This window comes from Uloborus diversus, chromosome 1 (assembly GCF_026930045.1).
Source record: "Uloborus diversus isolate 005 chromosome 1, Udiv.v.3.1, whole genome shotgun sequence".
NCBI classification, from domain to species: domain Eukaryota; kingdom Metazoa; phylum Arthropoda; class Arachnida; order Araneae; family Uloboridae; genus Uloborus; species Uloborus diversus.
Window position 1 is genome coordinate 134,319,544 of NC_072731.1, and position 72,089 is coordinate 134,391,632.

Here is a 72,089-nt window from a genome sequence, read left to right on the forward strand (position 1 = left end):
GATAACTTTTTTTTTTTTTTCAATTTGTTTTATTTTAACTATCGTACCTCTTTAATCTCCTGCAAATTTCTTGTTTTAACCTTTTTTTTTCCTTCAACCATTTTACAACTTCTGATGCGACTTTTCATTACAATCGTTTAAATCTCTCTCTCCCTACTGACTTTTCATCTTTTTGAACCATATTTTGACGGTTCATACATTTTTCACCATTTAGCTGTGATATTTTAATAGTAAGAACAAAATGAAAGTAAGAAAAATAGAAAGAGAAGAACATCAGCTTCCCAGACGATATCTTGTTTATTTATAAAATTATACATTTTTTAATATAAAGGTTGCCATGCGTTTCTATAATGCTCTGAATACTTCAAAAACACTTATTTTCGTGTGGCTTTAATTATTTTGCGATTTTCGCAACCCCGTCGTTATCGAAAATTTAAATCTCGCAGAATATCTTTTTGCGTCGGTTTTTCAACTTTCGGTTCTGTTTACATAAAATTCATGACATTTACAGCTCGCAAAATCACAGTTATCGTCGTTCTCGGCCCGTTTTCTGAAAAACTGGGATGTTTACCCCGCTACCTTCCCCCTAAGTTAGACAAGAACTAACACCTTTTAATTCAAACTTGTGCAGACTGCGATTATAGAATAAATAGATGAAGGGGTATCGCGATAGGGAGCGCCCTCTTCATTTGCAGATGGCGCCAGAATTTTTTTTCCTGAGAACTTGGGGTTTTTTTTCAGTCGCTCGTCGCAAATATTTTTCTTATTTTTATTTGGCAATTTTGCGCCCCTCAAATTTTTTACTCCGTGCCGGGGCACGGGCTGACGGAGTATTAGTCCGGCCCTGATTGCATGCACCTTATAATATTAGGATTGGGAATAGTATTAAAACCAATGGCTCTGGGATATTACTACCCTTTCCCAAGCTGAGACCCTGATTGTTTCACTTTTTTTGAGAAATATGCTACATTTTTATAAATTCAAAATCAAGTGACTCTTTCTGTCATTGTTTCCAGCGTTCATTAAAATTTTATGATAAATAATGTCACTATGTAACTTATTAAAATATGTTTCTAGTTATAAAGTAACAGTTTTCTCTTCAAAAGACAAAAGGCTTTTAAATTTCTTTGTACAGATGTATAGATTTATCTTGACTCTAAATCCATCTCCAAATAGTTACCTGCCAGTAAATTTTCATTTGATCCAACAAAAAAAGGACAGATAGACTTTCCTAGTTGTTATGATATTTTTAATTACTTATGCGTGAATTCTGATGATCTTGATCATTCAAATGAAATAGTACAGTTAACTCATACTCACCCCATGTTTGGCAGAACAGAGTAAAGCAAAATAACACCTTTGCACTTCGTTATTCGCCGCAAATGATACTCATCAATTGCCATTTCTTCCAGAACAAGGTCCTAGAACAGTGAAATAATAATATAGATTAGTGAAATTCTAAATAAAGTAAAATTAAAAACCTTCAAATACTTCATAACAAAAAACATGAAAAGGTATTATGTTTGAAGTTTTTTTTTTTTTTTTCGATTGTCAGAAAGTGATTATGCAATAAACCAGTATTTTATTTTTCATTGTTTTAATAAAATGAAAAACTAAATATATTGATCTGATTTGGGAAATTTCGTAAAAAAAAAAAAAATACTTGAAAAATATTCAAATTTTCTGTCTGAGCATTTCTCTGGAGTGTGAATGTAACTATGAATCTTCTAATTTGTCACCTCTCAGTTATTAAAAGTTAAGTTTAAAAGAAAACGATATGTTTGCACAATGCACATGCATTTGGTAGCCAAATCAAAAAAATTATGTTTTCACTCAACGTACTTCTACTTTAGTATTAAAACAGAAGCACTAAAATAAATCACAAAAACAAGACTCTATGTAGTAAATAATAAAGAAAGACCATTGTATATTTTTCACTCCTCAGTAATCATTGCAAAACTATATATGTCCTGAAAACTTAACCGCAATAAATTTAGACTTGAATTTTGTTGCAAAGATCCTTTTAAAATGTTTTTGGGTTTTATGATAACAAATTTGTCAATAGTATCATTTAATAAATAAACACATAAAGATAAGTGGGTTACTTTTTAAATAGAAAATTAAATTGATAAAAATGAAACATTGTGTAACGTTGAAGAACGCAATATATTCAACAGGCTTTAGTGTTTTGTTTCCCCCTCATATTCTGCTCCAAAATAAGATCAAGCCATCATTAAGAGAGAGAAAAAAACCATAGAGTTCAGATTAGGCTCTCAACTTCTCTATGGAAAAAACACTTATGAGATTTTGTGCGGCCGAACCAGTCAATCACACACAATTTGCATGTCGCGTTTTTGTTATTAGCAGCATTGTGCATAAAGTAATTCTTAGTTTTTTAAATACGGATCTACAAAAAAAAAAAAAAAAGTAAGGTACAGCAAAAGCCTTAAACTTCTGCTCGATTGCTTAATGTAGCATTCCAGTTCGTCCAATGCAAACTCCTCAGCAACATCCTCCAAGCTTGATTACAGTAATATTGACGAATATCGTACCGTTCATTACCATCTACATCAAATTCCAGGGTTGGACCATCAGCTGTTGTCCCCAGTTCCATAATAATACCATCCAAGGAAAAAAAATAGAGGTAAAAGATAGGTCCTTTTCGACAAGCCACAAGCTGTTAAAACTAAAAAGAAACGAAACACAAGAAAGAGAATAACTTCTCTTTATTCAACTCGTTCTGTTGATGACGAGGAAGCACCCTATGTGTGAACGGATTAAAGTGACATTAGCAATGACCGTGATATGGCACAATGTGAAATTGGTGAAGATTTTTTTTCTGGCGACAAACATGGTTCATTGGTTCCATGAAAAATGTGATAAAAGCGAAAGAAAAAGACAAAAGTTTGATTATTTTCTAAAATTGTAGCATGTTAGCCAACATTATAGTTTACAAAATGTAGGCAAATGCATGTTTTAATACAATAATATTTGTTCTAAAATAATTTCTTTGAGTTTCCAATACAATGGAATTAATGCGATATTAGGAACACCCGGTGGGCAGTATTAGGAACTTCTTTTAAAAAACTGATAAATGCTATAGTTTTGCTACTTTTCATTAAGGAGTTCAACATGCCAGTGATATTAAAATTTTATTGCGTGAATCTCTGGCCACATAATATTACAACAACGCAATGGCGCCCATGTGGGGGGAGCCCCCCCCCCTTAGAAATTAAAATTTCCTTGCTTTTAGTACTTTTTTCTTTGCAAAAATGTAAAAACATTTCTTCTCCAGTCGTTAATGAATAAGTTATTAAATGTGTCAAATTTTAATAACTCTAATCTGCACTAAAATCAGTTTCCATGGAGAAAATATCCTGTTAAACCATGGAGAGAATATTCGGGTCCCCCCCCCCCTTACAATTTTGCATATGGGCGCCCTTGCAACAACGTCGGATCAATTTCATACTTTCTTGTGAAATATGTATTGGAAAGCAAGTTACTTTTAGTTTTCGGTATTTGAGCTCCCAACCTGACATGCATACAGTTCTGTAGTTGGGAGGGGAGGGGGGGGGGGGGCCGTTCTTCAAAATATTTGGTTTATTACACTGTAAAAGTAATGCAAATTTAATGTAAATTTGTTTCAAACATATATATATATATATATATATATATATATATATATATATATATATATATATATATATATATATATATATATATATATATATATATATATATATATATATATATATATATATATATATATATATATATATATGTATATATATATATATATATTTATTTTGGCAGCTTTTTAAACTAAGGCTAGCTAGCCTATGCATTGGTAATTTAACCAGACCTTTTTTTTTGTATTTACAGAAATCGGTCAACTATAACATCTATTCAGGGGTTCTCAAATTTTTTCGATTCGCGGCACCCTTGGAAGAATTTAAAATTTTCAAGACACCCTACATCTTTTTTATGCATGTATACCGATCGACACTTGGAGGCACCCTTCGCTTCTCTCTGCGGCACCCACATAAGAAACCCCTTAATACTAAAAAGGTGCATTACATATATCGCACCCTGGCAAGAAAAATGACATAATGCAAAATTTGGGGGGGAAATGTACCAGCTATTAATTTAAAATCGAAATTTAATGCTCTTTTCTGCCACAAAACTCGCACAAAGTTAGACTACATAACTGATGCGTGGTGGCGTAAAAACGATATAATAAATAGTAATAACTCATTAAGCTATCATAATTTAGAAGAAACATTTTCCAACTGAAACTATGCATTATTAATTTAGGCAACAACTAACCAGTAAACATAACAACATATTTTGCAGTAAGTTACCGCCTCAAAGCCTGGTTATCACATCCGAGAAGACATCTCTGCCTCCAGCTCAGTTATTCACTAATTCAGACTGATGAGTTCTAATTAAAACGAAACTTCAGTCTCTGGATGTGATAACTGGGCTGTCTGGTACCTTGCACATTTGCACATGTCTTTTTTTTTCTTTGAGACAAAATCGTTTGAATCTACTGTTGCATTAAAACCTTGATTTTGTCCAATATATATACAAGAGAGAGATAGATACAGAGAGAGAGAGAGAGATAGTTACATTGATAGATAAAGGGAGAAAGATAAAGTATTGTATCCATGAAAATCAAAACAGGGAAATAACCACCTCCTTCCCCCCGCCTTAATGACGAGTCTATGAAAATAATTTCCCGAGCTAAGCGATCTGATCTACTTGCTCGGATAAGAGAAAATCAGGAAGTGATTTGTCCAATATGACTTTCTCTTAATAACTTTATTTCTCGTCCGCCTTGCGCCATATTTAAGGCATGAGTGGTCATTCCATAGAAAAGAACAAGAAATACCAGTCTCTCAATTAGATAATATTGCACAATTTACGACGAAAGAATAATAATAAAAATAAAAGGTGCAAATTTAATGCTATAAAGTGTTGCATTGGATCCTTAGCAGCGAAAAGGGAATGTTTTCGCTTCACGTGACCTAAGGTCTACGCCCTGGGTGCAGACGATGCCACTACCCTTGGCGCCCGCCGACCGTCGCGTGACGTCACCGTGCGAATCGAGATTTATGGCCAATGAGACGGAAGGCATGGTGGCAGAGTTAAAATTCGGGAAAAGTTTTTGCTCTGCAAAATTCTAGCAACTGCGCATATGATTGCAAAATGGAGATCAAGCCTTGCTACGGCTGCGGGAGGAACAAATTTACAACTGTCCAGTTTTATGACTTCGGTGCTTGAAGCAAATTAATTTAAGGGAAATACGGGGGGAAACGAGATTGGGTTATTTTTCTCGGTAAAGAGCAGACGATATTTGAAAAGGCCTGTGTTATGTAAAAGATGATTTATCTCTCGAAATTCATTTATTTTTAGAAAATGAATTATATGGTGAAGAGCAAGTCTATTTTTGACTATCTGAATAATAACCACTCATGAACTCATGTTGTAGTTTTGTTCGAATTTAAGTCATTATTTAAGTTTTATTTATTATTTTCACAGCTATTTTAGTTTACTTCTCATCTACTCGAACTTATTGAACATTTATGATAAATGTTCGGTTGCGGACTTCAATGGGATTAAAATAATTTCTTTTAATGGCACAAAGATATATTATTTTTACAGTGTAAAATATGTGTGTGTGTGTGCTGTGCGCTGAGAGTAACTTTGTCTTTAAAAACGGGGGGGGGGGTATTTTTAAAAATGCAATAAATAGCTCTCTCTCACCTTACTTGTTTATGTCGTGTATGTGAGTGTGTGTGTATGTATGTACGTGTATTGACCAGGCACGCATACAAAGACCTGAGCCCTGTACATTTGCCCAGTCTCTACATCTCCTTTTTTTTGCATGTGTACATTAGTATGCAATGTGCATATAAGAAGAACCTTTTCTTGTTATATGCATACTTATGTACTTGGTAGTAAAACGAAAATTTGCGATTTAAGAACACATAAAACGAAGAAGAAAAGTGAAGCAAAGACATGTGCGTCTTCAAGGGGAAGACCAGGCTCTGCTCTGGTAGTTTTACCTCATAGCGCAGTTTTATAATTGTAAAAAAGCTAGTGAGCTCTATTCTGAAAACGTCTAAAGTTGTTGCTTGTTTTTATCTAGCTTCTTATATTAAACCCTGTAAATTCAGTACTTCTGTTCTAACCGATCTCCGTTTTCTTTTTTATATTGTTATGAATTTTGTAAATATATTTATGTCTTTATGTGCTAAATTTGGTGTTTATTACATTATCTTGACATCTTCACTCACCATAATCAACATTCAGGACAAGTTTCGAAAAATACATGGTGATTTTGAGTAAAAATTAATGTAATAAAAGCCAACGTTAGCAAGATCACAACAAATTTAGCACATAAAAACACAAATGCTATAATGATTTACAAAATTTGTAACAATATATTTGCAGTGGGGGTGCACCGAACTTACATATTTGGGAGAGGGATAATTCTCAACTTATGGAGTGTCGGGGGACGATAAAATAAGAGTATACACACATACCTACATCAAATAAGAAGACATTACCCATCATTACAAAAGAAGAAAAGTATTGCTGCAGTTCAATACGGTCTCCAAATTTGCGTACGCCTTTGTTTTTTTCTTTCAATCGTTTGGAAATTGTTGACTGTCTAATCTAATCCATACCGGTGAAGATGCCGCTGTAGCTGTACAATGCTCAAAAAATTAATTAATAAATAAATTAATTAAAAAAAACAAATAAATAAATTAGAAAATAACTTACGTTTCTGAAAAGTTTTGTTTGTTGATTTTAAAAAATAAACAAGTGAAAATTTTAAAAATGACGAGGTTTTAAAGAACAAATTAGCTCAGAAACTTTTGGCAGGATATTATACAATTACTTTGATAAGAGCTGCTATTTTATCCTAGGAGAAGATACAATTCTTAGGAGCATATTTGTAAAGAGCGAAGTTATCGCTTACAACCAGCCACAGAGCGGCTAAATAAAAAACCATCTGTCAATCACCACCCGATCACCTCCTCCAAAAATAAGTTCATCATCATAAAAAGAAAAAGAACTTAGCAATTTGTAAAGTCTTCTCCATCAATCAAGCTAACTTTGTTGAATTTGTTTATTAAAAATGTATAACCAACATAAATATTTGCAAACAAGAATTATTAATTTCACAATAGTAAATAAAAAATATAATGTTTTAAAAATTTCATTTAAAAAAAAAGAGAGAAAAAAAAAGATAGTAGTAAAATTGTTAGTGCCAGTCAGTAGAATTTCTCAGAATTTCCTTAGTTTATGCATTTGCGGCAGACAAGTATAAAACATAGTCAATAGTAATAGTTACGCGAAAGTTCGCAACGATTCAAATTATTTTCATTGATCAAGTCTAACCTTTTTAAAATTTTCTCTTTATTGGAGATTACTCTTCTCTTTCAGGTCATTAATTTCCCTAAAAATACGACATTTCGATGTCCCAAAGCTAAGTTCGGAGACAATGAGACAGGCATGCGGTACAGAAAAAAAAGTTATGAGCAGGCCCGTCATTTGTGGCGGGGGGGGGGGGGCAGCTGCCCCACTTCTGGCTCTGAAAATTAGTGTTTTCACGTGTTAGTGGGCGTAGTTTTTTTTTTTTTTTTCAGTTTTCGATAAACTTTGAATTGAGTATACACCCTTTGACTCTACCCTAGAAAAATTCGAAATTACAGGACTGACCATGAGATTAAATCTTGAAAAATTGTTCACCTTTTTACTGAAGATAGAAGGAATATCTCTTCAGTTTTTTTTCCCTGAAAACGGGGCGAGCATTTAGCAATTTATTCTAGACAGTCACGTGTGTATTCTTCCGTGGACAGGTAAAAGGCAGTATCTGCAGAAATAAGTTTTCGAGATATTCGAAGAAATGTGTGTTAGATTCAGTACTAACAATAGGGAAGTGTTTTAATTAGACGTTTTTTTTCGCGCCTTTTTTTTTTTCAGTGGAAACCAAATAAGCAAGCTTGTACAATAAAGTTGAAGTACAGGAGATTACAAAAATGCAAAAAACTGAAAAATTTTGCACTGCCCTTTACCTGCCCATGGCAGTATTTAAGAATAGTCGTATATATATATATATATATATATATATATATATATATATATATATATATATATATATATATATATATATATATATATATATATATATATATATATATATATATATATATATATATATATATATATATATATATATATTCTTTTTTGAACAATTAGTGTTTTACAGAAAAGGACAAGTAAAACAAGCTGATGTCTGCATCACATGATTTCGTTTTACACCAATTTAATGTTATTTCCCCATTATTGCAATTTAATGTGATTCAACAGTTAACTCTCTAAATATCACCAACAGTGGTCAAATTAAAACCAGATTCAAAAATTTAAAAAAAAAATCGCCAAACTGGCGACAAAACTTGGCGACCTAAAGACTGCCGATATATCGCTAAGTGTCCGCCAAATTATAACACCACTTGATTTTGCATTGATATTAACAATGATTTCCCCACAAAAAAGTGCAAAAGACCCTTTTAGAAGCACCCGAATGCAAACAAAAGGGGAGGTGCACAACTAGACCCCACTAGAAGTCTACGTACCAAATTTCAACTTTCTAGGACACACCGTTCTTGAGATATGCGACATACATACACACATACGCACATAGATACGTACATACAGACGTCACGAGAAAACTCGTTGTAATTAATTCGTTAATCATCAAAATGGATATTTTGGACGTCTATACGTTGTTAAGTATATATGCACGTGTGGTCGCGTCGAAAATAAAACTAAACATTTATTCGGGGTTGAGCAAAATGGAAATTACGGTCGATTTTTGAGTGAAATTTTTTTCGCGAATACAATACTTCCTTTTTTGTAAAAGGAAGTAAAAGGATTGATGCGGTATAACATTTTTTTATGCAGAAATTTACTTGCGTACCTTTAGAATGCTGATTTTAAATAAAAATGAAATTCTTGGCAGGATTTCGTGAAATTTACTTTTAAAATCTTGCTTCAAGAACTTTCCGTGGAATTATCATTACAACAAATCCGGGCAATCTGGTGGCCTGAGAGAAAGCCAAACTAAACGTCAAAACTGAAAAACTCTGCCACCGCCTACCCTATGGTACGTTTTAAAAGAGCAATTCCTCACGAATATTAGTCAAAACATGATGGAAACTGAATACTTTTACACTGCAAGAACTAAATGTAAAACAGTCTTTAAAAATAAATGAAGGATGTAATCAAGCTCTTAAGTGGAGTTCAGCAATAGAACAGAAGAAGTAATAGGGTAACGATCAAACACAAAATCAATAAGTTAGATTTAGAAATATTTTCTGATAATAACACAATCGCAACTGGCAGATGCGATATGTAATTAGTTCATTATTATTGAGCAATCACGGTTGCTTATTGTTCTCACTTGACAGTTTTGATGTCTTATGATTTTATTTTTCCCTCCCTCTGCAGCTCCACCGTCGACCGGTCTCACAATGCTACTCCTCTAGCGAAAACCGTCTCCAGGTTGCGTCCATATCCTACACACACACGCATACATACACACACTTACACACACATACCCAAACACTCATACCTGCACACAGACACAAACACTCACGCCTACATACACATATACATGCACACACACACACATCTCCACACACTCATCACTCATGCCTGCACACAGACACAAACACACATGCCTACATACACAAACTCGTGATTGCGAAAAACATAATTTGAATTCAAGATGTCAAAATTCAAATTAATTTTTATTATTATTATTACTTTTTTCAATTTTCTAGGCAAAGTTTGAACACCGAAACATCAAAAGGTATTCACTTGAAAGTGCACAAATGTATAGGGTTTTTTTCCCCCCTCTCGTCCATCACGTTCTAAGAAAATGTTCAATAACTTAATCTGTGAAATAATTCCAAAATAATTTCCGAAAATATTCTAAGTACAGTAACTGCTGAACAAATTACATTTGTTCCATTTAAATTTGATTCCCTTACATCGTTGATTCAAAACAGCGATTCGTGTAATTTGAGGTAATTTGATCCAATTAAGCGATTAATCCAAATAGCCGGGGGTCACCGTGTTTCAAACAGTATGTTTGAAAAATTTTGAATAAGGTAAAGGCGAAGTATTTCTTTAATTGGGGTGTCTCAAAAGTTGGCTGCGATTCTTTGACTCTTTCAAAGAAAAAATTTTTTTGAAGTAATATTTCCCACGAAATAAAAATTAAAAAAAAAGATTAGAATGGAATAATAAATTGTGCTTATTATTAATTTTCCTCCTCATATTGAAATGACGAAAACTACAAAAACGAAGTTTCGGAATAGTTTTACGTAACTTTGCTCTCCCTTAGCAACCCTTTTGGGTCAGTGGCCTCATTGCTGGCGCCAAGCGTCTGCCTATTGGCACCCTGGCTAGACGAAAGTTTGGAATATAGTAGTCTACTCTCGCTCCACCCCCTTCGACTCTTTTTCATTCGATTTTATTGCCAACCTTTGCGCCCTCTCGATACAAAGTATCAACTGCGAAAAGAAATATTTCCGCATCCTGACGGAGTGCATATCCGCCGCAGTAACTTCCGGTTTGGAGCCTGGTGTAGAAGGAACTCTCACTTAGAACTTCGAATGTTTTCGCCGAGTTTACTTTTAACGCTCTATCTCAAAGAAAAACAAATTCTGGGAACCAATTTAACCCTACAACTATTGTTAAAATTAAATTTACCCTTAACTGGTGAGGTGGAGCAACTAAAACTTCAAAAGATTTAGAGAAATATGCGCTCAAGCGTTTTGTAATACTTACACATATAGCCTTCACGTGTTTCGGGAAAAAAAAAAATCGTTTGTTTTTCTGCTGTTGCCAAAAAATAATTTTGAAAATGAATTAATGTCCTTTCAAAAATAAATAAAAACAATACAATGCCAACAGAAGAAATAATTTTCATTGTCGAAAAAAAAAAAGAAAGAAATCGTCTGCGCAATCTTTATGTAGAAACTTAAAGTACTCCGAATTTCTCCGCCAAAAACTGAATTCGGAACTCCAGCGCTCGAATACGCTACCTTGCGGTGATTTACAAAATTGCCGATGAAACTAAAACATTGCCACGTTGCGTTCCACGAGTGTCTGTTGACGTAAACACAGGCAGTTTGTTCTGAGTATTTATTAACGCAATCGATGAGTCTTAGTTTGCTTTCAGCTACAGAAATTAATTCGTCCCTTAGTAGTATTCTCGAGCTTCTCAAAATAATGTTAGTTTTCCTAATTTCCTTCTAAAATATGAGTTGATTGAAAATGGTGAAAGCGAAAACTGGATTAACAAACTTGGATAACGTTATACAAGGTAAAAACTTTTATTGTTTTGTATGAATTTGTAAGAATATGAGGTTTTTTTAAATCTTAAATTAATTTAACTAACCATATTTTACAGCAGCATTTAGTTGGAATGGACGGTATGCAAAATATTTTCTTGAATATATTATCGTAGAACAAAATGAAAAATGTTTCACCGAGAAAGAATTTACTTTATTCCTTTTATTCTCAGTTGAAAGGTTTCGCCAAATTTGTTTAGGGTTATAGTTTTAGTATTGTGCGAGCAAAGTAGCCTTGGCGAGATTTCGCGTTTTTAGTTAAACCATTTTTAATTTTTATCATGAGTGGAATAAAATGGTAGTAAGATTACAGAATTCGATAAGTAAAAAGAAATAATGGTCGATCAACTGAAAAGAAAACTACCACCATATATCTGAAAGAATTCTGTAGATGATTTGCATAACTTGACATAATTAAATCGTAACTCAGAAATTAGAAAAATCGAAACAGAAAAATTTTTAATTAACCGATTCGGGAATTCGAGAGAAATAACTCAGCAACAAATGCAACACAATAAGCGCTAGCCAAGCAAGGCAAAGAAGTATCATCTTCTTTCGATAATAATTTGTAATTTCATATTGAATTTTCTAGCATTAATTGTTGTTCTTGTCAGGCCACAATTATTATTTAGTTTTATCAAGAATTGATAAATATCGAATTCAACGTCGTGAAAATGGCTGCTTAGAACTACGAACTACGTAGTTTGCATTAATGTTTGACGTTTAGTAATGCTTCTTGAATTCTAATCTCTTTCTACTTGGGCCAAAATATCCCCAGGACTTAAAATATTGATTTAAAAAGGATAAAACAAAAAAAATCATACATACGAACAAAAATCACAACACTTTTAGCATTTTCTTCGTTACCACATGCGTTTGTTTTAGTTTTTAAGTCGGCCATTAGACAGTGACTGCAGTGCCCCCTATAGTTCGTTGGAGTTGCGAATACATATATTAATACTTTTGGGAGAGAATAAAAACAGATCAGATTAAAAATAATTATTTCACAGTAAAAACCATGGCGTCGAAGTCAATCTGATTTTGGAGCAAAAGAGTCAGATTCGAGACTTTCGCTTATTCCGAGATTATGGCTTTTATGGTTCTGTTTCAGTTGCATTTATTGGGAAACCCTGATTTTACATTTCTCAAGGGACTGGGTTAAAAAACGTAAAATACGGGAAGTCGTAAATACGGGAAATACATAGAAAGCAAAAATCAAATAGAAAAAATAATAAAAATAGTAAATAGGACTCTTTAAAAAAGTATAATATCTATCTTTTAAGAAAAGAATATTATTATTCATGCCATTTTAGATTATTTTAACACATTTAGCTGCTTAGTTGGCGTTTAGGGTGAAAATAGTCCGTAATATAACCGGATGGAGCGTAGCGTTTCTGTTTTCATAGATTTAACACTTTCAACAGCGTGAATTAACTTCGAAAAAGCACAAAAGAAAATATATTGCTTGTTTTAGAACATTTTTTCGTTTTTTTTTTTGGGGGGGGGGGGTTCTGGGAAAAAGTAAACTGCAGGAAAACTTTCCATCCGGTTTAAATTAACATTACAGTCGAATTCGCTTATAATGAGCTCAAAGAGACCACGATATTTGCTCGTTATAACCGAGTGCTCGTAAAAAAATCATAAAAATTCATCATAGTCGCTTTTTTTTCTCATCTTTTTAATCACTGCACAGTTCCAAAGAAGTCAATTACTTCGCTTTGAACTGTCTGAATGTCTCTTTTTTATGTCATTGTTTTTGAGGAATGTACGGGTCATTCTCCAGAAAACGTAACTTTTGAACGCAAAAATTTTTCAATTTCGAAACCTTTTGCTTTCTTTTTTTTTTTTTTTTTCATTCTTACACGAAATTGTTACCTACTAGAAGTAACCATAAACAATGGCCCAGCTAAGTTCCAATTATTTTACTCATAAATAAAAAAAACTAAAAAATGCCTTGTTCACGGAAATTAAAAAATAAAAGAAAGGAAATTTTTTTTTTTAATGTTTAAAAACTGAGGCCAATTTAATATCAAAGAAGTAATTTTGTTAATTGTGCAAACAATGAGCTATTTTAATGATTAGTGGGAATTTAATATTAAACTCTCCTAACTAAAGTAAGGCTTAATTAGTAGTTATCGTTTGAGTTCAAATGTGTGTTATAAATAATAATTGTGGTAGAATGCCTAAGATTGATGTATTTCCCCTCCATCATTTATTTTCACCTCACAAATAATGACATTGATATGGTCTGTCACGGAGGTGAGGAATTTCCCATTAATATTGGCCTAATGGATACATTTTTCAGGGAAATATGATTTTTCTTCGTTGCTACAATCTTCACGTGTCAGGCATATGAAAACATGTTCACTTCTTTTTTTACATTAATTAACATCCCTGACATTTGAGTTCACGGAGGTGAGAAGTCAGAAACCACACTAAGTTTTTACAGCAAAATTTGTATCTCTTTGTTTTTCGACAAAAATCTCACAACTTCAACTATGGCTGAAAATAAACAAGGTGGATCCCTACATGTTCAATAAAACTTGATGTCATTACTGCCACGTGTTAATGAGGAATGGCATTTTCTGTTTAGGTAACAAAGGTGAAAGTGTGACAGGACTACTTATCCTAAAAAAAAAAAAAAACGAACTAAAACACAATATTAAAAATTTAAATATACTTAAAAAAATTAGTACTTGAGACACTTGTGAAAGGAATAATAAATAAGTAAATGTATTCTTTTAATTAAACAAGTTATTAAGCAACATAAACAGTCACACAAGGTGTGTGACATGCCATAGAGGTGAGAATTCACATATTGTGAACCAAAAATATACGAAAATAAAAATTATTATTAAAACATTGTTGGCAGATTTAAATAGATATATTTTCGATGAAATTAAAAAGCATTGTTAAATGAATTTTTCCTTAAAGTTTTTTCTGTAAAAGGCGTCTGACAGAAAAGTTACACTTTTTGAAGAATGATCCATGCATAAATACACATAAGTAATTTTTAAATGTTTCTTTACTACAAAAAATAAAAAAGTGCTGTCATGACTTGTTCTCAGGATTTATGATTTTTCATTAACTTTGGAATGTTAAAAAAAATGACAAAAAAAAAAAAAAGGCTAACCTGAGCTGATATAGTCAATAGAAATATAGTCAATATTGATATAAGTCAAAAGAAATTTTATGAATCACAAGAATATTGCTCGCTTTAAGCGGAGTTTTGTTTTTAAAAGCGAGTTACGCTACCACAGACTTAACATTGTACCAACCAAGCACTTCTGATTTCCTCGCTAAATCCGGAATTTCGATAAATCCGAACTCGTTATAAACGAGTTCGACTGTATTAGTGTATGGAAAAACTGAGACCTAATGAAAAAAACATGAAATGCGGGAAAAACGTAGATTCGATGTTTCACTGTAGAAAGATAAATATAACAAAAATTAATGGAAATTTTCCTATTTTAATTTACTAAATTTTGTGGAGTGCACAATAAATAGAATGTTAGGGTTACGTACACCCCACGTCACCACTTGCTAAAAAAAATCATCTCAACAATTTAAAGATCAAACATTTTCTATGTTGCCGTCTACTTTCAAATGTACCCTATGAACACACATGTATGATACGATACCAAAAAAAAAAAATGAATAAGGTAAACAGAGTAACATGAAGAAGGGGGGGGGGGGGGGGGGAGAAAAAAAAAGAAACAAAAATATTCAATGTTTTACATTTGTTATACATTTGTTATACATTACAATGTTTATACATTTCATCATACGATAAAAAAATTCTAGCATTTTTATTTTAAGCAAGCATTTGATGAGATTGAATAAACACCTTTGTGAAATTTTGCGTCTTTATTTCTTATTTTTACTAAGCATTTGATGGTTTTAACAGTCAATTGATTTTGATCAAACAATTTAACATATTGTCAACATACTGAAACAAACAGATTTCGGCGCGAATGTGCAGAGATCTTAAAGTGCAGAGATCGAACTAAAATTCAAGCAGTAGAGATACACAGAGAAATTCCGTTACAACGATAAAAACAATACCATTGCAATCCCGTTACAACGATAACGTTACAATACCATTGCAACGAAATATCAGTTTTAATAAAATAAATTTTCAGTCTCAGTTGAATTTTCATTTCATAGTTAGAATTCCACTATAAGGAAAAAATTCTCGCTACAACGAGCAAAATTTGCGGTCCTTTGAAGTTTGTTGTCACGGGATTTGACTGTACTTGAATTTACTTAGCATGGAAAGGTCTGTCAATGCGTCAGAAAAGATACGAACAATGATACTGAAGTCTTGCGCCAATCACCGGAAAAATACATACATCACAAACATTTATAAAATGAGCATCGTGTGGATTAATAATAGAGCATATACTAAAATTTTACCAAAGTACTGGACAAGTAAGGATAAAACCTCGAAATTCAGAGCAAAATAAAGACATTTTCATTATCAGGACAAGTTTTTAAAAATCAAGACATCTAGGCACCCTACTTTAGACACATTTCTTTTTTAAATTGCTGCACATTTATTAGCTTACTAATGCATTCGAACAAGAAAGCGAAATGCAAGTCTGTAAAACAAGTTTCCTTGTTCCACTAACGTGTGTAAACAGAACCAACATTCAAGGGGAGCGATGTGCTTCTACTATGTTACCAGTCATTTAACGCTTGACGGACTACTTAAATTATTATTTTTAAGTTGGTTAGTTGGAATGCCCTAATGCTCAAAAAAAAAAAAAAAGGAATGCACTTTTCCTGTCATGAATTAAAATTATGAATTAAAAGGTTAAAGTCAACCAATTAAATACCAACGAATAAATTTGACGTACATCTTACGTAACTCAATGTCAGTACAATACAACCACAAAAATATTTTTGCTGATTTTAGAGGCCTTCAGGAGCGTTCCGATGGGAGGTCACGAAAGGTCATGGTAACCTTCGAAAAAAATCCTTTTTCGGCAAATTTTGGAGGCAATTTTGCAACACTGAGATTTTTTTTTGCTTTGAGATTTCACCCCCTTTTTTTAAGTTTTGAAAATTATTTTTAGTAATGCCTAATGTTCCTTATTTTGAGTAAAATTGGAATTTCATTCGGCAAATTGAGAATTTTTGCTCTCCCAAAAGTTTTAGCTCGGGGCGTCTATTGTTGCCTCTTACGATTCTCACCAGGGTTCTATACGAATAGTGTAGTAAAGAAAACAATTCAAACAGATAGCAACCTAGAGAGAATATTGAGTCCTTTTTTGGAGAAAGAAAATTATTTGCCCACGTGTCTCGTTACCGAAATATGGAGTTTAAAGTCGCCCAAAATTTTACGAAAAGCGCCAAATTTAAAAGCTTAGCTAGAAAACGCGATTTCACCGTCTGCACGTGGAAGGACACTCCTCAGCAAAGCGAGTAAAAGATTTCTTCCATTACTCTCCGAAACTCGCAACTTTTCTTAAAATTGTGGCAGACTTGAAGATCTCGTATTTCGATGACGGAAAGGCGAGGGCGAGTAATGTATGCACCCAAAAGCACGTTTTACTATGCTCTTTTGATTGCTTTTCATTTAGATTTTATTTTCATTACTACACTATCGTATGGTTTCCTATAAAAAATAAATAAACTCCATTCCAACTTAGGTCAGAAAATATATATTTTTTAAATTTTAGTTCTTTTTTCTTAAATAACTACAATTAATATAAATAAGTAAATACATATGACAGAATCCCAATGTTAAGGGGCAAAATAGAAATAAAATTAAAGTAACGAATTAATGTTTGAAAACACTGTACTAACATCAAGTGCCATCCACCACAAGTTTTACAAAATGTATTTGAACTTTAGTGGATGAATATAAAGTACTAAACTATTAACGATTGAAAATTTGAACAAGATGCATAATTAATTAGAGAAAGTGTGGACAACAGGAATTGAAAAACGACTCTACTTACAAATCAAATGCTAAAGTTTTAAAACTGTTTTCTAAATGTCAGCTATATTGGGACTCTGACAAGTTGAGCTGTGAGGGTGTTTACCTTTTTGGGGGGAGTTCAGTGAAAAAGGGACGTGTTATTGGCGCGAGTTTGAGAAGGAATACTTTTGCAAAACTACTACAAAAGTAACCCAGCTCGACTCAGAGTCAATCACCCTTCTCTATTACCTCAAAAAGAGGTAAACATTGTCAAGACGATAGCTCATCGTATCGCTCTATAAGAGGCGAGACAAACGATTCATGTATTTATATTAGTTAATGCTTGCCTTCTTGTATGATCAGTTGTCCTCTCCCCCCCCCCTCACCACCCACCCGTCGTTTTAACTTCCTTCTTCGTCAGATATCATCAAAATTAATTTTAAAAAGAAAATAAAGTTTCATTTTGCAATTTAATTATTATTATTATTATTTTTAATGTTTTGCTTAAAACTTTTCAATTGTCACTTTGGTTCGAGTAGTCAGCCACAATTAAAAAAAAAAAAAAAAAAACATCAATTTTTTTTAAGTTTGTCATTAAAAAGATGTATTAAAATATGTATTAAATTCTTCAAAATGCATTATGCAATGTAATTATTTTTCTTTCATTAGAAGGCCTAGTATTTTTCAATTGTTGTTGTTCTGACTGACGAGTCATTTCAATTTTTCAATTGGTATGAATCGTCAGTCAGAATTAAAAATTCTTTACAATGTTTAAAACGTTAAGGTTGCTAAAAGAATAAAGTTAAAAATTAAAATAGAGCTCCTCCGCTTGCAATGCAGTAATTTTTCCTGAATTGTAATGCTTAACATTTTTCGATTATCATTTTAGTGTGAGAGTGGTTAGTCAAAAATATTTTCTAGGAGATAACACATGGCATTTTAAAGTTGAAAATTACTAGAAAACTTTCAAATTCTGTAAGTTTGAGATTAAATACAGCGGTGGAGTTTCATGTACTCCTTATGCTTAACCAATCAAATACCACTGAATAAATCTGGCGTACTTCTTACGCAACACAAAGTCGGAACAATAAACACTTCTCATACAGCTGTCTTCGTATTGTCTTCTTTAGCTCTGGTTATTTTTTATGGCAGGAATTTTTCTTTGTGTTTGTTGCCGATGCGTTCACACAAATTAAGCTTCAATAAAAAGCATTGCTGACGCTCAAATACTTTTGCATTTTTACTTCCTATGTTAGCTTTCGTTCAGTATATTGTACTACGTCAATGAATGTTTACATTGGTTTCTAAAACTTTAATGGAACTGGTGATATTAGATTAGTAGCACAATGGACATCATGGACAAAACAATCACATCACCTATGTATTTAACAAAATTATACATCTATTTATGTAAGAACACAGTCATATAAGTCATATAATGGCGAAGCGCGAAAACGCGTACCAAATGGAGACATTAAAAGAGAGAGCAATATTTCCGTAATAATGCAATAGCAATTCAGCTTCAAACTTCCAAGATATAAAAAAAAATCACCCTAAAGCTCATGAAATGTAACAAATTTGTTTAAACATATTTTTCTTTCAAAGATGAAAATCATTTTAACTATTTTCGGCCTTAAATTTTACATGTACACCCCCGCTCCCCCCCCCCCAAAAAAAAACTTTTCCGGTAGTTTAAATTTCCAGAAACATAAATGCACCTTTCTTTCAATAAAACTGTGTCAGTTGGATACAAATGAGACAATAATGTCACAGTAGCAAAGATTACAAAACTATTGCTTACACGGCTTTCAGGGTTACACAAAACCCCTATATCACTCCCCGAAACTCAGAAAAGTCATTCCGAATTTTTTAAAAGGGATAGAGGGATGGGGGGGGGGAGGGTTTAAGGGATGGTGAGTAAAAGGGTTTAAGGGATAAAGGTTATATACTTAATGTTAATTATAAAATTATAATAAATAACCATGCAAAACCACGTCCATTTATGTGTAAACGCATTAATTTCCCAAAGCTCTCAAGTAAAAGAGAAAAATTAGTGTAAAATTTCCCCTCAACGTGTAGAAAAGAGCAATTTTATGACACAAAATTTAAATTTAGATCTCTTAGGGCATTTTTTAAATTCCAAAATCCCGGTCATTGCAGGAAATAGGAGTAAATATTCCGTTTCACTAATTTACTGGCAAAAACCCCTGGTAGCCCCCAGGGTGTTCACTCCTCGTAGGAGGCAAAAAGAAAAAATAAATAAAATAAAAACTATGTGAATTTCTGAGCATCATAGGATCTTTGCACCAAGTTTGTCAAAGATACGACGCATACTGCGGATCTCCATAAGGAAAACCCCACTTGGGGTTATCCCCCCCCCCACACCTATAAGGAGGAGAAAATGCGCCAATGACAATTTTTGGGCATTAAAGAACTTCTGCATCAAATTTTGCAAAGAACTGCCGAAAACTATATTTGTGTTAGGAAAACTCCCTCTCGGGGGAGGAGGGATTGACCCTTATAACGAGACCAAAACTACCCTATGTGAATTCCTGAGCATCAAAGTACCTCTGTGACAAATTTCGTGAAAATCTGACTTAAACTGTTGATTTCTGCGAGGAAAACACACACACAGACAAGACAGACAGTTGAATAAATAAATAGATGTATTTCCGAACTTTGTGTTGCTTTTACTTTTGTCTGCTTTTGTGGAATTATGTTTTTCTTTTTCGCGCTAATTTGATTTAAATCATAGGCTTGCCACACGTCCCGGTTTTCAGGCAAAATCTCAGTGTCCCTTCCTTTTTACTTCATGTCCCAGAAAAGAAAACATTTGATTGCAGATGACCAAATAAGTCTAAAAACAATTTAAAAGGATTATCTAGGATAATTACTTTGTCATTTGTGACATTGACCTGAAAAATTAATATCGTGTTAGCTTGTGAGAAATTTTGCAACTAGATTAAAACCAAAAAAGACTTTCTAAAAAAAGTCCTTATCAATGAAACGTAATATGTAAATATTGTTCAATTTTTTATTCCTCAAAGTGTTTTTTCTTACTAAAGTAATTTGTCAACAATAACATCCAAGAAGGAAATTTTTTTAAATTTATCTGCTTGCGTCATTTCTTATTACCCTTACTTTAGGTTCAGAATTAGTAATCATTTATTTAGGGTCTGATTACTGAATAGGCCAACTAGGCCGTAAAGGCGTCAAAATGGCTTTAAAAAATTTAGACAATGCAATGGCAAATAATTGTAAAGTTTGACTACAGAGGGCCCCCGAAAACATGTTTGGCATAGGACCTCCCGATATCTTATCGGGCCCTGCGAAGCATTTTACCCTTTTGAATATTCGCGACGTTGGGGAGGAGGGGGGGGGGGCATTCCGGCGTCCCGGTTGAACATTTTTGAAATCTGGTAAGCCTATTAAATCATATATCTTGGTGATGTGTATCAAGTTTCAAATTAGGCGGCTGTTTCTATTTTTAATTTATTCAACTTGTTTTCACCCTATTCTCCTGTCAAATACAGAAATAAAAACATCCGTTTTACACTTAAGTGAACTCATTGGCAGAAGTTTCTCATTTCGATTTTAGTATGAATAAAAATTACGAAAGGATAGCCCGAAATACATGCAAAATTACAACGTTTAGAAACACTGATTATTATCGTCTATCTGCACTACTTGAATTCAAAAACATATTTTCCCGAAGCGAATCTCAGTTATGTTTCATTTAAATAATTTTTGAAGCATAAACATGCTGTGATTTTAAATGGTTTGCAATGTTCAAGGCAAACAGAATGCTATATACTCTATCTTCTGCAGCCTCAAATTCATACAAAGCTTTTAGCGATTCTTATGCTGACATTGGGAACTGTTTCCATCCCCCAGCATTTCGTCCGATAAGCACCTTCACCTACTTTGTCTTTGCAAATGCGGGACAATCGGTGTTTGTTTTTACGTATATAAGAACAAAACCGTATGAACCATAAACTGGTAGCGAAGACAAACTATTGGTTAAAAAAATTAGTACAAATACGTAGATGCAATGAATGAATTTGTAGCCTATGTCACTCAGTACGAATGCACGTTTCATAGAGTGAAAGAATTTTTTAAATAGTTGCAATGGTTCCGGAGATTACCTCGAACATACAAAAATCCGCTCTGTCTCTCTCTTTATAATATTAGTATAGATTTCAAATTCAAAGGTTCAACTGACGAAACAGTGAGTGAATGGGTAAGACATTGACCTAGAACGCATCCTGATGTAAATTCCCGCTCACCGTCCGTCGCGACATTTAATTCACCGCCGCCCATTCTGCTATCAAAAGAATCTTCTCACAAACAGCCACCTGCAACCTCAATTCCAAGATCAAGAAAGTTTTCCCTATGCAAATTCCATCCGTTGTTTCCACGCGTTCCTAGGACCTAGTGTAGCGAAACATCCTGCTTCTAACCAATTAGGTCAAGGCCAATGCCGTTCACTCACCTTTATTCAGACCTCGCAGACGATTGTTTGTTCCTCCGTGTTTTCTTTTTAAGAACAAGGAACGGATGCTTTTATTTATTTTTTGCTTTCTTTCTTGCGAAAAAAAAGCACATTTTTAAGATTCTCTCGTGTTTTCATTCGAAACATTATTCACCCCTCGGTGTTCGAAAGGTTAAATGACTTTAGACTTTTTTTTCGCAAAGAAGAAAGTGCTGAAGGCGCTTTTAAATTCCGAACCGCACGAGCTTGTTCACAGGAACTAAAAAAATGCGGAAGCACGTCGCGAACCGTTTTAAACTTAAAAATGCTCTTATTAAGCTCCAATTCTCATACAATGGGATTGAACTTTGCAAATCCTTTACTTGCAAAGGGGAGGAATGCAAAGAAGAAGAGAGAAACACATTGAATCTTTCTTAAAATAACTTTACAGTTGATTCTCTTTAATCCATGATGCATTTCAAAATAAATTATTATCTCCTACGCCAAATACTTATCTGACGACCACTGAAACAATCACTGTTCAAATCAAACTTTTCGATTTTTTAGCAATTGTTCAAATTTAGTAAATTGCTGAATGTATTAGTGCAACCAGAATACAGGGGTGACTGCCCCCCCCTCACATAAGGGGGTCATGGCACACACAGCACCATTAAAATTTTGAGGAGAAGTGTTTTTAGGAGTATTTTTCGCTTTTTTTGAGGGGTCTCTTATTTATTTTTTTTGGAGTGGGGGTGGTCTTCGCGACATTTAGAGGGGTACGTCCTCGCTCTTAAGGGAGGTGGGCACCTCTGCAGAATACTACCTTCTGCAAGGGGGGGGGGAGGGTTTCTCATGTCAGTATGTATATAAACTGCCGTATTAGAATTAGTATAACAAAGAACAGCCAACTGTTCTGGGGAGAAGTTGCTGAGCCACTGGCTCTACAACTTCTCCCCCTGGCATTACAAATTAAGAGAGCATTCACTCAGTTGAAGACCATGCAAAAAAAAGGGGGTGAAGTAGTGGGGTTAATTAATACTTAAATAATTAAAGCCACACCAAGTGCACAATGATTGTATAAACAATTTCATAAAATAATTGCACAAACCTTTTTTAACGCTCAATTCCTTCGGAAAAATACCAGAGTAGACAAAATAGAAGCGGCAGTTCTAAATTATTTTTTAATTATTTCAAAAATTAAACTTGCTTCATATAAATTCATTGATATTACTTTTAAAAGCTTTTTATACATTGCAAAATTATTATTAATATTATTATTATTATTTCAAATTATTTTATTTGTTCTAAACTGCTTATTTGAATTTTGTCACCTGCTGTGATATTTCGAGTTAAATATCGACATTTCACGATTTTTCATTCTCTCTTAGTTTACTTTTCTTCGCAATGAGGAAGAGATTCCTACTAATTACGTGACACGTGTTTCCTTTGCAAACATGCTTCTTATTTCAGTTGAGTTTGATGAAACGTACACTAAGCGCAAAAATAAATGTATCATCATTCATGTAACACAGCTTTGTGTGAGTTGTTTAGAAGCAATAGCATTTGAACTAAAGTTTTAAAAATCAAAGTACATTTGAACTTAGAGTTGTTTAGAAGCAGTAGCATTTGAACTAAAGTTTTAAAAATCAAGTACATTTGAACTTAAGGATATCAGCAATGCTCTTTTCTAAATTAATATTTTTTTTTTAAATTAAAGACCAGTTTTTATTTCACTTCATGAGTGAGTGATGGAGGTTTTTTTTCTTTTTCTTTCTTTGTATTGTTTTATTTAATTTGACGGAGTTGCATACAAGAGTTCTTTTTTTTTTCTCTCAAAACGCAATGCAAGGTGCATCCAACCACCCTTAAAAAGGTTCCAAGAAGTCATTCTACATACAAAAGCACTGCAAAGACGAAACGAAGAGTTATCGAAGAGGCTGTTAAAAGAGACATTATTCTTGCCTCCTGGCTTGAAGAATATGCGAAAATGAATGACAAAGCCTTAACGTCGGACAGATGAAGATACAGTTATGGCCATCGGCGTAGCCAGAGGGAAAGGGAGAGCTGGAGAGAAGACAGAGAGAGGCAACCGCCCCTCCTCAAAGGAAAACCTCTGACTCCCAAGCTCTTTTCAAATTTCACCCAAGATAATTTAAAAATGCAATTTTAATTTCGAAAACGTTTCGGGGGAGAGCCACATAACCGCTTTTTGATCCTTCATCTGACCAAAAATATCATAAAATGTTTTTTAAGGGAAGAAGAGGACTATAATTTCAAGCAATTTTCGAGGACTGTACTTGGAGGGGGGGGGGATAATTAAAAACCTCTAAACCACTATCTTGTTGTGCCTACGCTTGCCCCTTCCTAAAGGGAGCCCTCGCTACGCCCATGGTTATGGAATCCCGAAAAGAATATATAACGTAAATTGAAACAGACAACGAAGAAGATGCTGATCCTGAAGCACAAAATTGTATCCCTGTAGACGAAGCGGGGTGGCATTACCAACTATGCAACGATTCTTAATGCAGCAAGAGAAAGCTTCGCGGGTGATAAATTGTTTAGAGGAAATTGATATTTTGGTAAAAGAATGTTACTTCAAAACTTTGAAGCAAAAATATATAGAAGAGATATTTTTAAATTAATTTATACAGGTAATAAAGTTTATTCTTTCATTCTGATGAGTTTTATTTAATATTTGTTTATTTGACTTCGTATAAGTTTCTTACTTAAAATATGTATGTAAATACTTGACTGTGCATTTCTGTATGAATGTATTTTGGTTCACATATTTTCTGAGATAGAAAAACAAAAAAGGAATGTCTGTTATTCAAAACCCGGTAAATATGGAAACCGGTTAACGCAGTGGCTTCCAACCTACGGCCCGCGAGCCACATCCAGCGAGAAGCTGATAAGCGAGGCCGACTCGCTTATCAGCTTCTCGCTGGATGTGGCTGAGGCCAGTTGTTTTGTTTAATATTAAAATTCCAAAAGTACGATTAGTGTCATGAATTTGAAGACAAATATTCAGAAATTTTTTCTGAAAAACAGTTTTGATTAATAAAATAAACATCAAGTACATTGTTAACAAACGTCATTGATTTGTAATTTTCTTTCCTTTACCATATTTTCCCATGTTATTTGAAAAAAAAAAAAAAAATTAAATATTTTGAAACTTCATATGTATTCTGTCCCACGAGAATGATTTTAACATGCGGTGCGGCTCTCGGGCAGAAAAAGGTTGAGCATCACTGCGTTTTAAAGCGAAAAAAAATCGCATCAGTTCGCGTTAACGAGGTTTATGCGTTATTCCGGGCGCGAGGGAAGGCGCGCGAGGTGGTTTCGCAAGCGCGTCCACTCGACAAACCGACGTAACGCGGACCCTGTTCCGAATTCTGAACTTGTAAAATGTGGGTCGCCGGAACAAAAGGGGAGAGAGAAAAAAAGAAAAGGCTATCTGGCAGATCGCCTGTCTGTATCCACGGGCCACGAGGGTCCGGTTGGAAAGGCATCCCTCACCTCTTCATTCTGGATCCACATCCGCCTGCCTCTCCGCTCATTTGATTCATATCAGAACTCGTCGAAGAAGAAACAAAAAGAAAAAAAAAAAATCCAGTCGCATTTATTTAAATGCCCTTCCGGGAAATCGGTATTCGCTTTGGAGAACAGGATACTCGGCGAGACATTCAGATTGGGTAGGTGATGGCGACTTCAGCTCGAATCGTAGCTGCTCTTAGTCGCGATTCCAGACACTCGAAGATATTCTCAAAAGCTTTTAAAACTAGTGAATGGAATGCAAACACAGAGAGAGAAAGAAAGGGAGACCGACAAAAATTATAAAATCTTGGGAGCCAGCACACCAACTGAGCCAGACCTATTTCAATTATGTATCAGAAACACGGATTTTCCTATAGTTCATTGAAAACACAGTTAAAAAGTTTAAATATACGGTTTGAGACTTAGGGAATATTTATTAATTTCGTACGGATGATATTTGGCAATTTTTGACCCCTCTCCCCCCATGTAAGGGTATGTAAAAATTTTTGAAACCCCTCCCCCTATTCTTACGTAAGATTCCATTTCGTTTTTCAAAATAATAAAATAACGAATCTTACATCACTGGAATCGTTATTAAATCCACTATTAATAAATTATTTTTAAAAACCATTTTGTTACTTTATACTAAAAAGTTGGAATCTAGACTGAATGATTTTCCGACATTTTTCTTTTTTTATATGATGCGATACTAATTAAAAATAAAACATGCAATACATAGTGCACTTTATTTATTATATTTACACTATTCATTCGTTGTAAATCAAATAAAAAACAGCTCATCCAATACATTTTTTACCTTCTAGACGCATATGAAATATGATCCCTGCCAAACCACCTGACCGCGCGATTTCCATTGTAAAATATCGACTTGGAAAATATTACGTAATAATAGGTTTGACCCTCTTCCTCCCAATGTAAGGGTATATAGATATTTTCCAACCCCCCTCCCCCTCGAGACCCTTACGTAATTAATGAATGGCCCTTATGTCAAAGCAAATCTCGAAAAACCAAAGGATGCATTTGGAATCTGCATTTGAAATACAGCGATGAGTTAGCACCAGATAAAACCACGATTTTTTTTTTTTTTTGAAAAAGTTACGCGCTTACTTTAGAAAATGTAAACACAAACACAAGGAATCATTTAACGACACAAAAAACACCAAGGAATCATTTAACGTTACTTCTTCTCTACATTTTATGGGGGGGGGGGCAGCATTGTTCAGGTTAATTCAGACAAAAAAAATGTCCCATAGTTCATTGAAAATACAGTTAAACATTTAAAATATACGGGCTGAAACTTATGTCAAAGCAAATCGCGATAAACAAAATTTTGCAGTTGAAATACTGAAACGAAAAAGTATCAGATAAAACTGCAATTTTTATTTTTGAAAAGTCTCGTGCTTATTAAAAACTAGTTAAAGTAAAGAACTAGAAGAAAAGTTAAAATAAAGTAATGCATATTTCTTTTTTGTTCTTTCCTCTCATTTGCATAACTAAATACATCTTTATTTATTTACTTACGTCACAGCAAGATGATCAACAGAAAAATATACAGTTCTATTTCTTTCACCGTTAACAACCAAATTTCACTAGACGCAATTTTTCTCCTCTTCAAAATAACGTAAAACTTGTGGGGGGGGAATTAAACGTTTTACTTATTTGTATCCTAAAAAGCATTCTTAAATTCAAATTAGTAAAAAAAAACTAATTCGAATTTTCAAAGAAAAATTGTATGAATTTCTTTCAAGGGGATCATTCAATTGTGTACCGAATCTTACTCAAATCGGTTTAGGGTCGAAAAAATTATATCGAGCGCAAACAAGAATTTGCTTGATTAGTGCCTGTAAATCGTCTTTTACAGTATGCACTCTACGTAGGGTGGAAAACAAAGTCCCAAACGTGTCTATTTTCTTTTCGTCTTTCTTCTCATTTGCAATGCTAACAATTCCTTAATTTATATACTTATGTTCAGAGATATTTTGAACGCCTCTACAAGCGTATTTCATGCCGCGAAAATCGGAAATATGCTTCAAAAATTTAGTTAAGAATATTTTCATTATTTGTATTTTGCATAAAAATTTAGCATCGTGGAAAATAGAAAATAAAAGCAATTGCAAATTAAAAAACATTGCGTTTGAATACTTTGTTACTTGTCTCGAATGAAAAACATCAAATATTCTAAAATGTTAAAAATCGAAATAACACGCATCTCTTTTTCACGGCCATCTTCTATTTCATATTTAGAAAGCATTTTTAAAACACAGAATTAGTCAATAATATGTTATTCACTATTTTCTTGCATTTGACGCCTCCAAAAGGAATTTCAAGCCCCTAAAAGTGTTAAAAAGTATTTTCAAGCCTTGGAAGGGGGGGGGGAGAGCCTAGCAATGTCTCTGCTTAAGTCGCTGCAAAATAATCAATGGAAAAACTTGTATTTGAATTTTGCAGTTTTCAAACAAATTTGATTTGACGCACTTTTTCTCAGCTTTAAAATAACATGTAACTTCGGGGGAGTGGATGTTTTCTTATCATTCTCAAGAAAAAAAAAAGAAAAAGGAAAGAAAGAAAGAAAAGAAAACTTGAAAATCAAATTGTATTTAAAAAAAAAAACTAATTCGAGCTTTCGAAGAAAATGATGCAAAAAGTTTCCTTTGAGTAGATCGTTCAATTGTGCACCGAATCTTGCTCTTATCTGTCTAAGGTCGCGGATTTGTATCGAGTTTTAACATTTTCTAGATCTGTGCCTGTAAATCGTCTTTTACAGTTCTTACTCTACGTACGAAGGAAAGCTAAGCAAAGGTAAGCTGCGTATGGCTTTTGTGTACGAAGAAAGGTAAATTTCTACGACATGTTACTATTTTCTTTTTGTATTTCCTCTTATTTGCATTAATACTAACATCTTTATTCTTACGTCACTGAAAAATAATCAACAGGAAAAACTTAGTGCCCGTTAATCTACTTCTTTAATAAAGCACGTACCCTACTTGCGAAGAAAAGCTAAACTTCTACGATATGTTTAGTTTCTTTTTCCTTTTCTTCTTAGTAAAATAGGGGATAGTAAGTGCTTTCTTATTTTTTTGTATTCTCAAATAATATTTAAAATCGGAACATATAAAAAACCAATTCAAATTTTGTAAGAAAAATTTGCCAATGTTTCGTTTGAGTAGACCGTTCAATTGTGCACCGAATCTTGCTCTAATTGGATTTGTGTCGAGTTCTAACAAACATTTTCTAGATCTATGCCTGTAAATCGTCTTTTACAGTTCTTACCCTACGTACGAAGGAAAGCTAAGCAAAGGTAAGCTGCGTATGGCTTTTGTGTACGAAGGAAAGGTGAATTTCTACGACATGTTGCTATTTTCTTTTTGTATTTCCTCTTATTTGCATTAATACTAACATCTTTATTCTTACGACACTGAAAATAATCTCAACAGGAAAAACTTAGTGCCTGTAAATCTTCTTCTTTAAAGCACGCACCCTACTTGCGAAGAAAAGCTAAACGTCTACGATATGTTTAGTTTCTTTTTCCTTTTCTTCTTAATAAAATAGGGGATAGTAAGTGCTTTCTTTTTTTTCTTTTTTTTGTATTCTCAAATAATATTTAAAATCGGAACATATAAAAAAACAATTAAAATTTTGTAAAAAAAAATTTGCCAATGTTTCGTTTGAGTAGACGGTTCAATTGTGCCCCAATTGCTGTAATCTGTTCAGGGTCGTGGACTTGTGTCTCGTACTAACATTTTCCAGAATAGTGCCTGTAAATCGTCTTTTACAGCGCGCACCCTACGAACGAAGGAAAGCTAAACTTCTACAACATGTTTATTTTCTTCAGGTTTTTCCTCTTGCTAGCATTTTTATTAACCTGTTATTTTGTTGTTACGTCAATACAAAATAATCGACGGAAGAAACTTCTGTTCATTTATTTACCTTTTCAAACAAATTTCATTTTACATTTTTTTCTCAACTTTAAAATAGCGTAAAATAAGGGGGGGGGGGGTATTAAGTGCTTTCTTAGTTTTTGTATTCCTTAAAGAAATCTTAAAATCGAAATGGATAAAAAAAAAATAATTCGAATTTAGGTAGAAAAATTTGCCTATGCTTCGCTTGAGTACATTGTTCAATTGTGCACCGATTGCTTTAACTTGTCTAGGGTCGTAGGATTGCGTTGCGTTTGCGTTCTAACATTTTCTAGATCAGTGCCTGTAAATCGTCTTTTATAGCAGGCACCCTATGTACGAAAGAAAGCTTAACTCCTGCTACATGTTTTCTTCATGTTTTTGCTCTTATTAGCATTAACAGTAACGTTTTAACGGAATCATATTTCATGAAAACAGTTTTCATCGAAAAATTACTTTTCTTATTAATTGAAACATTGTCCTACACACTTTTGCGTTTTTGTTAAAAAATAAAAATGTAACAAGATGAACTGCATTATATTTTCATCTTCAAATATTATTTTAATCAAAATAAGTCAATCTTTTTCTGCAATAAATTCATCAGAGCGAAAATGAATTATGCGACGTTCAAGATAAGTGGATCAGTGATGATCCCTAGTGATTTCACAAAACAATGCTATTAATAATGCATTAACTTCAAAAACCTAGAAGTATCCAAGGGAATGATTTATATGTGCAGGAAATTAATCTAAATAATGATGGATCAATTAAATATTTATGTAATTTTTGATTAAAACTTCTACTGAACTGTTTTCAAGGTCGTTAGATCTTAAATTGCGCATTGAAAATTACTCAACTGAGAAAAAAAAACAAAAATTAATTTGAATTTTGACATCTTGAATTCAAATTATGTTTTTCGCAATCACGAGTGTGTGTATGTAGGGGTGTGTGTTTGTGTATGGGGGTATGTGTTTGTGTGTAGGGGTTATGTGTATGTGTGTGTAGGCATGTGTATCTGTGTGCTGGCATTAGTGTGTGGGTAGTTGTGTGTATGAATGTGTGTGTGTGGGGGAGTATGTGTATGTGTGTGTAGGCATATGTGTTTGTGTCTGTGTGCAGGCATGAATGTGTGGGCAGTTGTGTGTATGTTTTTGTGTGTGTATGTGTGGATGTCTGTATGTATGCGTGTATGTGTTTGTATGTGTGTATGTGTTTTTGTATGTGTGTGTAGGTGTGTGTGTGTGTGTGTGCGTGAGTAGTTGTGTATGTATGCGCGTGTGTGTAGGACATGGATGCAACCTTGAGACGGCTTTCGCTAGAGGTGCAGCATCGTGAGGAGCCCGTCGACGGTGATGGTGCGGAGGGCGGCGGTGGGAAAAATCAAAAGAACGTCAAAAACAGTCAAGTGAGAACAATAAGCAATCGTGATTGCTCAAAAAAAAAAAAAAAAAAAAACGTGTTTGCAAATATATTTTATTCAGCTCTTAAACCTATTGATGTTGCTGAGTATACTAAAGATTCAAAATAATTATTAGTGCGGTTTTTTTTTTAAATTTGCACCCCCCCCCTTTTATTTAACTTTCAAATAGTGACATCAGTTCGCGTTTCTAGTTATTTTACGACCGGGGTTCAACAAGAATTTTTATTTCACAAAAACATTTCTTTCATATAGTTAAAACATGGGGTAAATAGCGATGGCTCTACAGAATTGTTCCTAACCTAAAGGAATGAATTGTTTTTTAGTTGGCTTCTGTCACGAAACAATAAACTTTACATACTGTTACACTGAAATGCCAATAGCGAAATGCTTTAATGCAGTTTGTCTAAAAATACTACATATTTCTCGTTTGATATTTTCCTGTGATATGATTTGTAAAAGCTCAATATACAAAGGATGAAAAATATCCTATAAATTTCAAAAATTATAAAAAGAGGTATTACAAATAACATTCTATGTTTTGGAAAAAATGTGTTACAGTTTAAACAATATTTAGTTTGAAACAGGGCATTAAAGTTCATTTGTTACTGCCACATCCAGAAAAATGTTTTTGAAAATAATGATGAAGTTCGTAACACATTGTTAAAAATTCTCAATATTCAAAATCCCACTCACAGTTTTTTATTTCATTTTATTTATTTATTTATTTTATTATTATTATTATTATTATTATTATTATTATTATTATTGAAGTTTTGGTTTAGTTGGAACGTGTGACATTTTGAGTAAAACAGTCAAAGATAGCGTAACACGAGAAACGAAATTTGTGGCCAAATGCATTGCTAACTTTCATTTTTTGCCTGAACCTAAGCATGTGATTCCCCCCCCCCCCCCCCATTTTGGGATCATCAGTAAAAGAAGACAAAAAAAATTCATTCTTCCTGAAATCACGAAAATGGAAGATCATGTCTGCGTATGGACATGATCTTCCATTCCCCTCCAGATCCACCATCCAGATAAACATCATGTTTTATTCTCTGAAATAAAAGATAGCCTAAGATGCGCAAATAAATACCTTTAAACTTCACAATGGTCGAAAAAACATTTTTTTTATAGCAAACTACAACTACTTCAATACAAATTTAGTTAAGTTACAATTATAACTACTTTTTTTTAATGTAGCGGCTACAAACTACTTTTGAAATGTAGTCCCTAATTGCAATCCTTCAGCGCATCGTTTATTTGAAGACCCTTGACACATCATTTACAAAGGAGTTTCCGCTCTTAATTATCGCTTTAAAAAAGGGGGGCGGGATAAATATATAAATATGTTTTTTAAAAACTCAATTTTTGAAAAATATTCTATTTTCGTACAAAATTATAAGCACAATATTACCAACATCGCAGAACGGGCCTTCAACTCGGAAACTTGGAGCTCGTCCTGTGTAGGTGCCCGTCTCGGAATTAGAAGAGTGTATGTAGATTGTAGAGGGTAAGGTTTTTTGGGAGGGAGCCCGGCGATAAAACTGACATAAGACCCGCCTTGGATCTTAGCGATCCTGAATATTATCTTTATTTTGTAAGTAATAGGTGCAACCATGATTGACTGAAGAGAATAATACTGCCTATGAATGAAAATACTTTCAGTGAAATATATTTCTTAATAACCCTCTACACCTCGTTCATTAAAATGTCTGTAGAACATGAGCGTGAAAGCTAATTTAAAATCAGAAAACAGTTGTGAAAAAAAGGGCTTTGGTTTCAAATTTGAGCTTTGCATATTAAGTTAATGGTTAATCATTGACTTTTCATAAATTATCAAAGCGTTTTTTCTTTCTTTCTTGTCTTTAATCCAGCAGTCGTTCATTGATTTTAGAGCATTCATTGGAAAGGCGTTGGAATTGAAATGGCTAAAGTGCTTGTAGAACGGAAGTAGCGATAATCATTAGAGTCATTTGAAATACAGCAATTTCAAAGTATTGATAAGTAATATAAAAATTTTAAGGGAGTCAACACCCATGATTTCCCTTCAGTTTGTTACCAGCAGAAATACAGGCCCGTCATTTAGGGGATCAGAAGGACACTTTGAGAAACCAATGTAATTACATGTGTGTGGAAGTGATTTTTGTTGTTAACTCTTTATAGTATGCACTGAACATACACTTCTCATCGAAAAATCCCGGAATCCCGTGGGATTGACTTTATTTTTCTAAAAATTAAATTTTTATGTCAAATAGAAAAAGTTGTGCATTTTAGGAAAGACTGCTTTTATTACTTGAATGAATAGTCTTGAATTCCGTACCGCAATTGTCAAGCACTACTAAGTCAGATCCTAATTAGCAATTATCGTTTGGTAAGCAAAAAGGTGCCGTTCCTATGGGATGGAAAAGGATTTTTTCTTAAAAATGATGCGCTTGATGAAAACACGTGATATGGCTCCACTACAATTGGGTCTACTAAAATTAAAATAATTGTGGACATTTAGGAAAAGATTTGCATTAACTTCATCACCTTCTGAAATACATTTTTCTTTTCTTATGCAGTGTTTTTGCTCAAGAACTGCAAATTTCGGATAAAAACGATGTCTGCTGGATATGTGAATTGTTACATCCAACTTAACTTGCATTGATAATAAATACCCTTGTTGCTTCATCAACGTTGGTGATTGTATCAGTGAATTTGATTCATTACAGCAAAGGGGAATACTGATTGTTTTAACCATTTCACCAAGTCGCAGTCTCGGTAAAAGTGTTTGGTTAACTTGGCTAATTATACCTCTCACTTTGAAGAGGAATTCAAAAACGTGAGCAGTTTAACTAAATGCACTGTCATGCGAGTCATCCTGTGTTTCATACACGTTTCTGTCTCTCCTTTTAAAGTCGTGTCAAATATACATAAATAAAGTCAGATTTTTCATTGCTTTCTTCTTTGAGGCGAACTTCTTGTAAATTAAAGGTTTATAGCGCATTACTAAAACTTACAGAAATAAACAGAAGTGCTACAACATTGCATTCAGGCTACTTCAGTGGGGTTTTGCAGTATCTAATTCACTTTCTCTCTTTTTTTCTAGAGCATAATTTACTGTATTTTAAAATTTAGTGATAGTTTTCGAAGATGCTTATAAATTTTACGCATTTTCTCATTGCTGAACGCATGAAAACTGAAGCGTTGAATGAGACTACCAATTCATTCCCTGAAAAATATACTCTTTTTTATTGTGTTCTTAATTGGTAAATTCATCGTTGGTCAATGCGAGACACACAGTTTTCATGCTTTATTTGCAGATATACGAGGAAGAAGATTCAAACTTCAGATGATGCTTGTGAAAATAGTCATTTTATGAGCATCAAAAGCTGGAAAACGCTTGAATGGGAAAAAATTTGCGGGATTGGGAATCCCGCGTGATTAAGAGAAAAATCCCGCTGGATCAATCCCGCTAAATATCCTGCGGGATCCCTCGGGATTCAGGATCGGGATTTCGGGATTGGAAACCCCAGTACTGACGTGGGCAGGTAAACGACAGTATCTGCATAAATAAGTTTTCGAGGTGTTTTTTTGCACTTTTTGTTTTTTAGCGGTAAACAGACAAGAAAGCTTGAACAATAAAGCTAACGTACAATAGCACAATTGATGACAAAAATGCAAAAAAAAAAAAAAAAAAAAAAAGAGAGAGAGAGAGAGATGAAAAATTTGCAGTTACTGCCCTCTAGCTGCCCCCAGCAGTGTAAAGCTTAAGCTTTTGAATGTAAATTACATTGTAATTTAATATTATATCCGTTACAAAAAAAAAATGTGATCGGCATAAAATTAATTGAGAAATCATTTTTTTAAATTATAAATATACAGTAAAATGAGAATATGTTTTTCTTTTTTCCTTTTTTTTTTGTTGTGCGTGTTGTTGCTGTTGTTTAAAATGATTAAAACCCAAGCCTTGTAATATAAACATTGTTACAAACTAATAATGTTCTTTTAGAAAAATATGCATTCTGAAATTTTTAAATATAAATTAATTGATTCATTCGTTAAAACTTAATCATTTAAGAGAAAAATAGTCAGCTGCTCTGAACATTAAACGTACACTTAATAATGATTTTTAAAAAAATCTTTAAGTAAAGAGAATGTACAGAACGCAGATAAAAGTCGAGAAGAAAGAAAAAAAGAAAGGAAGAAAAAGAAAGGAACGAAAGAAAGGAACAAGCAAAAAATCATATTCAAGCAAAAGAACCTTCACTCCAGTGAACTATTGCTTCATTTAATTCTCTAAATTAATATTCACTTTTAATTGGTATTTTTGAGTACAATTTGATCAAGATAATAGCATTTGAATAATTTTATCGTTGTTGATTAATTACCTTAAACGGTTAAATAGATTAAGTATTTAATTCCGCAAAGCTTAAGAAAAAACAATGAAACTCAAATTGGTAGTTTTTTATAGTATTTTAAGTGCTAAACTGAGCAGCATTGTTACAAGGAAGAAAACCAACAGAAACTACAAATGTAAAATAACACTACTTTTTTTTTTTTTTTTTTTTTTTTGATCGTAGAATTTTTGAATTGTATTAAAAGTTCACACACACAACAATATAACCTTCTTTCAAATGTAAACGATGAAAATTGAAATAAAAAATTTTCATTTCTTTGAAACTCAAACACTTCTGATGGGAGTAAAGTAGTTTGATAGTTAACCATGAATAGTATTTTGTTTTTATTCTCTTTTACAGAAATGATCATTCATATTAAAGTTTGTTTCATATGTTCCTTATTTATCAAATAAAAAAGAAACTTCCTCCCTCATGCCAAAAGCACTCGAATGCTACTTGTTTGAATCAAATTGCAAAAATAGAACTACTTCCACGTTTTTGCGCTCTTGAGATACATTTTAAAAGTGATCACTGATTTCTAAAATTTAAAAGTAAATAAATAATTCAATCAATCAATACTTTTTTTTGATAGGAAAACAATATTAAAAAAAAAAGAAAAGGTTCAACACATCACAATAAAAATAATATAAATTATTACTTACCCAATAGAGAAATTTTTCCCTGGAAATTTGATGTAATCAGCGAAAATAGTTTGGTTAAAAATTTTCTTAAGTCAGAACTTGACATCCTTGAACGTCCTTGCAGCCGATTCTTTCTCTCCACAAGCTATTCTAATGTCGTCTGCTCTTTAAAACCACCAGATGAGCGACTGTACAGATATACCCCGTTTTCGAGTGGCGACCATTTGTCTACTGCGGGAATCGTCTGCTACTAAAAAGATCTGCTCCATATCCAAATCTCGTTGCCTGAGGCGACATTTTCAAGAGTTTGTTTGCAGTATTTGGCGAGCTTTCGCTTCATTTTAAACGTATGTTTTAGTTTTCAAATTGCACACTTCAGCACAACGATCTCCCTTAAGAACTTTTTATGGTCACTTTAATTTTGCAGAGAAAGAGAGCTTAGATAAATGATCTACAATTTTTCTCTATAACTTTTTTGTAAAAGGAAAATAAAGAGGACTTTGCTCTCGCCACAGTGCATTTTTTTCAAAGTTAATTAGAATCATTAAGGTGTAATTCCCAGACTGAACTTGAAAATCTCGGGGCCATGGCCCACAGAGCTATTAGGGGGACCCCCGAGACAGTCAGCAAGTTTCAGCTGAAGTGTATGATTCAAATCGCAATTCCAAAATCTCTTTTCTTTTCTTTTTTTTCTTTTTTTCTTTTTTTTTTTTTTTTTAACGACAGAAAATTGTAAGCAGCTAAAGTTTTTAAAGAAGTACATCATACAGAAATTCAAATAGAAATTTAGCTAAATTGAGGAAAAAAAAAGAAACGAAATTTAACTATAATGTGGCAGATAAGCACAGTGAAAATTGCATAGGAGAAGCAAGATTTTGATACACTAAACAATTTTATCTCATATGCAGTTTAAAGGCACGTTGCAAGTTGGAAGCCCTGAGTATGTATCCCAAATGCTCTAACGTAAATCAGTTCCTGCTTGCAAAAGAAGAGCTGAAATCCTACAGAAGCTGCTGAACCTAGTTGCATTATTATATGGCATATTAATAGAAAAAAAAAAAGTTTTTTCTTCTCATGGTATAAATGTTTAAAATAAATAACGAAAGAACATTAAGAAGAAGAAGAATCATATTGCAATATAATGTTCCACGTAGAACAGTAAAAATCTAATTTTTAATGAATTTTACGACTAAAAATTTCGTTAGAATTAAAAACTATACACTTAAAAACATTTTTAACTTATTTAAAAACGCACATGATATTAGAAGAAGTTAAATTTAAGTTCTGAATAGATATTAAACCAAAACTGAAAACATAAATATGAAATGAAACGAAGCGAAAATCTTAGCTTTAAATTAACATTTATGTCATGATTAGTGCAGGTTTCATTTCAATGCAGGGAAAAGAAGGGGAATGTCGCTCACACACACTTCAGGGAAAACATGAAAAACTAGCCAAATTTCACACAAAAGATCAATAGTTTTTTTTTTTTTTTTTTTTTTTGAAACGTAAGTGCAAAGCCTTAAGAAGAGTTTGCAATCAATTAATTTGCCTAAAACTTTCAGGAGTTTTTAATCGTTTGCATAACTTCATCTTTTGACGAACGGTAATTCCCGACTGCTACATGGTAGGGTAATTGCGCTATAAGTTTTGATACTACACTTAAGTACGTAAAAAGTCACATGTGTATTTGGTTGAACTATTTACAACCCTACTAATGTGTTTGACCAGTACATGAGGTTTTATGTGACTACTTTCCACCTTTTGTAACTACATATCGTAACCGCCACTTATAAAGTCACTGGATTATAAAATCAGTTTCTTTTAAGAATCAAATATGGAAGAACAGAATCATTTCAATGTCAAAACATGGTAAAACCATCCTTTAATAAAATCATTATCGCTGTTTCAATCAAACTTTTGGAGATTATATGATAAAAATTGAAAAAGACAACTATAATGTGTTACAAACTGTAGAGGACATAATCAATTCCAAAGTTATGTGACACCAAAAAGGGGAGAAATCGGACTTGGAAGGGGAGAAAATGGTAGGGCCATTTTTTCTCTTTTCAATAAATGTTAGATAAATGCTTCATGGTCATACGATGCACATTGGAATAAAGAGGATATAATGTTGAGAGTTACAAAAACTTTTGAGGTGATAATTTCTTATGGGAGGGTAAACCGTTTTGTGACATAACGCGCGTAACGGGGTAAATTTAATTATAATACAGAATGCTAGGAACGCAGGATATGCGTAGCCACGTGGCTCGACCTGAAGACGCAGGCATCGCGATCCAGTGGGCGTAGGTTCGATTCAGTCATGAGGCAAATCTCGAGGGTACTGTTCTCAGAAATTCCTAAACGTTGCTAAAAATGTTTTCTAAAAAACAATATATATATATAAACAATAATATATACGTATCATTGTCATATTTTTCTTATAAGTTAACCAATAATCCTTATATATTATTTCTGAATCCTGTTTTTTTTGTTCCTACACGAGATCTTCTTTATTTCTTGATCGATTTCTTTGATTTGTCCCTCATTGCAAAGCTTATCGTGCAGGCTAATGACGAAAAATACACTCACGTTCTAAAAAAAAAAAATTTTTTTTTTTTTTTTTTTTTGTGCTAAAGAACCTGTTTTAAAGCACCCGACTGAGGTTTTCGGTTAATTTTATAAGTTTAACTTGCGCTGTGACTGACAGAGCTGAATGGCTCGATCGGCAGAGCGTACGACTGGTAACCAAAAGAATGAGTGTTTTTTGGGCCCAGCCCGGACTATCTGTATCAAAAAACCAGAAAAATCGCGCATTACATGAACACTTAAAATACAATAAATAACACAAGTCAGGCAATAAAATAAATAAGATTAGAATGCTCTTTGCTGTTACGAAAACTTGATGCAACCCGTAGCTAAATTGTTTCTTAATGGGGTCGTTTCCCAAATTTTAAAAGTATTTTTTCTGAAAGAGCATGCTTAAAAACATGGGATTGGACCATTTTTTAAATAATTTGGCTAAATTTAGCATTAAAAAAAATTATTTTAATCGTTGTGCTTTCATTGTTTACTACTTCTGCCGATGACATCACAAATGATGAAATGCCATTCACTGATGCCATTCACGGATCATAATATTTAATTCGCATCGTTACTCATATGTAGTGGCAACGGTATGGTTGATAGCAAGCGTAGAGAGCAATATTTAATTCTCTTTTTGATTATCATGATGTGGAACCACCAGTGGAGATGCGCAAAAATACATCATTTTTGACATCATAAAGACCACGCCTTGTTTTCAAAATCGGACACTTTAAAAATTAATTAAAAATTGAGCGTTAGGAAAATAAAAGTCTTTTCTCGCTCCATGTTTTTTTTTTTTTTTGCTTATTCTATCAATTTCAGTGACTAAAAGTAGTACTTTGGACTGAAGGAAACAACCCCATTGTAAGGATTGTTTTTCTCTTCTGTTTTTGAAACTGTGGGCTCCGATCAGAAAATTAAAGCATAATAAGCATAAATATAAGAGTCAGGTTTAAGATTTCAGACTGCAATAGAATAATGTTTGCTCAGAAAAAAAAATCGTATACTGAAATATAGATTCTGCTGATGAGTTTTTGACCCTTTGTACGAATAAAATAATTACTTCCCCAAATGGAAATTACGCTTTTCATTTAGTTAACCTATGAATATATATTAGAATACGAAGCAAAATATTAAAATTACAAACAACTCGATGGGTAAAATATTATTTTTTAAGAGATAACTTCTTATGGGAGGGTAAACCGATTTGTGACATAACGCGTAACGGTGCAACTCTCGTCTGGCATTCCTTTCGTTCGCGCATACGACAGAAGCGCGCATGCTCGGGGAAATTCTGTTTCTTTACTCTTTGGGTCAGCTTTAAGCGTTAAGTGATAGTAGAAAAGGTAATGAAACTAACAGAAGATGGATGATCGTCGCAAGATAATGCAATCTCCTAACGAAAGGTGAGTTCAACCTTTAACAGGGGAGTACGTTTTCACAGACTGCTCGAAAGTTCATCCGATCACCCCCATTTCATTTTCAGTCCAATTGAATGGTTTTTCCCAATACCTTTTTGTTTCGTGACCTTGAACAACACCCTTTCTTATCAGTATCTTTAGGGGCAAGTGCATTTGGTTTAAATTTCATTGCATTCTTAGAAGCGATCTGTGAAACTGCGCCTGCCCTTCAGTGTTACAATTTTCGGCAGAGGTAGACATGACACTTAACGTTAGAAATCGCGGATGTAGGTTCATTTAATCTTATCCGCGTTATGTGGAAGAGATGCAAACTATTCTAGATGAAGTTGAGAGTTGTTTGAAATGTTCACAAACGTTACGCAATGATGTTCTAGGGACAATGAAGACTATTATTTCTATTAATACTAACAGTTAAAGGGCTGTCAAAAATTTCCCGTAACGTAATATAACCAATTTTCTGGTATTAAAATGTTCTGTATGCATTAAAGAACTAAAATAAAATCATTAATAAATAAGAGATTCGTTTTTACTACGAGTAGATAGTTATTTACTACAGCATATGATTTACTCGAAAAATCTTAAGACTCTAGCAAAATTTCCTCGGAAAAGGTATATTTCGATTAAAAATGTAAAAATATTTGTTTCCTCTTGCTAGTAAAAGTTAAAAGAACATCTGTGGGAAATTAGAGAAATCTATCATAATTACATGATTTTTTAAAAAATTGCAAATAGAGCGGTCTCTGAGACTTCACGTCCCCTGTTACGTCCTACTTTTTCACCTCCCCTGTTACGGGTTAATAATAGTGATGTGCCGGATCGTTAAAAAAGTAGATCCGCGGATCCGGATACGAATCCGGATCGTTAGTGTCAAGATCCGCGGATACGGATACGGATCCGGATCATTAGTGCCAAGATCCTCGGATACGGATACGGATACGGGTCTCAACTTCCCCCCCCCCCTCCAGGTGTAAAGTGTTACGGGAGGTATTCCCGTCAGAATAATGGCAGTTTCTTCAAAAAATGTCAACTGCGGCAAAAATATAATCAAGACTATGACTTACTCTTCAAAGAAATCTCTGTTAAAATTGAGGGAGAGTTGGAAGGAATGGGTCAGCGCTGCTTTAATGCTTAGATGGAATGTGAAAAATTATTTCTTACTTTATTGGTAGATGTAGGATACAGGAACAAGAGTGCAAACTGCTACTGGACAGGCCAGAAATAATTTTTCCCATTTTATTTCAGCATAAATGCAGCGCTGACCCATTCCACCGAACTTCTCCGACCGACGAAATACAGAGCCGGGAACACCTTTACAAACAGTAAATAGAGAATTTAGTCTCACTTTTTTTGAAGGATGCCGAGACAAAAAAAAAATGAAGAATAACAGAAACCCCAAATCAATAATAAAAATTAATATTAAATTAAAAATTAAAAAAACAAAACATGTCCCAGAAAGCCGACCTCATATTAAGATGAATTTCGCGGGTCAGAACACACATTTTTTAACAAATATGAACTGACAGCAGGTAAAAATTTAAAATCATTGAGCTTTTTCTCCTTATCTTCCGACTATGAAATCGCTACCAATCACGCGTATAAAAGCTTAGAATTGCGTTTAAAATTTACTTAACGAGATTATAGCTCCTACTGTATATAAGCTAGAAGTTTCAAATAAATATCAAACGCAGAAAACTTAATTCTTTCAATTAGGACCAACATTTTTAACGAACGGGTAAATTTTTACTACCATAATTGAGAAAAACGTTAAATCGGTTTTTAATTAATATCTCCGGTAATTAAAGTTCTACAAAAACGAGGCCAAGCTAAGAACACTTTTGATCAAGTCACCTTTTGTACGAAAAATGAACTATCGAAATCGGTTCATCTGTTTAGGAGCTACGATTCCACAAAAAGACACACTGATATACACTTTTAAAACTTATTTCACCTTCCTTTTGCAACAAAGAGTGGGGACAGATTGGCTTCTGAAATGATACTTTATAATTTAAATAGGGAATAAAACCTAATTTAAACGGAATTTAAGAGTCTTTTATTCAAATATTTAAAAATTTTTAGAATAGAAATGATCCGTTTAAGATCCGTCAAAAAAGTAACGGATACGGATACAGATACGGATCTTTATTTTCCCTCGGATATCCGCGAATACGGATACGGATACGGATATCCGGAACATCACTAGTTAATAATACAATATAATACCAATAACATTGTAAACAATATATATTCAAAACAGCATTTAATCTTTAAATTTAGTTTCAAAACAAAAACATTTTTGCGATTAGTTGTACTAAAAATTCTCGCTTCATTTAGGGTTTTGAATTGTGATAATGTGCACATATTTAAAATGAACTTCATCCCCGCAGAGTTCGCAACGCGGGGGTTGGGGACGACCGAGAAAACAAAAAATAATAAATAAACATTTAATTTGTGCATCACAGAATAAAATCTAAACTGACTTTAACTTTAAAGCAATCACTCGTTAAAAAGTTAGTTATTCGGGGAAGGAGGATCCAACAAAGTGCGCGGTTAGGGTCCCTGGTGATTTTTTCACGGGGGGGGGGGGCAAAAATGATGATACTAAAATGATCCCATCTTTTAAACGTATTGTACAATCAAAGCGTCAAAATAGAAGAGCAGGAGGCGTAGCAGTTTATCAGAATGATCTTGATTGCACAAATATTGTCACTCCAAATGTAGGATTACATGTTAGTCAGGGGCGGACTGGCCAGGGTGGTCATTCCAAGCTCGTCAGCTTGCGAGATCGAGATTTTCGCTCACGTGATCGGTTGCGACGTAGAAGTGTCACAAAGTAGCATTTTAATCTACTCGAACTTAGCTTGCGGCTAGGTTCGAGTAGATTAGAATACGACTTTGTGACATTTCTACGTCACAACCAATCACGTGAGCGAAAATCTCGATCTCGCAAGCTAACGAGCTTGGAATGACCACCCAGGTCGGCTAGTCGGGGATCCCCGACTGGGCCAACTGCCGAGTGGGCCACTTCAAGCAATTTTTTCATTAAACTTAATTTTTTTTAAATTCACACCTAAAACTTTTTAAAGTGTCAATTAAAAAAAAAATCATGTAATTTGTTTACCCTATGTGGAAAAAGCGCTTGGAAACAGGTTTTTTTTTCCCCATCCTAAGCAGGGACCAAAGTAAATAGCTAAAGTTCACACGTGCAAATACTTTCCTTTCTCATCAACTTTTTTTCTAGTTTTTAGTCCTAGGGGCCATGGCTCCCACATTGAAGAAATGGGAGGAGGCCAGGGAAATTGGGGCCCGACGCGGCCTGGAAAACGGGCCTAGGACGAAAAAAGAGCGTTAAAAACTGATATTTGTCTATTTATTAACAAAATATCTATATCTATTAACAAAAATTGAAGGGACCTGCACCATTAGACAAAGTGGCCCCGGGCCATGCTATAAATGAGTGGGCCATGTTTTGGGGGTGTTGATACATTAGCATTGGCATGCACAAGGAAGGTGGACACCTGTTGGCCCAGTTTCGAGCTTGAAGGGGGCCAGAGATTTTTTAAATGAGGAGTGAAATGTATGTAGGGACGTAGGGGTAAACAAGATGGAGGGGGGGGGGGCAGTAAAAGTCATTTGTGAGGAGCCCCAAAATTTCTGTGCACACCACTTCACTGATTGTGACAGATTCAACTAAATGCTGTTAGTTGGCAAGAGATTTCATTGATCAATCGTAAATTATCGCTGTGCGAGATTTTTCGTCTCAGAATCACATACGGGAAAGCAAGTCTGGACTACGATATACATATTATGAAACAGGACCAAATTTCGACTTAGAAGGGAGAGCTTCTGAAAATAGACGGATTTAGGACTGAGTTCCAAAGGAGGAGGGGGAGGGACAAGGTTTTTTTTTTTTTTTTTTGAGTAACATTAGTTGTAAGTAGGGTTTAACTTTAGACTTAACGGGGTCCCTAAGGAATTTCAGGTATGAGGTCTCTTTGTAGTCCTAAAGTCACTAACGATTGTCTTAAGTCTACAATTGAGGACTTTAATGCAAAAACCAGTATAGTCCAAACTTTTTCTTTTCTTTTTTTTTTTTTAATTTATTTTTTGGGGAGGAGAATATAGATTTTCTGCAAGGGTGCCCCCCTAAGAGCAAAGGCGCCGCCTAAATATCGCGAAGCCCCTCCCCCCCCCCCACCCTAAAAGCAGGTCCCTTCCCTAGTGACGTAGCTACACTTTCTGCCGCCCAGGGTTGTTCCCCAATGTGCCGCCCCTTCTGATGGGAAGTAGCTAGTGCATTCAAGTAGAAATAACAAGATGTTAATTCAGAGGAAATTAAACTTTTTTTTCTCCATATTTTTCTTGGAGAAGAAAAAAAAAAAGGAATTTCGAGCTCCACCGAAAAATTCCAATAGTTTAAAGTCAAAACTCGGATTTTTAGGAATTTTTTAGTAACTAATGGAAAAGAGGATTGGAGCTCCCTCTAGATGTTTTTTTTTTTTTTTTTTTCAAAATTTAAAAGCGGTTTTATGCTTCCTTTGGTGATGTCAGGGGGTCGAGACTTCTCAAGGAAATTTTCCGAAGTTGAAGTGGTAAAAAAGTATTTTTAGGCTATTTTTGGATACGTGAAGAGATCGGGAAAGGTTCAGGGGCGTTGTCCGGAAAGTTTTTCAACTGAACTTAAAAACACGTATATGTACGCTGTATTTTAGTGGTGTAAGGGAACCCTAACTCCAAACAAATACTGGATTTTCCTTCCGAAATATTTTCCAACTTGAAATCAATTCTAGGCTATCCTTGATGACGTTAAAGAAAATATTAAACGTCCGGGAACTCTCTGGAAATTTTTCGATGCCGAAGTTTCAAAAAGCGTTTATTATAGGCTATCATTGATGGGGTAAGCGGATGGCGAAAAATTTTCCAAATATGTTGGGAAGTCTACCAAACGTTGGGAAGAAGTTGGGGTCTCCCCCGTCTCCCCTGGAAACTCTTTGAAAATGACGTCTTTGAAACGTGACTTGATCCGTTGTTTGACAGACAACGTTAGGAGAAAGAGAGAGAGAGAGACAGTTCGGAGAAAGTTTTCCCAGCCGAAATCTTCTTTTAAACTGTTGCTCATTTTAAGCTCTTTTTATTATTGAGAGAAAAAAAGGCTTTGCGGGCTTCCCTCAGAAATTTCTAAAAACAAAATTTGGAGCCAACTGTGATGACGTTAGGTGATTTCGTGGACATTTAGAGTCTATTCCTTAGAATTTTTCGGAAAATAAAGTTTCAAAAACCCAACCTGAAGCTAATTTGGGAGACTTTGAATGAGATTTGGATTTTAAGGTTCGAAGTTGATGTCCTGAAGCTAATTTGGGAGACTTTGAATGAGATTTGGATTTTAAGGTTCGAAGTTGATGTCCTGAATGCCCCCCTCATTTTAGAATATACTATCCTTAATCAAGTTACGGGAAGGATCAGGGTTTGACTGACCTCAGAAATTTGTTGGTATTGAAGTTTTAAAAACTCAGTATTAGGCTTAATAAATAAGAAGTGAAGGGATGGGATGGGCGTTATCCCTTGGAAATATTTCGAGACTGAAGACCTAAAACTGCACATTTGCGCTGCTTGACGACGCTAAGGTATAGGAAGGTTCGGTTGCTCTTCCCCAAAAATGTGACATTTATTGAGGGTTTAACAACGCAATTTCCGTATTGGGGAATGCATTGATTTTTTTTCGTATCAAAAGTGTGAAATTGCCGTCCTGAAAAAAGTACCACTCGTGCCCACATCTGCCCACACTAGCTACGCCACTGCCCCCCCCCCCTAAAATGAGAAAAATGCCTCTTAACCCCCCTCCCTCCCTAAAAACTTCAATGGCGCAGTCTGTGTTCCGATGTTTCACCCCTGTGTTCCGATTGGTACAACAACGGGACACAAATCAGACCTCTGCTTTGTAGTAAATAATGTGGGAAAGATATTAGCCTTTCTATCGGACATTGATGTTATTTGTTGGTCTTACCAAAAATGAGTGAGTCTGGACTTACCTGGTTCTTGGATCAAGGCCCTCAATTGTGTTTTTCAGATTTAAATATCGAATTATTGCCAAACTCTTTGAACCTTCGCCATTCCCTTAATGTCACTAAAGATAGCTTAAAATTTCCCTTATAGAAATTTCCGTGGGATAGCACCGTAACCCTTTTATCTGCTCTACACTATACCTTAAATTGATTTCCGTTTCAGAAAAATATGCCCAGGAGCAACTAGTGTTTCCCCCAGACCAAAAACGGGGCGGTGAGCTTTCAGATAAAAGGCTACTTTTTAAGAGAAGTTTTAAAAAAGGTGCTTCTTTTACTTTTTGGTACACTAGGTATATATAAAGTTCAAGTGCTTTCGATAGTAAATATTTTTAAAATATTAAAAAACTTTTTGATGTTTAGTTTTAAAAGAAATGCAAAAAACATTCAGATATATTCTAATCAGATTCTTGTGAATAAGTGATTGAAACGAGCGAGTCACGTTTCAAAGACAGGCTTGTGTGAATCTTTACCTTTTGAAAAAAAATTTCGCTTTTGTGAAGTTTTCTTTAAACTTTTAAAGGGCGAGGAGGGTTGATTAAGTTAAGGGTCAAAGACTAGCTTAGAAACGAAAGGGCACGGCGCCCTCTGAAAAATTTTGGGGAAACACTCGGGAAACCTTACCCCTTTCCTTTTAATGTTTCCAAGCATTTTATAAGATTATATTTTCAAAATTTCTACGTCGAAAAATTTCGAAGGAGAGTCGCCGGATTCCCTATAGTAACTAAATGCAATTTAAAATTAGGTAGAGTATACTTCAGGTTTTAAATGCTTCCAGATAAGATCACTGAGCCTCCTACTCTCTCAAACGTGACCAAAGATAGTGTTGCGTTTTTTAATAGTTCGAAGTCGAAACGTTTTCGTAGAGAGCTCCCAAAGCTTCCCTGCTCCATTAATTTTACCAAGGGTAGCCTAAAATTGCTTTTCTAAAACTTTCCATTTCGGAGAATTTCTGGGAAGAGCCCCCGACATTCTATTGTAAACAAAGATAGACTAAAAGTGACTTTAAGTTTAGGAAAAAAAATATTAAAAAAAAGTAAAAAAAAAAAAAAAAAACTTTTGGAAGAATCCCTTCCTTTCCCTCTCCTGTAACGTTACCGAAAATTGTAAAATTGCGTTTTTGGCATAACTTTGAAAATATCGCTTGGAAGAGAACTATAGAACCCTTTCTCGGGGGGCAATTCTTTTCTTCTTAGGCCTATTACAGATCAACCAATTTCAAAAAAAATCCGGGGGATCTACCTGATTCCTACCTTTTCTCTAGTTCTCCCTATGTTGTCAGTATAGAAGCCTAAACATGTGCCTCTTTTCTGACTTATAACCATTAGTATCCTTCTTTCAGGGCATATAAACAATGTGTCAGTGTTAGCTTTGTTTTACGTTTCACATGTTTCTTTTTTTAGAGCTTTAAAAACTTGATTTAGAATCTTAAAGGAGAATAGGAACTAACGTTAATTTATTGTCTTTGCTTGATTTGGAGGAATTGAGATCTGGCACTGTTTAATTTAACTTTTTTAATTTACAGAGGTGGGCCAAAATATTCTTTTCCCGACTGGGCCAAAGTCAGCCCGTCCGCCCCTGAAGTTAGTAATGCTATAAGCTTTAATACGGCTACACAAAACGATATTGGTAAAATGTGCATAGTGGAATGTCTGAATGAAGCAAAGAAACAAATTATTATTGCCAACACACACACACACACACACACACACAAACATATATATATATATATAACAAATATATATATATATATATATATATATATATATATATATATATATATATATATATATATATATATATATATATATATATAACAAATATATATATATATATATATATATAAAAAGTATTTCAGGTATTATTCAATTTATTCATAAACAGCTTTTAGTGTAAAATATGGTCAGCAGCTAGAGGATGTCCCACAGTTAACTATTTTTTTTTAATTAATTTAAAATAATAGGAATAAAAGAACTGATCAAACAATTAACTTTAAGGGGGGAATCCAGTTTAAGGGACAGACATTTTAGCGTTTTTCTAGATTTTTTTCAGCAGAGAAGGAATAACCAGAATTTGTTCAAACTCAAAGGAAATTTTATTTATATTTTAAGGTACACTTCGTAATTTTTTCAGGTTGTTTCTGCGATAAATAGAAGAGTTAGAAGCTGATGTCCATGGATGATCGCCATCAGAACTTGTTGCTGGTGTGCATCAGTGGCGCCGACTCCATGGGGCCTGAGGGGGCCCGAGCCCCCCCAATAATCAAGAAAATTATTATTCATATTATGCTTTCTAAACTCATAAATTTATCTTTTATTTTTCTTGTTTGAAGATAGTTTACCTTGTAAAATACATTCAGTAATGAGTTAAAACAAGTAATTATTATGGTAGTAAGCAGGTTAACTGAAAACGAGTGGTGTGAATAATGATGGTGTTACGGTGCTACAAGCACACTAAGAATTTGTCCCAGTGTGCGAACTTACGGGTCAAGTCTGTTGCTAGTGGGCAGCGCTGCGGCGCACTCTTCTAAGTGTTGCTGATCTGGAAAAAATATATGAGGGTTTGATTTGTATATGAAATGGGAGGCGTGATAGTTTTGAATGCTTTTGGGAATTGTGTTTAAAAGGAAAACCTTCACTAAATGATGATCCTTTCACTTCCTCGGAATCGACGTATACCAAAGAAGTATGAAAACAACAAAGCCAGCTCACTGCACACTTTCAAAATCCCAAAGTACTACAAGGCAATGCATTGAAGTTTGTGAAATGGTACAATCTTGCATTATTGGGCGGTTTACATCAACTGAACTCACATAGGTCATTGCAGTGGAACAAGAGTGTTTGAGTGTTTGCTTTTATTAACCGACGAAAAAACGGAGGAGGTTCTCAATTCGACACGTATATATTTTTTTTAATGTATGACCACGCATAACTTTTTACAGAACAGTCTGATTTTGATAATTCTTTTTTTATTGGAAAGGGTATACCCCGAAGTTGGTCTGATATAAATTTGAAGAAAAAATTCCTACCCTAAGGGTGGGAAAAGGGGGAGATTTGTTGTTCACTCACAAATTTTTTTATATATGATCACACATAACTTTTTACAGAATAGTCCGATTTAGAATATTCTTTTTTTTATTGGAAACGGTATAGCCTGAAGTTGTTCCTATATAAATTTGAGGGAAAAAATCCTACCCTAAGGGTGGGGAAAGGCGGGTGATTAGTAGTTCACTCTAAGATTTTTTGATGCTGAATTGGGTATAACAAAAAAAAAAAAAAACTCACGATGAATGAGATGCAGACTTGTATGTCTCTCGTGTGTACTGTCTTGAGCAGGTAAACGACAGTATCTGCAAAAATGAGTTTTCGAGATATTTGAAGAATTGTGCGCTGGATTCAGTACTATCAACTGGGAAATGTTGGAATTATATTTCTTTTAGCGGAAACCAAGTAAGTTAGTTTATACAACAAAGCTAACGTACAAACAATGATGACAAAATGCAAAAAAAAAAAAAAAAAAAAAGATAAAATTGCAGTTATAGCCCTTTACCTGCACACGGCAGTGTAGACCTCTCAATCTCTGGTACTTGTGATTAGGGTTAGTTTTTAGTGCCAGTCGTCAAACATTTTTTATATTCAGGATTTGTATGAAAAAATAGGGCGAAGTTTAGTGATGGTGACATACTACACTGCTCAAAACAATTAAAGGAGCAAGCAAAAAAATCAAGAAAACCGTGCGATACAGCCGCGTATTGGCATAAAATGGGTAGTACACGCGTATCCATGTGTAATACAGAGAAAAAAAATAAAACAATGTGAAATTAAGCTTTAATTATTTGAAAATATGGGAAAAACATGAAAAGATGATTTAGGGCAACAATTTGGTTGCATGTAAACGATAAAAAAAAGGCTCTGAATTGACATGATGCATGAGTTTTAATAGGCCGTGTGGTCTCCTCGAACAGCTAAGACTGCTGCACACCTGTTTGCCATGGATGCGATGAGGTTATCGATCAGACTTTGGGGAATATTGTTCCATTCCTCAAGAAGTGCAATCTCCAAGTCTGGGACAGTCACAGGCGGCCTTGGCCGCACAGCAATGCGTCGTCCGAGCATGTCCCAAACATGCTCAATTGGATTCAGGTCAGGAGAGCACGCTGGCCATTCCATACGTTGTATTGTTTCAGCTTCAAGCATGTTCTCCACCAGACGAGCTCTATGTGGTCTGGCATTATCATCCTGGAAAATAAAGGAATCGCCAATGGCTCCAGCGTAAGGGATGACATGAGATCGCAGTATCTCGTCTGCATACCTGCGGCCCGTCAAAGTGCCATTCCGAATGATATGCAGGTCCGTACGTCCGCCTATGCTGATTCCACCCCATACCATCCAACCAGCTCGTCTGTATTGTGACCTTTCACGAGCGAATGCGGGGTTATTTCGGGTGCCCCTCTCCCGCCATACCAGAACGCGTCGAGTGTCACACTCCAGACTGAATCGGGACTCGTCTGTAAACAGCACTTGGCTCCAATCATGTTGCTGCCAATATCGATGTTCAGCAGCCCATCTTCTTCGGGCCGCACGGTGGCGTGGGGTCAACGGAATGCAGACCATTGGCCTACGTGCATAGAGCCCTCCCCCATGAAGCCTATTACGTACTGTTTGGCTGGACACCCTTCGTCCTGTTGCCAAGAACAACTGTCTTTGCAGCTGAGTAGCATTCTCTGTTCTGTTTCGACGGGCTGTTAACCGTATATACCGGTCATCAGTTGCTGTAGTGGCGCGTGGCAGACCTTGCCCTGGTCGACGTCTGACATTTCCTGTTTCTTGGAATCGATTCCACAGTCTTGCAACAACACTTCTGGCGACTCCAACAGCGTCCGCGACACTCCGTTGTGTTTGGCCTGATTCCAGTAGGCCTATGACACGCCATGCCATGGATTCAGGTAAATCACGTTGTTCAGACATTCTCTTAAGCTTGTCTCAAAAACAGAAAGACTGCGCAATCAAATCTCACAGTTACGGCAATAAAACAGACGTGTCTGCAACATCCCGATTTCTGGCCTTATCTTCTTTTTCTGGTTTGTGACGTCATGAACTTTGATTTGCATATAAAGTTTTCTTCTTCCGTTTATTGGCAGGCTGTAATTTATGGAGGATTCATTTTATGTTACTTATTGGTAGACATCTTTGCGCAATTCTGTTAAAACCATGTGCTCCCCTAATTGTTTTGAGCAATGTATTTTTAACCGACGAAAAAACGGAGGAGGTTCTCAAGTCGACACGTATATATATATTTTTTTTAATGTGTGACCACACATAACTTTTTACAGAATAGTCCGATTTTGGATATTCTTTTTTTATTAGAAAGGGTATAGCCTGAAGTAATTCCCCTATAAGTTTGAGGGAAAAATTCCCACCCTAAGAGGGGGGGGAGGGGGGGTGATTAGTTGTTCACTCCAAGATTTTTTGATTCTGAGTTGGGTATTACAAAAAAAAAAAGCTCACAATGAATGAGCTTCAGACCTGTATGTCTCTCGTGTGTATTGCCGTGGGCAGGTAAGCGGCAGTATCTGCAGAAATGAGTTTTCGAGATATTTGAAGAAATGTGTGTTGGATTCAGTAGTATTAACAATAAGAAAATGTTGGAGTTATATATTTTTTTCAGCGGAAACCAAATAAGTTAGTTTGTACAACAAAGCTAACGTACAATAGATGACAAAATGCAAAAAAAAAAAAAAAAAAAAAGAAATGAAAAAAAAGTTCTTTTTTTTCATGTATGACCAGGCATTACTTTTCACAGGTTCGTCCGATTTTGATAGTTCTTTTTTCATTGGAAAGAATTTTCCCAGAAGTTGTTCCCATATAAATTTGGAAAAAAATTTCCTATCCTAAAGGATGGAAAACAGGGGTGAGTTATTGTTCACTCAAAGGTTTTTTACTTTTTTTCGTGTAAGACGACGTATAACTTTTACAGAATAGTCTGATTTCGATAGTTGTTTTTTTATTGGAAAGAGTATACCTAGAATTTGGTCCCATGTAAATTTGGAAAAATTCCTTATCTAAAGGTGAGATATTAGGAGTGATTTATTGTTCGCTCACAGATTTTTTATTACTGAGTTGTGTATTACAAAAAAAAAAAAAAAAAACAACTCACGATGAATGAGCTTTAGATTTGTCAGTCTCTTGATTTAGAGCTCTCAGTCTCTGCATTTCTGCTAAAGCTCGTTCATCGTGAGGTTTGTGTAGTAACTTATTTGGCTCTAGATCAGATAAAGCAATACCCTCAAGTGTTTTTACTCTACTCAGTGCCACATATGCCTGTCCTTTAGCAAACACTTTCTTTCCGAGGTCTATTACAGCTTTATCAAGGGTCGTACCTTACAATTTGTGTACCGTGACGGCCCAGCATAGAATTATTGGCAACATCCTGCGCTCAATGTCACCATAACCTTTCGTTCCTTGAAAAGTTGCAACCACTGGAGGTATGGCGACACAACCATCGCTATCTTTTAGTCTGCTTCCTATGCTTTCATCGTCAAACTTAACTAATATGCAGTCCGGTAATTCTCCTTCCTCTAGTTGATCCCTACGTATTGATGGCCATTTAATTTTTTTAAATACCCATTGCACCATTGACGAGGCCGTCAGATACTGATATGTTACGTCTCAACATCACACGAGATTCGGCAGCAAGTTTTACTTCTGATAAAAGTCCACCACAATTGTTCACATTTTTCGGGACAACATTATCTGGAGGTTTCTTTCCATAGGTAGCAATTTCACGAGACTCATCTATGGAACGGATTGTATAGACACGACGTTCTCAATTTCATTTGAAACTCGCTCTCTTATCAGATCTAAACGATGAGCGCGTTGCTCTTCACTCTCATTTGAAAGTCGCTCTCTTATCAGATCTAAACGATGAGCGTGTTGCTCTTCACTCTCATTTGAAAGTCGCTCTCTTATATCTAAACGACGAGCGCGCTGCTTATCACCTTCTTGCAATAAACTATCGTTATTGTAGCTTCTCATTCTCGACAGTCTTTCCTCGCGCTGACCTAAACTCTCCTGTGAACGTGTTAATGTAATTCTCTTTCTGTTTGCTTCCAACCTTTTTTCTTTCTCATTAATAGATTCTTCTAATCATCTTTTCCTCATCCGAGCAGCATTTTTTGTAGGCCTACCCATGTTAGTATATAAAGCCTGCTTTTTTAAAATTATTTATGTTAATAGCTAAAGTAAGGTAGGTAGCTATTTTAAAAGTAATCAAAAATATAAGCATACAGATTATAGCCACATTAGTAGCTTATAGCCACAAAAAATTATAAAATAAAAACTTTTTAACAAAAAAATTGAACCGCCGAAAAAACTGAAAAGCAAAAAATAATAAACCATTTTAATTAAACCTTAATAACTAAGTTCTTAAACTGATGTAAGTATACCTAAGTATATATTTTTGTAATAATTTAGAGTTTTTAATTAACCTTAATAACTCAGTTCTTAAATTAATGTAAGTATACCTAAGTAGTTTTGAGTCGGTGCCAAACAATAAATAAACAAAGATCCCTAAATTGCCTAAATTTAAAGAAATAACCAAATAAAATTAGCAATGTAATGTGAAATGTCCGGCGATAAACATAAATGTTTCAAAAAATGCTCCCTCCACACGCCATCATTAAATCATGAATACTAGTAGATCGTATACAACGAAAAGTACCTCTCGTTGGAGCTTTGAAACCTTTGGGACCTCGCACGAGAGAGGCAAACAACCAGTGAGAAAAATCTTCAGGATCATGTATGCAATTAACGGCTACAGTTGTTATGCCATACTTACGCTGAATAATACTATGACCCACAAAACCATTTATTTGAGCTTTTAACAAGATGAGAAATCCTTCTTCAGTGTGATGAACAATGATATAAACATTTTGACTTTTGTATATGAGGCAAAAGCTCAGTAGCAGCCAAATACTCGACACGTGCTTCTTCGAGACCACTCGACGACGTTCGGGTTTAACTTCGTGAACGCTCGGCATTTTACGGCGAAGGGGCGTGTCGCCATACGCCACCGCTGCGCCTCACGCTTTACAAAAATAATTAATTTGCTTGTTTGGCACCGACTCAAAACTACTTAGGTATACTTACATTAATTTAAGAACTGAGTTATTAAGGTTAATTAAAAACTCTAAATTATTACAAAAATATATACTTAGGTATACTTACATCAGTTTAAGAACTTAGTTATTAAGGTTTAATTAAAATGGTTTATTATTTTTTGCTTTTCAGTTTTTTCGGCGGTTCAATTTTTTTGTTAAAAAGTTTTTTTAAACAAAAGTGAAACAAATTTTGAAAAATCAAGTGAGTTTTTCAAAAATGACCTAGACATTGAGAAACTGCGTTTACGCTTGATTATGTCAGCCGATATCACTTATGAAAAGACATCTGGTCTTAACATGCGTTAATTAAATTACCTTTTTACAAAAATACTGTGCGTGTTTGTATTTATTATTTCCTTTTTTCAAAGCCAAAAAATATGTGTCAGGCTTGTCGAGTTTTTGGGGTTCTAATGTTGATTAAATGACTTTAAAATGCTTTAAAAAAAACTTTGAAGCTCACTATTTTGAATCTCAAATTTAGAAAATTTCCCGCGGAAAGACACCCCCCTCCCCTTCACAATATATATATATTTTTTTAAGTGGACATCTCTAGGAGTGCCCTTCCATGCAAGTCAAGTGCCCTACCTTTTTCAATGCCTCGCTACGGCACTGCACGGCTCCCCGTAGAAAAGAACAGAAAACTGTCTCTTTCTGAGACAAGTGACATGATCTAGTTGAACTAGAAAATTTGTATACCATTTTTTAGATTGTTTTACGTTAAAAACGCCATGTCACATTTGTTTGTTTAAATTAAACACCAGAAAATATGTAAATTGGCATTTTCAAGGTACAAAAATCTGACCTTTATTTGGGAGGGAGGGGGGGTACCTCCATGGGATTGCATAACCACCTAAACCCACAGTGATGTCTAGCCCCCTCAATATTTTTTGCAAGTCGGCGCCTCTGGTGTGCATTCTTGAGTCACAATTTTTGTCTGTAATCATTTTTTTTTTAAATTGTTAGCAACATATTTCCCCAGAATATAAAATTAATTCTGGTTTAAAAAAATAAAACATTTCATGCTTTTAAGGTGTTTGATCACAAAGTTCACGTTTTCTACCATTTTTATTCATTTTTCTCGCATTAAATAATATTTTTAACAATAGTTTCATCCCAGAATTGGGTATCAGGTTCGTATAGAGTGTAATTGAATTCGCAACTCCAGCGTCAAATACGCTACCTTGCGGTGATTTGTAAAATTAAAGAAAAAGGTAAAATATTGCGTTCCACGTGTGTCTGTTGGTAAACATAGGCAATTTGTTAAGAGTATTTATTAACGCATTGCATGAAATTATCGACAAATATGCTCGTCTATTCGATGTTTTTTTTTTTTTTTTGAAAGAGGATAACTTTATACCAGGTAACTTTTTTTTATTGTTTTGTGTGAATTTTTAAGAGTATGTTTTTTTTTTTTTTAATCTTAAGCTCGGAAAAAGGATTTGATGACATTAGCAGAAGAATAATGCTTTCATCTCCGCCTAGTTTAAAAATAATTTATTAAACTAACCTTATTTTACTATAGCATTTAGTTGGAATGGATATGCAAAATATTTTCTTGAATATATTATCGTAGAACGAAATGAAAAATGTTTAATGCTGAGAATTTTCATCGTCAAAATAGTGCGATTATAGTTTAGGGTTCTAGTTTTAGACTTGTGCGAGTAAAGAACCCTTGGAGAGATTTCGCATGTCAGTTGTAAGCCATTTTTATATTTTTATCATGTGTGGATTAAAATGGTAGAAAGATTACAGAATTCGATAATTTAAAGAAATAATGGAAGATTAATTAAAAACAAAAACTATCACCATGTATCCGTGAGAATTTTATTGATGATGCATGACAGAATTAAATCATTATTTAGAAATTAGAAACATACGAAACAGAAAAAATTAAAATAAACCGATTTGGCAATTTGAGAAATAACTCAGCTACAAATGTAAAACAATTAGCAATAGCCAAAGAAGACAAAGAAGTATCATTTTCCTTTTTTGATAACATAACACTGGTAAACAAAGGTTTTGTTACATGAAATATTTATAGTGTTCTTATGGCCACGCTTAAAATGTAGTTCCATCAAGAATTGATAAATATGGAATGGGGTTGTTTCCTTCACTCAAAAGTAGTACTTTTTGTCACTGAAATTGATAGAATAAGCAAAAAAAAAAAAAAAAATAATAATAACATGGACTCAGAAAATACTTTCATTTTCCCAACAGTTATTTTTTAATTATTTTTTTTTAAATGTCCGATTTTAAAAACAAGGCGTGGTCTTGATGACGTCACAAATGATGCTCTTTGGCGCATCTTTCTATCGCGTTTCCACGTTATGATAATCAAGAAGCGAATTAAAATTGCGCTCTACGCTTGCTATCAACCATATCCCAATACACGTAAGTAAAGATGCGAATAAAATATTTTGTTCTGTGAATGGCAACACTGAATGGCATTTCATCATTTGTGATGTCATCGGCAGAAGACATAAGCAATGAAAACGTACTGATTTAAGTAATTTTTTAAAAATATTAAACTTAAACAAATTATTTAAAAAGTGGTCAGATTCTATGTTTTTAAACATGCTCTTTCAGAAAAAAAATGCTTTTGAAATTTTTGAAAATGACCCCATTCAACATCGGGGAAATGGCTGCTTACAACTACGAAATTTGCATTAATTTCTAACGTTTAGTAATGATTCCTCAATTCTCATTTCTTTCTACATGGGCCAGAATATCCACAAGACTTTAAAAATTAATTTAAAAAAGAATAAAACGGAAAAAGTCATGCATACAAACAAAGCTTACTTGGCTTATTAGCATTTTCTACGCAACGGCGTGCGTTTGTTTTACCTTTTTCATCTGCCATTAGACGGTGGCTGCAGTGCCCCCTATTAGTTTGTTGGAGTTGCGAATAAAGAATATTCACACAAAATTTCAGAACGATTGGCCTCTAACGTTTTTGTGATAGAATGCACACCACCACCAGTTAAAAAAAAATGTCGTTTCTTAAAAAACGCGATTGAAAAAACACTTAACCCGAAGATTCGAATATGTTCACAGCTTATTCACATGATTAAAGAAGCACATGAATATGCTGTGAACACATATTCGCAACTCCAGCGCTCGAATACGCTACCTTGTGGTGATTTACAAAATTAAAAGAAAAGGTAAAACATTGCGTTTCACGTGTGTCTGTTAGTAAACATAGCCCGCATTCGATGTATCTTAGATTGCATTCAGCAACAGAAATAGTTTCGTCCCTTAATGGTATTCTCGAGCTTCTCAAAATAATGTTAGTTTTCATTATTTCCCTCTAAAAAGTGAGTTGATTGTCGTAAATGGCGAAAGCGTAAACACAAGAAAACTCTGGATTAACTAACTTCGCATTTGCATGAAATTATGCACGTCTGTTCAATGCATTATTTTGTTTTGAAAGAGGACAACGTTATACCAGGTAATTTTCTTTTTTATTGTTTTGTGTGAATTTGTAAGAATATGAATTTTTTTTTTCCTTGAGCAATCACGATTGCTTATTGCTTTCATTTGACTGTTTTGATGTGCTATCATTTTATTTTCCCGCCAGCACCCTCTGCAGCATCACCGTCCCTACTAGCAAAATTTCTTGCATCAACCTTGACAGATCTTGATATTATACTGACGGCGTCAATATTGACGTGTTTCATACTGCATAAAGCTTGCATAAAGATTAAAAAGCAATATTACAATAACAACACGTATGCAACATTGCATTCATCTTAAAATATCAATATTGATATTACCTTACAATAACAACATTGCATACATGTTGTCGCCGTAGGGATGATATTGATTTCCTGCTGTCGCCGTCAAGGTAATTAGTACACAAAAGAACAGGTGGACCTTCGTTGATACTTGCGCATGCGCACAATTCTTTCTACCCAGCGTCCCTCGCATTTCTGGCACATTCTTCCTGCTTCGACCTCAGTCGGTTCAGAGGTGTTGCACGTGGCGTTGCATTCTTTTAGGCTTCGTTATGTTGGTTGCTTAGTTATTAGTGTGGAATAGTATTGTTTTAGGAAAAACTTATGAATGACTGATAACTGCATTTGTTTATTAATATAGTACTAAACAAGTCATATCGCAGACGATGTTAGAAATAGCCGAAAATAACTTTTTTCGTCCCTAGACTTTGAAACAAAGGACATGAAGCCAAGAATTTCGTATTATCACTTCAATCTCACGTAAGATTAATTTTATTCAATGGTATTTATGTTATTCTTTAAGATAAATTCATATGTTTTGTCCATGGGATATTTTCAATGCTGACATCCATTTGAAAATGTACTTTATTGTATTTATTTATTTATTTCTTTATTATTTCGCTATCTTTACTCTTAAATGTGCTAAAAAGACTTCCGCAGTTATTCCTAACTAGGCATTTTATGTCTTTATAATACAATTAGAAGCATGGATTTAAAAAATAAGTCAAGTATTACGCAAAACGAAGAAACTTTCATTCTTTAAATTAAATTGCGAGTACTATTAATATCTTTATATGATTTTCCGATCAGATGTCAGCTTTAAGAAAATATTCTCAGGCTGGAAAACTATCTTAAAGAATAACAGAAATAATTAAAGAATGAAATTTAATTCTAGAGTTAGAAGTGAAAATAATACAAATAAATAAATGGATAAAACACCTTGCAAACGTGCTGATTTCATACTGTCATGTCAATGTATCCTGACATTTTCCTGTCATATCAATACGTATGCAATGTTACAAAAGCAGCCTACCTTGATATTTTCCTGATATTATGCTGCATACACCTTGTCAGTCAATATTGTGGCAGCCTGCTGACAGCATAAAGGGAGTAACATAACAAGATTGAGGCAGTATTAATGCAAGATGATTTTTCTTGCATGTCAACCTTTATGCAATACTGAGGCAAGATATTTTGCTTACTGGGGTGGACCGGATCCTCACGATGCTGCTTCGCCAGCGAAAACCGTCTCCAGGTTGCACTGGATACGTCCATATCCTATACACACACGCATACATACACAACTACACGCACACACACACATATACACACAAACACATACACACATATATCTACACACATGCACAAACACATACACGCACACACACACACACTCGTGATTGCGAAAAACATAATTTGAATTCAAGATGACAAAATTCAAATTAATTTTCCTTTTTTTTTAATAATAAGCTCGAAAGAAGGCTTTGATAACATTAGCGGAAAATTAGGGGCTTTCATCTCCGCCTAGTTTAAAGGCAATTAATTTAACTAACTTTATTTTACTGCAGCATTTAGTTGGAATGGACAGTATGCAAAATATTTTCTTGAATATAATCGTAGAACGAAATGAAAAATGTTTAACGCTGAGAATTTTCATCGCCAAAATAGTGCGCCAACCTAACTTCATTGCTTACATAATCAGCTGAAGAGTTTCACCCAAAATTTGTTTAGGGTTACAATTTTAGTTTTGTGCGAGCTAAGAACACTTGGCGAGATTTCGCATGTCAGTTTTATACCATTTTCATTTTTTATCATCTGCGGAATAAAATGGTAGAAAGATTACAGAATTCGATAAGTTTAAAGAAATAATGGAAGATCAATTAAAAAGAAACCTACCACCACGTATCCGTGAAAATTTATTCATGAAGCATGACAGAAGTCATAATTCAGATATTAGAAACATACGACAAAGAAAAAAATCAAAATTAAACGATTTGGCAGTTTGAGAAATAACTCAGCTACAAATGTAAAACAATTAGCAATAGCCAAAGAAGACAAAGAAGTATCATTTTCCTTTTTTGATAACATAACACTAGTAAAAAAAGATTTTGTTACATCAGGGGTGCCCCCCCCCCCCAAGCTCAATGGCACAAATTCCCCCCAAAAAATTCTTCTCGCTTTCGAATCGGGTTAAACATAATAGTTTTTAGTGTTAAATTTCTAGTCAAATTCACGGGAAGGGAGGAGGGAACGCTAACAAATGCCATTTGAACTGAAATATTGTTGATCCACCTTGTCTTCCCGAAGTTTACAGCGTAGGACCTTGAGAAAACAAGTTTTGAGTACCCCTGAATTTCGATACACCTTTTTTTTTTCGAACGTATGAATAATTACAGGGAGAGTGAATTCAACTTTCTGGCTTAGAATGGAGTCATTACTGGATGTATGCAATATAAATCTTGATCGTCATTTAGATAGGGGGTCCTGGGGTTTCTTCCCTGGAAAATTTTCGAAATTGTAGTTTTAAAACCAGATTTAGACTATCTCTGATGTTAGGGGGATAAAAGGTTTGATGGCCCCTTCCGGTAATTTTTCAATATTGAAACTTTAAAAATTGCAATTGTAGATATTCTAACGTTATGTTAAGGAGGGCTCTCCTTTGTTTTCAAAATTGCAGTTCTAAAAACGCAGTCTTAGACTATATGTGGTAATGTTAGAAAAAGAAGAGATCCTAGGACTCGCACTAGGAAAATTTTCAAAATTAAAAGCCTTGAAAACCAAATGTAAGACGATTTTTCAATAATGTTGACGAGAGGGGGTGAAGGGGGGCACTTAATTTTCCACTTAAATTTTGAAACTTTTAGCTTTAAAAACGCAGTTTTGATAGATCTTTATAATATTCGTGGAAAGTGAATTTCGGCGCCTTTAACCCGGCAGTTTTTTGAAATTGATACTCAAAAAATGCAATTCTGGGCTTGTCTTTGATCGTGTGAAGGAAAGAGGGGGGAATCAGGGGCTCTCTCCTATTAATTTTTCAAAATTGCAGTACTATAAACGCAGTTTTAGATGACTCTCATCACTGTCACACGTATTCATGCAGAATTGTTCTACTTCCAGAAAATGCATAAAAAATTGAAAAGAAGTCAAATCGTCTGATCCAGCTTTGAAACGGACACCAACTCCATGCCGTCTGTGATGTGTTCCGTTCATTGAAAAAGAAACACGGTCATTAAATTTTGGAAAGAGTACCATCAGAGCCGTCGCTAGGTCAAAAAACTTCTGGGGGGGGGGAGGGGTGTGCGATTTGGCGGGCCCTTAATTGTTTCAAACGCACGTTTTAATGTGCAGAGAGAGAGAAGATTTGGTTTCTGGTTTATCAGGGATACTCATATTACTAGACCTTAGTACTAGCAATATAAGTTTAATCATAAGGATAATATTCGGTCAGAATTAGGGGATCTCGGAGGCTACCTTCCTGCATTATTTCTAAATTGAAGACATAAAAACAGTTTTAGACTATATTTTAAGTTTGGGAGGAAGGGGAGATGAGGTCCCGATATTTTTTCCAAATTTAAGTTTCCAACACAGTCGTACGTTATGTTTAATTATGTTCAGAAGAGGGGATCTGGGGCATCTCCCCCGAAAATTTTCAAGATTGTTATTTGAAAAACAGTTTTAGACGATCTGTAGTGATGTTAAGGGAGGAAAAGGGACTCGGGGTCATCGTTCTATAATTTTTCAAAATGCAAACTCCAAGCACGCATTTCCAATTGTGAATGATTTCTTATTGTAACATGCATAAGGGGGGGGGGGGGGGTCCGGAGGTTCTCCCCCGGGAAAAATTTTAAAATTGTAGTTCGAAAAATGCAGTTTTAGACGATCTATGGTGATATTAAGGAAAAGAGATGCGCCCCCACTCCCCACCCCCGAAATTTTTTGAAATTTTGAAGCCTTAAAAACGCGATTGTAGACTTTTTTTGTTGAAAATTTAGTGCACCGCCAGTTTCTTGAAATTGAAGCTCCGAAAACGTAATTTAATACAACCTTCGATGAAAAGGGGGAGGGGGAAGTTTTGAAGGTGCTCGCGACCAGAAATGTTTCGTAATTGAAGCACTAAAAGAAAGATTTAAGGCATTTTTCGATGATGTTGGCGAGAGAGAGGAAAGGGGGGGGGGGGAGGCATTCTCTCGAAAAAATTTCGATCTGTTGAAACCGCAGTTTTAGAAGATTTTTGGTAATGTGAATGGGTGGAGAGATTGAGAGTCCTCCCCTGGAAAATTTTTAAAATTGAAATTCAGTTAACGCAATCGTAGACGATTTTAAATAATGTTAGAGGGGTAAAAGGTTTTGGATATCTCCTCCGAAACATTTTATGAATTAAAGCCTTTTACAATGAAATTCTTGAAGATTTTCGTTAATATTTGGAGAATGACAGTTTCGGGAAACCTCAGCGAGTTTTTTTTTTTTTTTTTAAATTAAAGTAGAAAAGACGAAATTTATTCGGCCTTGAATGATGATGAATGATTAATTTAGAGGGCGTTTCTCGGAGGTTACGTTGGGAGCACTCTCACGGTTTTTCGAAATTGCAGTCCTAAGTTCTCAGGTGAGGCCATCTTTAATGACTTTAGGGTAAGGGATGGGGTTTGAGAACGTTATCCCGGGAGTTTTTCAAAACCTAAGTTTTTTAAAAAGTCACTCACAGGCCAGCTTTGGGGATGTAAAAAGAAGAGTTTGGAGTTCCCCCCACTCTTCTTTTCATTTTGGCTACGTCTCTCCTATCTTTATTGTAAATTTTAATTATTGGTAAACATATTGTGTTAATATTTTCTTCTAATTTTCCTTTGTCAGACACGATTATTTGGTTGGATTTTCCATTCTAAAACTTTCAATTTCCCCCCTAATATTTTTGTTTTCTTGCGATACAAGTGTTTGCGGCCTTAGAGAAAGGACTTTTAACATTTTGAACGGAAGTGGTAATTTTCTGAGATACTTTAGGTCTCTATTCCACTTCATTTTATTTTAAATATGCCACCTGCATCTCTTGATCAAGCTTTGATTTACTTACGATTTTTACATTCGAACATTTAGAACTTTAGTTGTGAGTATTCATTACAATACTTTGCATTGGACTGTTTTTTTTCCTCTCTCTATCTCTATTTCAAACTTATTTCGGCGACCCATACATTTTTCTCCAATCAATAATGATTTTCAGGACAACATTTTTCATCTAAAAAAAAAAAAGGAATGTTTCGGCTACCCCCTATTCTATGGGATATCCTAATGAAGCTGTCCTATTTATTTATGTATTTTTTTTTAAACTGAAAAACCATGAAGCATGGTTTTGTATAACCAGAGCCGCCGAGAGACAAGGCGTGCACCATGTTAGTGTTGTCGCCAGTCCTCTCTCTCCCATTATGCTAATTTTTCTCTATGCACAATACTTTAATTTGAGCCGAGCCCATAGTTTTCGATTAGGCGGGCATACCCACTCTGCGGCCTATAGTGAAGAATGTACTGTACTGAATACTTCTTTTTTTCATTGATAAAAATGTTTGAAGCGTACATTTCCGCGGCTCTTACTTAGATATTCTTAATAAAAGAGAATCATGGATGTTCCTAAATTGTATTTTAAAATTAGATTTTCTATTCAAATTTCACAAAAAAAAAAAAAAAAAAAAAAAAAAAAAAAAAAAACCACTTTTGGCACCATTATTTAAATTGTTCATTTATAGTTACTGTTTTATTTTTTTAAAACAACGAAGTTTCCCTTTTTCTTCGTTAGTTCCATCGCTAAAATGAAATTGGCGGCCTCACTTCTGAAAACAGCGGGGAAGGGGGGGGACGGAGACTGCCCTCAAGAGTACGTGAAAAAAGCATTATTAATGCATCAATTTCTTGTTGAATGAGTTTAAATATTTTTTTCTTTCCAAAATTCAAAAATGTCATGTTCTAAAGAAAAAACTTTCCGGAAAAAATATTCCCCCCAAAAATTTTGATGGCGCAACTTGCGCCATAATCCCCCCCCCCCCCCCCCCCCGTGTAACATGAAATATTTATAGTGTTCTTATGGCAACAATGAAAATTTAGTTCCATCAAGAATTGATATATCGAATTCAACATCGTGGAAATGGCTGCTTACAACTACGAAATTTTCATTAATTTCAAACGTTTAATGCTTCTTGAATTCTCATTTCTTTCTACGTGGTCCAAAATATTCACAAGACTTCAAAGTTAGTTTAAAAAGAATGAAACAAAAAAAGTCATGCACACAAACAAAAATTAGTAGGCGTACACGGCGTGCGTTTGTTTTACCTTTTTCATCCGCCATTAGACGGTGACTGCAGTGCCCCCTAGTGTGTTGGAGTTGCGAATTCGAATCTTTGGTTTAAGTGCTCATAATTTTGGAATTAAAAGAAAGAATTTTTGAATTGAAATTTTGGCAACATATTCTTGAATAGTTCTACTAACATTTTACGCCATTAAAAAAAAAAAAAAAAAGGGGGGGGGATTTTTTGACCCGTCTAAACTGGTTTCCCCCCTTAATGAAAGAAAAAAAACGTGGGCTTGTTATCAGATGAGATAGATTTCTGATTTTCTTTCCTTGCAAAATTCTAAATATTGAGCACCGCAAGCTTTTTTTCTTTCTTTCTTGCATTGTTTGATCAGTTCTTTTTAACCGACTTCAAAAAAGAAGGTTATGATTTCCTTTTGTGGCTTTTTGTGTATGTTTTTGTATTTCTCCAAGAATATTCGACCGATTTGAAAAAAAAATTTTTTTTTCTTTTTGTTTGTAAGAGTATACTTTCCAGATGGTCCCATGTTGATTTTGTCTGGATTTGATGAGGGGTCCCGGAAAAATCTAAGAAACTTTTAATTTCATACGTTGTGGCTACGTAGACCAGCTTTCGTCACCTGCGCGACACGTCACAGGTCACATGGATTTCGCGTGAACAGTGCATTTTTTCGACAGAGGAATCTTGTCTTGAACAATATTTAATTCTCACTCATCGGGATGTTTGATTTTTACGGCGCCGCACAGTGGTTCAAGGGCGGAAAAAATAGCCATTTTTAAGTTTTAAGATAACAAATATTTCATGCCGTAATTACTTAGCCATTGAGTTGTAGTAACTTACTGCATAAGAGTTTTTTGAAAAAAAAAAGAAAAAAATCGTTTTTACAAAAATAAGCCGAGATTGTTGAACAATTATGTTTTTACTTTTTTCGGACGTACGCCTTATACTTCAGTTTTAATACATTCGTTCAATAAGGAGGACTAAAATTTAATAAAAGGCACTTCTGATTGTTTTTTCACACTTATAGGATGCATATTACATCGTAATTAAAAATTAAAAATTCATCAAAATTGAAAACTACCTGAAATGAAAAAACATTATTTTCTTAAAAATATAATGAAAAGTATTGTGGAATATACTTTTATCGGCGTCTTCCGGTGGGCTAAAATTTACATATATCAAGAGTTTAATCCTTCCTGTAAATAAACAACAATATTTTAGCTGCGACCACCTGCGACTGCAGTCGTGGCAGATTTTTTTTTTTTTTTTTTTGATCTTCGCTATTTACGAATACCAATAGAGTAAGTTAGAAAATAACTCGTAACGGTATGACGGATGTAAATTGCTTTTTCATCAAAGAAATTGGTCATAAAATTTGACATGCTCCAGACTAACGTATGTCACAGTTTCACTACTCTGCAGGAGAGACTAAAAACGTTTGTTTACTGTTTTCGAAAGTTGGGGATTTTGAAACATTCATCAATAAATATTGAGGATTTTTTAAAAATAGATTTACGTGTTGTTATGGCTTAATGCGGAGCATTATTCTACATGCAATGCAGTAGTAACCTGAAAATAACAATTTTGGCTTTAAAGACCCGTTTGGCTTTAAAGAAGATACATATGAGAAAGAAATTTTAAAACTCATACAGAATTCTATATAAAAAGTTAAATAATCATTCTGTTCATAAAACAAGGAAATTAGAAAACCATTAAACGTTTGAATTTTCTGATTTCCTTTTCGAAATCATTCCAGTATAAAGCTGTTCTCAGTTTATATTATGAAAGGATTCCGGGCTGTTGTGCCGTGGTCTGAGTGTATATTCTCCAAACGTTTCGGCTGCATCTGCGGCAGCCATCCTCAGTGGTTCCGAGTTCGTAACTTCCAGGGAAGAGACTTCTTGGCAACTGATGCAAGTTTTTTTTTTATAGGATGATTGGTCGGGCAGGCCCGCAGGGCCTTTTTTCCCGGTAGGTGGGGGGAAAAGTTGGCTCAGAGAGGTAAGTAGAAAGGAAAGTGCACAGGAGAGATGGAAGGTATGTACGGGTCGGTGGGAAAAAAAAAAAAAAAAGGAATCTTTTCAGGGCCTATTTACAATATATACACTATGTACAAGAGATTCCCTGCCGGGAGTATGAGTGAGACAAATTAGCTACATAAAATATTTACAAGAGGAGTCCCTAACGGGGATAAGAGTAGTGTCGAAGTGCTGTCAACATTTATAGGGCATGGGTCCTCTTGGTTCTGGACTGGGATTGGCTGGTGAACGTCTGTCTTCATCGCTTCCTGATTGGAGCTTAGGCTCTCCTTTTCCTGCTCGGGGATTGGCTGCTGGGGATTTAGCTGAAGGTCCGTCCTTGTTTCTGATTGGCTGGAGGTTCTTGTTGTTTTGATCCTTTTCAGTATGGGATGCCAGAGCTTGTTTATCTTTATTCCTTCTTCTTTTTTGTTGAAATTATTTGGATGTTTGAATATCTCGATGGCTTCTCTGTTCAATCTCGCATAATAATGGCAAGTCCTTGAAAGTATATACCTCTCTTTGAATTTGATGTCATGGTTCCCCTCACTAAAAGTGTGTTCTGCGACTGCTGACTTCTGAGTGTGGCCTAGTCGGCAATTTCTTTGACGTTCTTTGATTCTAGTGCTGACGCTTCTCTTAGTAGTTCCAATATAGGTAGATCCGCAGGAACAGGGAATCTTGTAAACACCTGCGGCGGACAAGGGATCTCTTGCATCTTTCACAGATCGTAATAAGTCGCTGGTTCGGTGGGTGGGTTTGAAAACAGTCATGATATTGTGGCGTCGCAGAAGTCTTTCGATTCTATCAGTGACGTCCTCAACGTAGGGGAGGTAGGCTGTGGACTTGATCGGATCTTCTTTAAGTGGCTGTTTTTTTATTTTGGGGTGGAAGGCTCTTTTGATCTCCTGCTTTGAAAAACCGTTGGCTTGGAAAACATTTGTGAGGTGGGAAATTTCATGCTCGATAGCAGTCGGTTCGCAGATTCTGTTGGCTCTCACGAATAAAGTTTTCATTACACCTCTCTTCTGTCGAGGATGGTGATTAGAGTCCTTGTGTAGATAGCGATCAGTATGTGTAGGTTTGCGATAAACACGATGACCTAGGGATCCGTCATCTCTGCGACTGACCAAGACATCCAGGAAAGGCAACTTCCCGTCGTTTTCGGTTTCCATCGTAAATTGGATATTCTCATGTTGGCTGTTTATGTGAGTCAAAAATCGGTGAAGTTCGTCTTTTCCATGGCTCCATATCACGAAAGTGTCGTCGACGTATCTGAGCCAGCAAGTCGGTTGTTTTTCCGCAGTGCTGAGATTAGTTCTCAGTTTGTCAACATTGCCAGAAAATATTGTTCGAGGGTATCAATTGCAATAAATAAACCTTGCGTGTGGCATACGACTGATTTAATTTATATTTTTCACTAAAAACAGAAATGAATTTGAACTACAGAGAAACCCTGATTTCACGTTTCTCAGAGGCCTAAATCAAACATAAAATACATAAAATATGGGAAAACTTAAAATACGAGAAATGTATAAAAAGCAAAAATCAGATAAGGAAACAAAAATAGTAATAAAGGTTGCTACGATGACGCTTATAAAATGTAAAAATACGATATTTTACGAAAAGAACATTATCGTACACACCAAACGAATTCGGACGCTTATGTTGAAAATAGTCAGTAATAATGAGTTATTGAATCCAAAGTAAATACAGCATCTTCCAGGATTGGAACACTTTGCAATGTTTTTCCCTGATCTTTATGATAAAGAAAATAGTCTTTCACTATTATTAAGCTATTAAATACAGTATTGAAAGAAGAGACAAGTTGTGTTTCCTCTTCTTCTTGTTCATATTCATTGGCGGCCGAAAAGTCCATAAGGTCAGTTACGGATGGAGCAGAAGCGTTTTTATTTTCATGGATTAACTTTCAACAGAGTGGATTATGTTTAAAAATGCACAGAAGGGAACGCTTTTCTTAATTTTAAAATATTTTTTTCTTTTTTTTAACTGCCAAGGGAAAACGTAAAATGCGAGAAATTCATAAATAACAAACTTTCCACCCGGGTTAAACTAACATTATTAGTTTTTTGTAACTAAGTTTTACTGCAGTAAGTTTGTAGTAAGTAAGTTGTTAAGTGTAGTTTTTTTAAGTAAGTTAAGTTTTGTACTGGTTTGCTAATTCTGCATTAGCTACCAGTTCGTTTGGCTCTCTTGGCTCCCTGAAGAGGTTTTTCGCCTCCAGCTCATGTGATTTCTATTCCGGGCTGATGAGTGCTAAAAAGCACGAAACTGCAGTCCTCGGATGGAATAACTGAGTTGGTGGTGTATTTTAAGTAATATTATTAGTGTGCGGAAAAACTGGGACCTGATGATAAGAAATGTAAAATGTGGGGAAAACGTAGATTCGAGGAGCGTAAAATCGGGGTTCCGCAGTGAACACGATCAGTAAGCTTGAAGATAAATATTACCATGCAACAATTTTAACAATTTTCCAAAGCATTTTTGGAGAATATTCAATGTTATTGAATTTTTTCCGTTTTTTTGTCGTTTTGAACCACTGTGCGCCGCCTGTGTTAATTTTAATTATAGTCTTACTCATTATTTATTACTCATGTAGCAAATCAGTAAATTAAATGTATTTTGCAAAGAAAACAGTTGAATTAATTTAATATAAGATTTTTTTTGCTAATAAATAACTTCATTTAGTCATTAAAGTTTTTTTTTTCTTTTCTATATTTCAGTTTTGAAATGTATTTATTCAAAGGCAATTGAAGACAAAAATCCCCCCCCCCCGCTGACGATTAAATTTATGTTCCTTAATAAATATATCGTAATGGTGTCCGATTTCTGAAGTTTGACTAGTATTCTAGATTGATTATTTCATGAAGTCGTCAGTTTAATTTACAGTAATGGCAATAATAATTAACAGATTTCGCTGGAATTTTTTATATCCTATGCTCCCCGATTATTAGAAGACAAATGGACCGATTAGGAAAATCATTTTTCTGTTTGAATCGGTATACTTCTTCCGGTCGTCTAATGGTCTTAGAGTCCGGATATGAGGAATCCTGGAGAAATTGAGGGAACTCTTCAAATTTCTTACTCGCGCTTTGTTGTTTGTAAATTCATAGCGTCTCACTTAGTGAAACGATTTTTATGTTGTTTTTTTTTTTTTTTTTTGTTTAATGGATAGGAGTGATCTAACTTAGGTCCCAAATCTTTGCTTCACCATATTTGTTCTTTAGAAAAAAGTTATGGGCAAAAAATAATAAACTTCATTTGATTTCAATATTAAACGATTAAATATAAAATCCATTGTTGAAGAAAGTACTATAAAACAAAGATACTTTCTTTATTCACTGTTAAAGAAAGTACCATAAAACAAGGATATTTTCTTTATTCACTGTTAAAGAAAGTACCATAAAACATTAATGTTAATCAGAGTTGCCCCTTGGCGGGAGGGGGGGGGGATGTTTTGAGGAATATTTTTTCTTTTTAGGGTGACTCTTGCTTTGGGGGAGTGACCCTCCTAAATATTTCCCCTGCATTAATCATTAGTAGTAATATCGCAAATTTTGAATAAATACTCCTCTGAAGCAAACAGGAAATTCATTTAGTAGCATTGTTCTAGTAGTATTTTGATCTTCATATGAGGCAGTGAGAAGCAAAAGGATGTAAGTGACAAAATTAAAAAAATTGGAGATACTAGTACAAATGGTAGGTGAACCTCTCCTCTGTTTTGGGGCAAGAGCCCTGGTAGGTGCTACTAGCATGAATTAGAAAAACTTTTCAATGAAAGTCTATCAAGAACCTTATCTTTAAAAGTGTTTTACTCAAAACTTGAAAACGTCCACTTGCATCCCTTTGCTTCTTACCGCCTCATATATACAACATCACAGTAGATACTCTGTCTCGAGTGTGGTGTTGATCTATAACGGGGCCGAGTAAATTGAAATGTGACTTTTTCCACGTGTTGTGTGATACGTATTATTGTGAAAGATAAAATAGTTAGGAAAACCATTGACATTTAAATGGTTCTAACTAAATTAGCGCACAAATAAATCCTTGTGAGGAACAAAGATAAGTTTTTAGTGCCAACAGTATAAAATGTTATGCACATTAAGATTTTTTGCTTTTTTAACTGACTTCAAAAAAGACGTTCTCAACTCGTCGGAATCGTTTTTATGTATTTCCCCCGTAAACTCAAACACGCATAAACCAATTTCGATTTTTTTTTTTCTTGTTTGAAAAGTTATATACTTCCTACGTGATCCCATGGTCATCAGGTCATACTGAAGATGCGATCCCTGAAAAGTCAAGAAAACTCTTCGAATTCTATGGGCAAAGTTAAAGCGATTTCTGTTGTTTTTTAGTGACTCGTAAATTTTTTTTGGAAAGCATACTTTGATATAAAGTCAAACTGATGATGAAAACAATTTTCTTTGTAAATAATTGCGCATTTGAAAAAGCCTTTCTTCACTGTCTTCGGAAGTCTTTGAGACGCTGGGCTCTATTTCTTTCTCAATTTCGCTCATCTTAGCTGTTTTCAGACTCCTGTGCTCGACGCTTTCTCACTCGAGATGTACGTGAGGAGTGTACCACATACTCTACCCTACGTACTTATTTTATATTTACACCACTAAAAAGCAAAAATTAAATTATTTTCAAATAAAAAAAATGAACCGACTTTAAAAAACAACGAGGAACTAAAAAGCAGAAAATAATTGGTCATACTTACATACGATTTCCTACCCAAACGTATAAATCAAATGTATGATACAATTCCAGTTTGTGACTCAATAACTCCATAAGTTATAAACGTACACTTAAAAAATAAATATTTCCGCATTCTATAAACAATTATCTATTGAGAAAGAGCAAAGTAAAATTTATTCGGATCTTTTTTTGAATCTGAGATATTAACAAAGATTGAAAATTTGACAATTTACTTCAGATTTTAAATCACTCTTCTAGCTCTTTTAATGAAAAAATAACAGTAAAAATGATTCAGATTGAAAAACTATCTATAACTAACTATCTGCTCTAATTTAGTAACTATTTATGAATTTCTTCATGACGAAATTGTACCTTAAAAAATCGAAAATTTCCAAAAATTTCATTTTTTCCTCTGTTTCAGATGTTTTTTTGAAGATGAGGGAATGCTCTAAATTTACTCATTTTTTTTACGTAACATATTTAAGTGTCTTTTAGATGCCACTAAATTTTAATCATTGGTATCAGCGTATTTTTGTTACTACAGTAACTTCAACTAAGGTAAAATTTCATTGGTTACTTCTTTTTATTTTGTTAGTTTAGCAAAACTAACCATTTCTTTCGTGTTTCATTTTCTCAAAAGCATGTTTATGAAGTACAGTCTGAAATGTACACTTTTTAAAATTGAAATAAATGTTAGTTTTACTTGCTTTTGCATCATTTAGTCGTTTATCTTCTTTCTGTTCTTTGAATTCTCGTAATTTCACATAAGGGTCAATCCATACAGGTTCCATACAGTATAAACTACTCATTCATTCAGTAAATTACCGCCCAATAGCCAGGGCTAAAGCAGAAATACATGAAATACACCGCCAGCTTAGTCATTTCCAGCCGAGGACTGCAGTTTCGGTCACTCGTCTAGTCTGCGCTAATTCTATATTAGCTACCAGTTTGTTTGGCACTCTTGGCTTCCTTAAGAGGTTTTCCATCTCCAGCTCAGTCACTTTCCTATGCCGGGCTGATGAGTGCTAATAAGCACGAAACTGCAGTCCTCGGCTGGAAATGACTGAGCTGCCGGTGTATTTCATGTACTCATTCATGTTCAAATATTTCTAAGTTATCAAATTAAAATAATTAATTTGAAAATTACAATGTGTTTTTCCAGTATAATGTATTATATAGGGCACAATTTATGTAATTTAAGAAGGTGCAATGACGTTTTCACACTTTTTATTTCTGTTTTAGTGTGTGAATTGACCAGCAAATTGCTTAATTTCAAAGACCTGTATCTTTTTTACAAACCAAATACAAAAATTAATATGTATAACATGTATAGTATTTGAACGGAATATTCAATTGGCCTGGAAATTTTATTTTTAATTCC